Raw genomic sequence first — 72,089 nt, 5'->3', positions numbered from 1 at the left:
TGCCCCCTGGGCTCCCTGTCCTTCATTTCTGTCCTGAAGCCGGAGCTGTGGTGTCGGTGTGCCTGTCTCCTGCAGAGCTGTGCTGTAGGTGACTGGTCTCCTGGGAGGACCCCTCAGACCCATGCTGTAGGTGGGGTGGCTGGTCTCCTGGGTGGACCCCTCCGATGTAGGTCTGAGCCTGTCTCCAGCCATGTCTCCTTTGCTCCTGACTGAGCTCCCTGGACGGACTCCGGTCCATCTCTTGCTGTGGCTGTCAAGGGACCCTACTGCCAGCCCCCTCAGGACTGTGCCCAGCCGAGGAGGTGCTGCCCATGCTGGGGCAACCCTTGGCTCCCTGTTTGCCTTCCTGTGGTGGCTGCCTCTCACTGCGCCTGGGCATGGCGTTCCTCTCTGTTTGTAGCTAGAACTGCTAATTTCAAGGGGAAATTTTTGTCAGAATTGCAAAACAAAAAAGCAGCTTTGCAGAGAGATAATAGTCTTCTGTTGATTAAAAAAAAAAAAAAAAAAAAAAAGAGAGGACTAGCAAAAAAAAGGCTTTTTTTTCCTCATGGAATGCTTAATTGCAACTTTTTATTGACTAATTGTTTGCTTTGCATAACTTAGTACTGTTATGTTGAAACATTAGACCAAAAAAACCATGTTTCCAGCTGAAAGCAAATAGTAATAGAAGCAGAAATAAAATGAGCTGAGTAGTGTGTCCTGCAGTGTTATGTGCTGTCCACGGATGTGGCTATGGCAGAAGCATTCATGAACAATTCAATATTCAGATCTGGACGATGAGGAAAGCTGCTCTAAAGTAATTCCTTTGACCTCCAGAACCAGTGGTGTTTCTTTAGCACTTTGTTTTGCTTTTCGCTGCTCAGTTTCTGCATCAATAACGCTGGTTGCTTTGTTCTCCTCGAAACCGGGGAGTTTCTGGAGTGCACTGCGTCTTTGTGCCTGGATGTGGGCATGTGTGTGCAGGTGACTTAGCAAATGGTACCCCAGCTTTGCACCACCCTTTAATTCCTGGAAGAGAAGCTCCTTGTACCACATCCTGTCACGGCCTGTGAATATGACCATGTGTGCTCCCATTTGCCTGACTAAAACAAGGAAAAAAAAAAATCTTTAGAAAGCTTACAGCAAAGGGAGATGATTGCGTAGCAAAAAACTATTTTTTTTACTGATGGCAGAAAGGTACTCAAAACACATTCCAATACAAATATTTTGCCTGCAGAAAACTCAGACTCTTTGGATGAGGAACGTAAATTAAGTAAAAGGCATCAATCAGGCTATGGGCAAACATCCCTTCTGAATCAGGGGAAGGCATTAACGGCCCCAAGTGTACCACCTAGTTGTTCACGGCTTGGCTGCCAAGAGGCTTGGGCGTTCATTTTCTGACTTACTTTCAGGCAAGATGGACGAGACAATGGGTGCCAGCGGTGGTGCGGGGATACCGACCAGCCCAGATGCCTTGGCCTGACGTGGGCTGGGGATGGCTGACAGGATCACCCCGCGGCAGGGCTGTGAGGGCAGCGACTCCAGCAGACAGGTGGGAACAACCAACTGGGACCGCCAAGGTTTCCAGCCACCTAAAGGGGAGGTCGCCGTTGCTGAACTGGTGAGCTTTGTAAAGCTGCCTATTTGCTCTCGTGTCCTTTGTGAGCTGAGCGACGTTGGGTTTGTTTCAGATGTGGTGCAAACGTGGTGGAATACAAATGTACTTGATTGTGGGCATTAGCAAATCAGGTGGTGATGAGTAATCTGTGCTTTCGGGTTCTCACCGCAAACAGTTCTGAAACACTTACAGCTTAACAGATGTGTCAAGCAGAAAATAAGCCATATCAAAGTGGAATATTAAACAATAATTATCTTGCAATTTGATTAAAATAAATTTCAACTGCCAACTGCTCCTCCTCCAGATTTCTCAGTATCATCTCGGAGGCGAAATCTATGAGCCTGTCCTCTAATTAAAGATGGCTAGATTGGGAGAACTGGCATTTTTTTACCTCCTTTTTCCTTACGTGTATTTGAATATTTGATATGTATAAATACATATCAGATACACACTTTTATGTACAAAAGTGGACTATTTATTTGTCTCTGTTGTGTGCTACTCATGTTTATAAAGAACAAAGTATCAGGACAGATCAAATCTTCCATATATTTCACTGAAATACCAATACAAATTTAATCTGATTTATTATCTCTTAAAAAGTCTTTCTTCACTCAAGTGGCATTAACACTTTCTCTTCATGGAAAATATACAACAATTTAGCATGTGATCCTACAGATGTCAAAGATGGCAGGTGCTGCCGTGGTTAGATAGTATTGTGATGATGCAGTTGTATTTTAGTGACTTTAGAAACTCCAAGAGAATTACACAGAGAAAAAGATTTTCAGAAAGTTAACTAAATGCAGTGAATTAGCAAAAAGATCAAGCATAAGGGTCTATCTTTGACTCAGTTATTGGTTTTGTTTGGCATTTCACACAGAAAGAAAAGATCACATCAGAGCTAAGTCAGATGGCACTCTTACAAGATGCTGTACACATTCCTGCCGAGGTCAGCAACCTACACAAATTAAGCCCCCCAAAACAAGCTACAAAACTGTGATCAATGTCAAATAAGCCTAATAAAGCAGACACATTTTTTTGTAAGGTTTTTTCCTGTAGTCTAATTGAGGATTGATTTGTGTTATAGAATATTTTCTGATGGACAGAAAAAAACACTCTATTGATTTGTTACCACATCTTACTGTTTCTAAATATTTTGGATGGATGGTTGTTACTTTGCCACTATAGCAGGCCTGTGACTGAGGAGCCGATCTCTGGCAATTTTCCATTGTGTTATGTGAGCCAGAGTTGCTTTTGACCTCTGAAGAAAAGGCAGAGGTTTCCAAAGATTTGGAAAAGTGTTTTCAACAAGATGGACACTGGGCACAGCTTGGTCACCAACTCCACGCTTTGTTCAATGGCTGAAACTCTGGCGTGGAGGGACTCACAGCAGGCAAGTACATCCCCTTGGGGTTTCCCAGTCCTGGGCTCCCTTTGAAGGAATGCCTGCCTTTGCTCAGCAACCTGGGAATTAGAGCACTTGCCCAGAAAATGCAAGACCTTGGCCCTCACCCTTATTCTGGGAGATGCTGAAACCACACCTCCCATGTCTCAGAGTCTGGGGGCACCTGACTGCTGGATAACCTGCAGGGTGGATGGAGCTGGACCACTGTGCCGAAAAGACTGCAAAAAATTCATGGAACCAGGAAGAAAAAAACTTACGGGTAATGCAGATATGTCTATTCCCAGTACTGTTTGTCCTTTTTATGCCATACTCTTAAATGGGTATTGCACAGGCGGAGCTCAGGTGGGGAACCAGCAGGAGAAATACTGTCTCAAAAAGGCTGTAGACCTATGTACCCTCTTGTTTGCCCTCTCAGGCTGGTGCATGCTGTGAGGCACCAAACGTGGACAATCTGGGTATAGACAAGGGCCTGAGGGTCCCGTTCCAGCCCAGTAGCTGTAACAGTGGTTGCAGATGAGGGAATCTCAGAAGCTGGAGAGGTCACTTCTGGTCCAGGCACATTCAGCCCCAAAATCCAGACTGTAGGTAGGTGGGATGGATTGCAGGCATTGTGACTCTAGTCCACTTGAACTTGTCCGTGAACTGTTGTATTTCACAAACTCTGTGCAATATTGTTGGACTTCATGGAAGCCCGTGGGGAAAATGTTGTGAAAACAGATGTTAAAAATGCAGTTTATTTCAGATATGGGCCTACTAAATTGAAGGACATTAAGTGGTGAAATAAATTATTAAGAAAAATCAAAACTAACAGGCAACTGCAGGCATTCTTTTGGGGAGAAATCTATTTTCTGCTCAACCACAAGCTCAGTAATGGTGAGATATGATCCATTTAATGCAGTTTGAAATGTAAAAGCACTTGTACTAGATCACATTGTATGAACCGTGCGCTCTAATACTGCATTCAAAAACAAATATTGCAGTGTTGTACAAGAAGCACATACACAACCTTTTCTCCTCTGGGAAAATTCAGCACCCTTTTGTATAAGGAACTGATTTTATCACCTCAGAAAATTCTTCTAAAGCTAGTCACAGTTGTTAGGGTTTTGCAAAAATACTTATGTTGTGTTTGTGCTCATTAGCAAGCTGAGAGGTGCTCCTCCTTAGCATTCAGAACCAACTCCAACACTTCAGTGAACAGATTAATAATGAAGAGAAAATGGGAGAAAGAAGCTTTCTGTCCTTTAAGAGCTTGTTTAGATCTGAAGAGATGAATAGCAGTCACTGGGGGATCTGAACCAAGAATCTATCTTCAAAAACTTCCCAGGTGATAATGGCACAAAGAAGTCAAGGCCAGATTTAAATAAAAACTCTGTAGAGTCCTGTGGGCAGCTCCAGGTCCTAAGATCCACGAACCCTCACACTTTAAATCGCGATCTGAATCTTTTACAGTGCAGACCCAGGCTAATGTAGCAACCTTCAGTTTAATGCAGTCAAACTAATCATGGAATCCACATTTTTAAAGTAGTTTCTTTAGGGTTTTTTTGTTTGTTTGTTTTGTTGTTTGTTTTGGGTTTTTTTTTGGTCAAACAGAAATGAGGTTTATACAATTGTATGTGCTGATGTTACTCTGCATATATGGTGATTTTCTGAATCCTCCCTAATAACTGAAAAGTCCTGTCTGATTTGTATTACATTTGGCAAAATGGTAGAGATCTCAAAAATAATTAAGCTCCAAGTTTCAAGTTTTATGCAAATAAATGAACAGTTAGAGAAGAGGAAGCCTGTTAATTAAAGCCTGCAGGAGAAATTTATACTCTATTAGAATGTACATGAAAAAGCAGCCTGGAGTCTGGAATGAAAAACTTCATTCGGACAGCGCAGTTTGGGAAAAGCAGTGCTTCAAGTGCTCACATCTGGCCAAAGTCAATCAAGTACAAGGCACAAGTTTATAGGAAATCAAGTTTTACTAGCTTCAATGTTCAGGAAGAGTTTTGTTTTACTTAGTAAATAATTTATTTCTTCATTTTTTGTAGTTGAATGTGCCTCTGCTTTTGGCTGGGTTTGGGAGCAGAAATGCAGTAACCCTGTGAGAAAGGCCAAGGCATTTCTGAGCCAGTCTGAAGCAGAAAGTCTGGGCAGCCATGTGAAAATAAATTTGTTATGAGATTTGCAGCCCAGCTTCTAAATCAATTAGGTTTTGATAATAAGCGTTCATTATAGTGTGTCTTGTTCCAGTCTTTCTTTGGGTTGTTTCTAGATGGCTGTCACCTTAGTATAAGATATATTAATTCTAATTATCTAGTCTAAGAATTTTCTCTTTCCATGATACATCATTTACAAAGAAACCCCTCATTGCTAGAACTTAAATCACTTTGTTCCTTCTTCACCTCTCTGACTGAGAAAAAGCTTTTCCCTGATTGCGATATCAGAATCTCTGCTAACTGCACAACTGTGTGCGAGAGTGTCTGCAAGGAATCTGTATGGATGTGCATAGCCACTTCGGCTTCATGAAGCAAAATCTGTGAAATTATGGAGCTCTTTCCAAATGCTTATGTTCAAAGAAGCCAACATCACTGAAACCCAACCACAAGATTGATCAAAGTGTAGTTTATGACTGTGTCAGTATTGTAAATGTACAACTGAGTCAGACAATTTTTTTTTCTCCTTTCTCCTCTGTTTTTCTGCATGCACAGTAAATCAAATTTAATGTTTCTAGCATACAAATGGTAGCCTCAGTAGCTATGGTTTAAGCTTAAGAATATTTGCAGTGGGATTTCCTAAAAGGCTTCGCAGAAAAAAAGGCTCATTGTGTGAAGCCCAATTCATCTTTTGGTTAAGACTGATCAAAATAGTTTATACAGATTTTCATAAGCTTTTTGCTCACACTGTGTATTATTTGGCTTAGTGATCACAGCTGAAAAGCATGGTTTTAATAAAGAAGTTGAATAAGTAGATTAAAGTTACAGAGGCTGCTTCATTCCAATGGTAAACTAAGTGAACTAGTTTAATCAAGGCAAGATAGGTTATACATAGCATGTGTATCATTACTTCATTTGCTTATTGCTTTACATTCGTATTTAAAGTAGCCAACATATCACAGATTATAAGAAAGATTACTTTTTAATTACCAGCTGAGCTCCTTGATATGTTTTTACAATTTCTTCTGATGAAGTAAAAAGAGCTGTTGCTGTAAACTCTAATTCTAATTAGCATCTGCCAAACACCCAGGAATCAATAATTTGTTTAAAAGCCCCTGTAAGGAATGACGGAGCTCGTCACTTTGAGTATACCCCTCGTGCAAGGACAAGTCCATGCTCCTGTGACTGCCTGTGCTAACTACAGATTGATTTTATTGACTCAACTGTTTAGCGTTAGGTGAAAGAAGCGGTAGGAAGGAGACTGGGAATGCTGACTGGTATCTCAGGTGATGTGTGCAACGAGACGCATAGTGTAGGATTGAACGGGTTCCTAGGCTTGTAACTGGGAGGGAATTTTGCTCAGGGATGTAGTGGCCACAGGCTGCTGAGGGTTCTGGAGGTTTTCTGGCTTTGTTAAAATCATGCGGGTGTATTCCCCACAGCCGCGTTCCTGCAAGTGCTGGAGGGAAGGTGCTGGTGACCCTGGCTGCTCTGTCCCTGCTGCTGTGGCTTGATTCTCTGTGGGACGCTGCTCTCTCTGAGCCACCTTTGCTTCTTGGAAATCTCCAGCACATATGAGATGACAAGTGTGAGAGCAGTAGTGTGGGCACATGATTACTGGCAACTTTGATATTCATCAACAATCACACATACCAACTGAACACCGATGCCAGCTTTCTGGGGAAGGAACAGTCAATCTCACTGGGCAATTTATCTCTTAAGGAACTCTGCTGCTTTTCCTGTAGCATTTGAAGTTTCTCCAGGGCATTTCCCTAATGAAGAGTTTAAAAACATTTGACCCCTGCCCAAAGGTCTGGCTGTGTCACTGACGCTGCAGCCCCAAATGCAAAAGCGAGCAACCCAGAGCTCTCCGACCCTGAGGCGGAGCAAACAGGTCCCCGTAAAGTCAGATCTATTTAATTGCATCTCGGCATTACAACAATATTGATGCAGAGACAGTGTTGTATTGTGATACTTTTTTTTTTTTTTAAAGTGTCTTTCCAGATGAATGACTAATCTCGGAAACCCGCGGGTCGCTTGGGATGCAGGTAACCATGGTTACTTCGGTTGCTTAGCAACACCTGCCTTACGCTGCTGAGGATGCTCCTGCTCATGCCTCTTCTGCGCAGCGCAGCTCCATTCGACTGCCACCCCAGAGCAGCTCCCTTGACATAGGACAAGTGGTTTCGGGCTTATCCTGCAGTCCAGGAGATTAGAATTGGAGCTGGTGTTTTTATCTGAAAAAAAAAGAAAGAGAGAAGGGGCCAAACTCTGTCTCTCTTACAGCAACATAAACCCAGTTGCAGCTTAAGGCAGGATCTGACTCAGTGTGTTGCTGTAAATCCTCAGTTGTGCTGTAAGACACAAGTTTCCACAAAAGTTCATTTGGGGAAGGATTTAAGGGTATCAATCAGTTTCTCAGCCCAGACACAGAATAAGTACTAACGAACTCAGGTCTGGCTGGTGAAATGCAGCATTACTTCATTTAGAAACAAGTAATGCTCATTTATGTAATTTCAGAAACAGAAAATGCATTTATTTTGTAAGTAAGATTTAAAAATACACTCATAAAAAGGCTACAAGTCAGATTCTTCCCATTATGTCAATATAATCTGAGTTAATTGTAAATTAAGAACACTACATTTTACTGGACTTGGTTATGAAGGGCATCTGAAGTGCTGCTGTTCTGTGCATGCCGTGACTCACCAGCATCCAGCCTTGGTACGCAGAGGGCTGCAGTTGCAGTCACAGCCTTGGGCTCTGCGTTTCAGAGCATTTTCTCAGAACAAGGACTTGCAACTGTGTTTCACCTGAGCACTCGGGATGGTATTTGTGGTCTAGCTGGATTGCTTACACAAACAGGAGGACAAATTGCTTATGTAAGCCAGGCATTTTTGGTGCAATTTTGTCTGTAAATAGGGATGCCCTTGTCTTCCTCCTCAGCCTTCTCCTCTGCAGCACTCAACAAACCCATTGCCTTGCAGTAGGAACAGACGAAAGAAAATACTTTCTATGCTTACAGTCCTGAGTTTGCCCTTCCAAGCAGTGTTCTGCTGAACAAGAACTCCTTTAGGATCTTTCCTTCTGGAGTATCGATCTGTTTTCTGCCTCTGGTACATACAGGCATGCAGTCCAGGTAATGGGCTTTTGCAGTGAGTTCTTGAAAGCACCGTTGTTCTCCTTCAGTTAATTCTTGCTCGTGACTTCCCTGAGGTTAGTGCCACAGGTGGCGTCTCTTACGCTAAATCTTCTAAAGTAATAAACTCCGTCATCGGTAGTGCTAGATCATTAACCTGGTCCCTGCTTTGGGCTGGATCAGCTCAGACTCCCAGCAGTTCATGGGCTCTACTTGGGAGTTAGCGCAGAAGAGAGGCTGTTCCCTCCGGCTGGTTTGGAAACAGCTACCCTGCTTTGGAGAGACAGCGTGGTCAGCAACGCGGACCCAGGACATTCTGATCTAGCCACTTTCAGGCTCAGGGAGAAGTTCTGGGCATGTTTAGTCTTCTGTAAAGTAGTGTAGTGCTTTAACCGGTTTATTCCAGCAAGTTGCTTACTTGCCACCTCTTGAGCGGGTTCAGCCTGATAGCTTTTTGCGGAGATACAGACATGTACAGGACTCTCATTCTGCTACGTTTCCTGAGATCCATGCAGAAAATCAGAAACCTGCAAAAACTGTTGGCAGTTAGGGTGCAGATGTTGGCGGTTAAGGTGCAGATGTTCTTCAACCAATGTCATAGTGAACAATAATGTTTCAGGGTGCTTTCCCATTTCTATGGGGATGCTAGACTAGGGAGGACCACCTATATCCACTGAGTGATGTTCATCTGGGTTTATCTGTTAATTCTTGTGTTGTAATTAGATTGTTAGCAGCAGGGGGCTTGTAAAGCGCATCACAAATAGGGTTATGCTTCAAGACTGCCAATAAGCTCTCCAGTTCAGTAAGTAGGGAAACAGCAACGGCCTCAGCCAAGCAAGGGGCCCGCGTTACCCAGTGTGGTGCTGGTGTCCTCGGGCAGTGAGAAAAGGAGGGACTCCTTCCTCCCTTGGAAAGTTGTCCAGAATCTTTGTAAGCAGCGTGTTTCTCCTTTATTTCTGTGCCTTTTTCAGAGCCTATTGAAACTTCCATTGTTTTTTGTCTCTTTATTTTCCATTGTAACTGCATGTCAGGACTACTCTCAAATTACACCCTTCCTCTCTTTCTGTCTGTATATCCTATATCCTATGCTTAGCATTACAGTCGTATTTTTTCTTTCTACATGCTGTTCCTTGTAAAAGGCTTCCTGGTTGAATATAATTTGTTTTTCTATGTTAATTTAGTATAATAGTTCCCCTTGCCTCATTTGCAGCCCACATACTGATGCAACTTCCCCTTGTTTTGTTCCCAGATAAGTATTGCCACAGTACTTTAATAAAATGATGTAGGACTCTGTTTACAAAAGAGTGCTTCTGTGGTATCGTACTGCTTTCACAGGAAGCCTAACAGCTTGCAGAACAGTAAGTGGCAAATGTTTAGTGCAACATTATGCCAACTTGAGGACAAACTGTTCCTCTCAGGAATGTTTTAAGGCTTAAATGAGAGAAAATCCCCCTTGCAGAATGTGAATTCTTGGAGGCGGTGGGGAGCGACTGCCACTTCTTTGCCTTGCCAGTTCTCAAGCACCTTCCAAGGCTTTTTTAGATCAGCTGCAGCATACGCTCAGCAGCAAGGAGCAATGAAGCTGTGACTGGCTTTTCCAGAAGAGCGAGGATTCCTTTTCCGTGGATGAGGCAGTGAATCTTCCAGCCTGCCTCAGACTGCAAACATTGGGCACAGATGGCGGCAGGGTACTGGGGAGGGAGGCATGAGGCCATGGCAAAGCTATTAACGTGAGTAAGCAAAGACTAGCAGCCTAGCTGGAAACAATGTGAGACAGAACAACTCGGAACTTAAATAGTGATGAGTCAGGCTGAAATATGTGGCACTTCAGCCAGGGATGCGAGTCACCCATCATGAAGATAAGTGGATAGGAATGAATTAATGATTAGTTTGACTAAACAGTGAAAGGAGCTGATTTTAATACCATTCTCTCTGTTAACCCTCCTAAGTGGTAAAAAAATCATTCGCAAGTGGGCTCTGCCCATCAGCGATATTCTTCATCTCCGGACCTCAACCTCAGGTTAAAATATTCTGCTGGCTTTCTCTGGCTGTTGGGTCCTGGGTTCATTAAAGGGGAACTGCATGGCCGTTACCTGTAGATGGATCCAGGACTTCCAGATGGGTGGCTGAGCTATACAGTGTGCTGGACCCTAAAGGTACAAGAAAATGCATTGTGTACTTTCTGTTTGATGTCCAGTCTTTGCGGCAAGGCAGCAGTCGGATGCTCTAAAGCTGACAGGGTGCTCAGCTGAGGCTGTGAATTTACTGGAGGGAAAGTACAGCGAGCTGCAACTCATGGCTCTCGAAGTCCCAACAGTGCCTGAAGAGTTTGTAAAGTCTGAATGACTTTCAGCTCTGGGTGCCCCAGTCCTCCACCTGAGAAATGTGGTCTAATAAGGAGGGCAAAGAGGAATAGCATGAAAAGCTCATCAGATGAAACCTGTGACCTGATACAGAAATGCCATTCTTCACTCTAGTAAGGGATGTCTCCAGTAAATTGAGGGAAATACAGTCTGGTCAGGAAGCTTCATAGGAGACAAAGCAGGGCAATAGCTTCTAGATCAGAAGGGTCCTGAAACCATAGTTAGAGTTCAATAAGTAGCAAAGAACGCTTTTATGTTCATGATAAAGTGAATTATCATGTTTCAGTGTTTTTCATTAAAAAATAATTTTCTGTGGGACATCCAGATTTTGCAGAAACCGTGTTTGCCATGAAAAGCTGTTTTAACAAAACTCCTCCTTCATATGTAGGCATAGGCTTCACCTGTGTCTGATGGAGCGGTCCCTGGGGGGACCCCCCGCCCCAGCTGGGGTGCTGCTGGCATGCGGCCGGAGCGTGGCCGGGGCCGGGGGCCCAGGCTGCCTTCAGGTGGAGGCTGGGGGAGCTGAGGTATCCCCAGGTTTCAGCTCGGTAAGGGTTTAGACAGGGTCAGTGTGTGCTTTCAGACCTGCTCTCTGGAAAGTGTCCCACAGCTTAACCAGCCGGAAAGCACCACTTGGTGACTTGGCCATGAACTGCAGACTTGGTAGGCAAATTACCTGTGCGAACCAGCAACCGCAGAAGACTTTCTAGAGAAGGTATGCTGGCCAGAGATAGGCCAAGAAGATTCATTTACATGACAATAAAAATGGTCAGAAACCAACATGTCAGTGCTCCAAAATGTTTACCTTCATGTAAAACTAAATATGTTAATTTTTCTGCAGACCAGTTTAGTAATTTTACTTTCTGTGCTCCAAAACTGTCAGGCAAAATTGTTAGACAGGTGAATTTCAGAGGGCCAGTACATGAAACCATCTCAAGTTGCGCCAGGGGAGGTTCAGGTTGGATATTAGGAAGAACTTCTTCACTGTTAAGAGTCATTAAGCATTGGAATGGGCTCCCCAGGGAGGTGGTGGAGTCACCATCCCTGGAGGTGTTCAGAAAACGTTTAGATGTGGCACTTCGATACATGGTTTAGCGGGTTTAGTGGGCATGGTGGCATCAGGTGTACGGTTGGACTTGATGATCTTTGAGGTCTCTTCCAACCATAATGATTCTGTGATTCTATGAAGAAGTAGTAGGTTTACAGAGAAATGATTTTAGTTTTTCAAGCACACAGAAGCATTTTGGGGAAGGAAGAACTAACTAAAAGATCCTCTTTGATACCTCTGGAGCTAGACTGTGGACATGGGATTTGGCAAGCTTTTGAGGGATTATTTGAAAAGTCCAAAAGATACTTTAAGTCATGTGGAAATCCTTCTTCAAATAGAAATCCTGCCTTAGTAAAGAAAAAGGAAAGAGCATGGATGATGAAATGTTTGTTTTATATGTAAGAGGATGTACTGAGAAATGTAAAGAAAACATTACATTATGATGTATGATACATTTGTCATGTGGATTTCCAGGACTAATAATTGTTTAAAGCTGTTTTGTTTTTTTTTTTTCAGGTGATTAAATTATATCTGTGCTGAGTGATAGGGAACATCATAATGAGGACATATGATATGGCCTGTACTTCCCCTTACATCCTTGGCAGCAGTTACTCTGTATTCATAAAAAGAAAAGACTGGACTTGAAAATTAAAAACTGAGTTCGAGACCTTCATGATGAGAAAGTGTAGATTAAAAGGACAGTAGCTTTGATTACAGTATTATACTTCTCTAAATTAACGTTAAGTGTCTGAAGCTTCATTAGGCACAAAAATATCAAAGATATCATTTTCATAATGTTATTTTTCTCACTAAAAACTAACAATATGTTTTATTCTCATAGAAAATTATTTTCTAATAATGCTTCTTTGTGGCAGTTTTGCAATGGCTGCACCAACTCCTGCAACAAAATGAGAACAAGTATGCTAGTAAAATAAAATTTATTGGTTTGGGTTTTTTTCTTTAATATCTCCTACAAGCAGTATCCGTATTCCTGTGCCCTAGATTTACTTACACATGACATCAAGACTCCGAAGCAAGACTGCAGGAAGCAACAGTAATCCGAAAGCAGCAAAGGTCAGTAAGATTTTGTGCTGTGCTGTTTTTTCCTCATTTTTATTAGAAACAGTTGTGTGAAAGTTCTACTCCTGGCACTCATTTGTGTCCCATGTGCAATTATCATAAACATGTGTGTGAAAATAGTATTTTTCATGACAGTCTACTGCAATGTCCCATATACCTTTATAATGTTAGTGGAAAAAGAATTCGTTTCTGCTGTAGTATCATGGTAGATAGTAACTTGTTAGTAGTAACTAAGAGATGTTTTATCACTCCTCAAAGATGAAAATCATCAAATGAATGCAAAAAAGTGGTGGCCTTATGAATAATTGCCAAAGAATAAAAATCCTGTTTTCATGCAAATGTTTATTTTCATAATAATAAAAATGAGAGCCATAGTAACACCCCCCCCATGTAACTGCACCATAAAAAGAGAATGCTTTTCTCAAGAAATGGTTCCACACAGCAACAGAAGTTCTCTGAAAGAGCCGCATTCAGTGCACAGTAGTGGATTTATTTCAGATAAGCAAAAGCAATTACTAATTGTCGTTTCATGAACAGATGAGTTAGAGGTGCCTCTTGTGTGCAGTGGGTTCCCTCTCCCATAAGCTAATACAGCAATCAGATAGTATAAGCAATCTGCTTCAAGACACTTCTGATAAAATTCCTGATTTTAGTGGAGTAAAGGCATTTCAGTAGCATGAAGGGCTTTTGGAAAGGAGGACTCCCATAGGAAGCCACAGTATTGCCTGTTAAATTTTGATATTGCAGCTATTTATTAGCTGCAGGCACAGGATGTCTGGTGCAAGCCATAACAGAGTCTCAGGGCTGTACAGTGGAAAATCTGTTTTCCTAAATATTCATGAAAGAATTGAATACAGAAGCTCATCAGCCAAAAGTTTGTATCATAATAAAACTTTATATGTCTCAAATATTTCCCATGTTCCAAGGTAGCATCGAATCTCCTTGTCTGATTAAATAGGTTCACAGCTTAACAACCTCTAAGAAAGCTTTTTTTTTTCATCACAATCCTGGAGTATTTGGTTTCTTTTATGTTCTCACTTTAGGCTTAGTTACACGACTAAAAATAGGAGCCAGAATGAAGAACATCTGCCTGAAGGCAACCAAACATAAACTGCAGGCAAACCCAGAAAAACAGGCTGAAGGTATGGACAGACCACAACAGAAGTAGCCGTGACAGATGAGTCACCTAGCTCAATGAAGAGCAAACCTGAGATCTGGACCATATTTGCTATCCATAGGTTAATGCAGAACGAATAAACTGCCTCAGAACAATGCAAAAAGCTTTCAGGCCTGGTCAGTGGTGTGTTGGAAAAGGTGTTTTTGAGCAGGCATTAACCATAAACAGCAAATATTAAAGCTTCTTCAATTGCCAAGAAAAAACCATGATGTTGTGTTTTCAATCCTTGGAGCAATTGGCTGGCAGGGGCAGAAACACAGCGTTCCTCAGGGGAGTTCATCCTGCCCCCAAAACTTCATCATAGCTATAAATGAATGAGCTGAAACAGGCTAAGTAAACAAAACTAGAAACAATTTATTCTCTTAAAATTCGCATGCAAGTGAAAGTACATTGAGGAAAGAATTTTGCTTTGTTTGTTCTCTGCTGCCCTGCCATTGCCTAGTAACATTTTCAAACAGTGCTGGCTACCACTTGGAAGCAGAATTAGTAGGAGGATTGACTTTCTTCTTTCAAAGAAAATATTGGCTTTTTGGTAAAAAACTGAATGCTGAAGGCCTGAGCCTGACCTCATCAATTTTCAACCTCAAACTTTTATGTTTAAAACTATGGGGTTTTTTTATGTGGAACGCTACTTCCATGCCTTGTGGGATCTGCAGCTCAATTGCTTGTATCCCATTTTCTTTCATGATTTTCAGTGAAAATGCAACATCTCACATGAAAAATGGTCACATTTTAGTGTTTAGTAGAAAAAATTTTCTTCTGGAAACAAACCAGCCAAACACTGAAACTTTTCACATGGCAATGCATGTTGGGGTTCAAGCTTGTGATGCGTGAAAAGCAAAGGCTGCCTCTGCTAGGCACTTGCAAAGCTGTGGTAAAAGACACTCAAAATTCACCTGACTGATGTTATCAGTTCATATAAAGTCACATATTAAAAAAAAACTATGTGAAAAATATAATGTAGGATGAAGGGTCAAGCTGCACAGAAGCTAAGGATCACTACACCTACAGTTACCTCCCAAACCTTCATTTAGCTAGCATGGGAATCCAATTTCTGCATTAAATGTAAGAGGCAAAAAAGAGGAAGAATAGCATGTGATTACATAGTTAAAGACTGTATTGAAATGTAATTGCAGAAGGGAACAGAATAAAGGTGGCCAGGAAATCATTTATCTGATGTTTCCTAACTTCCAGTGTCAGACCTCACTTCCTCAGCCTGCGTTCCCCGACGGATGGTCGCACGCCAGCTGTGGTCCCACAGTTGTATGGCTGAAATAGTAAATGACAGCAAAGGAACCTGAAACCTAAGTAATATTCTTTTTGTGTGTTAGTTTTGAAGTTAATTCTTTAGCTGCTGGTTTGAAAAGTTGACTGAAAACTTTTGTTATGTGACACTGTAAGACTCTCCATCATCAGATTTGAATCCTCAGTTGTTTTTCACATCACTGATGTCAAAGCTTGACAGAACTGGCTTGGACAATAGGAGCCTGTTATTTGTGGGAATATGGGTCCATGTGCTAGTGCTTAGATGCCCTCATGAAGGACAAAGGGTAGCAAACACAGCGTTTTCTCTGTAGAATGAATTTGTGCTCTGTGTGGGACCTCTTGGTTGAGGGTGGGTAGCTGTGCCCTCTTTTCAATGCATGGGTGAAGGGATTTTGGTCATTTTAGCATACGTTTTCCATTCCAGTTCCTCACTCAGAGTTGGAGGTCCTTGAGCTTGCTGTGTGGTCATGCTAGGAAGCGTGGGGTGGGTCGGGTGCTGAAGGCGGACTGTTCTCTGGGTGAGTAGGATCTGCTTCTCTGTCTTGGGCCTGAAAAATGCCCAAGCTGTTAGGATGTGGCTCAGCTCCCTTTCACCAGAAGTCAGTGATCATAGAATCATAGAATCATAGAATCATTTGGGCTGGAAGGGACCTTTAGAGGTCATCTAGTCCAACCCCCCTGCTGTGAGCAGGGACATCTCCAACTAGATAAGGTTGCTCAGAGCCCATCCAGCCTGACCTTGAATGCCTCCAGGGATGGGGCTTCCACCACCTCTCTGGGCAACCTGTTCCAGTGCTTCACCACCCTCATTGTAAAAATTTTTTTCCTTATGTCTAGTCTAAATCTACCCTGTTTTAGTTTAAAACCATTACCCCTTGTTCTGTCACAGCAGACCCTGCTAAAAAGTCTGTCCCCATCTCTTCTATAGGCCCCTTTCAGGTATTGGAAGGCTGCAATGAGGTCACCTCGAAGCCTTCTCTTCTCCAGGCTGAACAACCCCAACTCTCTCAGCCTGTCCTCATAGGAGAGGTGCTCCAGCCTTTGGATCATTTTCATTGCCCTCCTCTGGACCTTCTCCAACAGGTCCATGTCCTTCTTGTGCTGAGGGCTCCAGAGCTGGATGCAATACTCCAGGTGGGGTCTCACCAGAGCGGAGTAGAGGGGCAGAATTACCTCCCTTACAATATTTGTGTGTTTAGTTATTTTAGTATTGCCAAATATCAAAGATTTGGTGGAAAAGATCTCAGAGGAGATGCAATACTGTTTTGTAAGACTTGTGGAGCCACAACTAGCCCCATGCAGCAGTATCTCATTGTTGAAACAGTCACAGGAAGGTTACTGCAATCACTAAAAAAAGTTATAAGAAAAAGGAGATCTTGAAAGCTACAGTTATTTCTCCTAAATTCTTTTAAAGATGCTCTGGTGCAGCTGTGCAAGGGACTCCTGAACTCTCCGTATGGATGCTGAGTCATTCTGATGTCAAATGCCCAAAGCCCGCAGGAAACGGCAGGTTTGTTGTTGCTGAGTCACAGTGGCACGGACGTCTGGGTCACTTGGGCGGGCGGACAGGAAGGGCTGACATGCATCTCTCGCTCCTCACTTGTCTCCTTCTCTCTCACGGGCTGGGGGGACTGCGGTCTGCTTTGGAGGTGTCCTAGAGAATAACGCTAGGAGTACCCTCAGATAATGTTTATTTCCTGGCTACTTCTTGGTCTCCTAATTAAAATGGAATACTAGGTGGAGAATAAGTGAATATTATATAGAATGGGTCATTAATGACCTTTTAAAATGTTCTAGTGTTTCTATTAAAAGATCCTTTTTCCTGCCGTAGCAACGGAGAGCGAAGAAGCAGGGTCAGAGGGCTGTGTGTCTGTTAGACGTGGTGCGAGCAGCACCACTTGTTATGCACCACGGAAGGCACCAGTGAAGACAGCCTCCACTCCCATCGGACAATGCTGGGTTTAGTTCTTTAGACCTTTTTGAAGCACTGAGTTTAAGCCAAAACTTTTCATACCCTGCCTGTGCCCCTGGCTGAATTTTGTAATATTTCGGCCAAATAATTTAGCTCCTTCAGTGAATGAGCCTAGGAACAAAGTGGCACTTTGCTCATGTTAATACTTCGAGGTCTTTTCTGTAACAGTCTCCAGCACCACCCTGCTTTGAAGCAAGGATTTTAAGTTTGGCAGAAGGATAGCTCTCACGTCAAAATAAGCCTTCCATCACACCTGTGAAAATCCTCCCAAATTTTTTCAACTATATCAATTGCAATTCGTACAGGTTCAGGAAAGTTGTCAGAAATACGGTGCTTTAGGCTTTTTAGATATCTCCTACAGAAACTAAGAATCACTGCAAACTTCATTTTCACTTTAAGCTGTTACTTTACCCTTAGCTGACCAGATGTGTTACATGTACTTTCCCCACAGAATAAATATGCTTCAATCAATGACTTTGAGGGAACTCAGAAAAGCTTTTCATGTCCTGGGCCACTTCTGACTCTGACCTGGCTTTCTGTACATAGGAGGGGAAGCAACATAGAATAGTGCTTGGCTAGGAAGAGAAAGAATTGCAGAAAAGGAGATCGGTGAGACGAGGCCTGTAGGAGAGAAAGAGAAGAATAAGGCACAGTTACACAATGGAGCCTAAAGATTTCCTGGAGACTGACTGTGGAAAGCGTGGGACCCTATGTTTTAGGGTCAGAAATGAGCCTGGGAGAAGAGAACAAGGATGACTGGGTAAAGAGACTAGAACATGGGGGAATATAGGCTCGGACTAGGAGATCAAGGAAAGGAGTGTAGTACTTTGAATTATGGAAGGAGAGACAGATGATGGAAAGAGAGACATTACAAGAGGAAAAGCAGAGGGATTCTTAAAGAAGAAATAGCAGAAAAGTTGTCAGACAATATTTGCCTCTAGAGGTTGGAACTCAAGGTGCTGGAGATTCTCCTTTCTCCCAGTACAAACAAATACCTGTGGAAACCTAAAGGGAAAAGTTAGGATGTTTATCTGCAAATACAAAGAATGTTATATACTACATGCACACCAGGACATTGAATTAAGTTGGCATAGAAAACTTTCATTCCAGTGCTATTTATCATCTGATTTCCTAACTTTGAAACTTTAAAAGTGGTCAATTTGTGTCTTCATAGTGTTTTTCTCTTCTGTGTAGCTTAAGAAATATTTTTTCTATTACCCCAACACTGCAACAAGGATCACAAGGTCAAGCAATGCAGTCAGCATGCTTACATCCTTTGTAAGTAGTTCAGTCACTTTTTACCTTCTTTTCAAGGAGGGATTTGTATGTTTTGAATGGTGTTTTGTTTTGGTAGGCCTGCCTTCCTTTCTTGTCTGTTTACACTGGAGAAAGCAAGGCAATGGACAGTCATCTTGCATAGTGAAGTTTGCAATGATCCTTAGTTTCTCTAGGATATATCTAACAAAAGTCTCTTTTTTTCCTGAACAAAGATTGATGTATACTGCATGAAGTTTAATTGTACTTGAATTGTGTTTACTCTGGGGCTTTACCTGATATGTTTGCATCATTCCATATACAATATCCAACTATTACTTTAATGTGAAAAGCATCAGGAAAAAATATTTTCACTAATCAGTATTATTTGTACATTGGTATGTCTTGAGAGACAGTCAAAGTGGAAGATTTGGTTAGCATGGAGGATAAATAGTGAGATGATGAGTTTTCTACCTAAACTTCATAGTTATAAATACAGCGCACAAAGGTAGTGACTAATGATTTTGACGACTAGTAACAGTGTTTTTACCTAGCTTCTAAAACAATTTATAAAAACTTATCTAATTTATAAAAGCAATTTCTTCCCTGCGATAAAGTATTGGCACTCATTTTGCCCTGTTCTTACTCTCCTAGGAGCAGTAAGGAGGGAACATTTGCTTTCGGTAGCTTTCCCAACCAGCACCTCCCTGGGCCTGCAGCTCCCGGGCAGTGCGCGGCGAGGAGCACCAGGCTCTGGCACGCCTCTGCCAGTGGCCGTCCCTCTTGAGCAGAAGTTTCTGCTCTCTCTCCCACATCTCAGAGAAGGAGAACGGTCATACTGCAAACACTCATCACACTAATGAGGTGCTTAAGCGCCTGTTCCACTCTTTGTGTTACTCCTTTTTCTAGACAGGTGTAGCCTGGCAGCACCAAAGTCACTGTCTCGTTATTACAAGGTCAGGTTCCTATTTGCTGTTTTTGTGATGACTTTTACCTTGGGCTCCTACACCTAGCACCCTTATGCTTGACTAGATCGACCTGCAACACGGATCACTGGAAAAAACCTGTCTTCTGCATTACACTGAATCAGTAGCAAAGAAGTGAGGATTTGGCACCTCTTCTTGTTCATATAAGCAGATGGGGAGTCTTTCCTCATACCCTCGCTGGATCCTATTCAGAAAGTACTTGCTGAAGATGCAAACAGGTGTCTACAAAGAGTATTCATTCATTATTAAAAGTAGCTACAGAGTAGAGGGAGTTGTTTCTGAGTGGGAGTTTGAACCTCTGGACTGGATACAGGAAAGAAGAGCTTGCCTATGATACTGTGACTAATCAGCCTGGAGGAGGCTGGTAGGTGTGAACTGGCCTGATAAAGCGGTGGGGAAGATTGGTCAGAAAGTACATCTACACAATGCCTTTATTTACCAATCTATGCCAATGTTGTTCAACTTATTAAAAAAGCTTACAGAGATTCAAGATGTGCTAAATGATGACCTCTGGACTATGGCACAGAGGGGCGAGTCCTTCGCTGTTCTTATCAGAGCTGCAGGAAATGATCTGGCAATGGAATTCTTTCAAGGGCTCATGGCACAGATCATAGGAGCCACACATTTCATAGCCTCCTATATGCTATACCATCTCTACCTCCTTTTCCCACACTGGCCTGTCAGCCTAAATGTAAACCAGTACATAAACATGGCCAAGAACAGCTCTTGGATCTTGAAGTTAACTGGAACTTCCTGACTCATGCCCATATGTCTAATCGCTTGTGCCTTCCAAAATGAGTTTGGCGTATCTAAGCCACTTATTAAGAATGGTCCCTGGCCTGTGCTAAGCCCTGTGCCCAGGCATTCCTCGGTGGAATGCCACCTGGCTTGTCAGCACAAAACCCAGTCCACTATGGGCGTGGAAGGGTGATGGACCATCAGTGCGCTCTTAGAGGGTCTCCCAAACTGTTTTCACGATGTGCCTTCAGCCCATTCATCTGTTGTTCACATGGATGTTTCCATACCATTGTCCGGAGGCCTGTCAGGGTTTGAAGCATCCTCAAGGATTAAAAGAACAGTAATGACAATATATAAATCTATTTGTTTAGCCTTGACCCAGTGGTATTTCAAGGGCTAGGGTAGAAATGCTAAGTAGGTGTATTATAAGGCACCAGAGGCAGCACACCTAACTTCACTCTATCTGGTTCCTTTCCTATTTTAGGTAATGAGTATTTAATCCAGTGGTTCAGTCTCAGGGATGTTTGTTTCAAGTATGACAAATGATAAATGACATTTGTGGAATCCACTGATATTACCTGACTCAAGTAGATGTGCAAAATTGCAGCAAGATGATAATAAACATTCACCATATTCTCTACCGCAGTACGTACTGCTGTACGTATGAACTGCTTTTAACTCACTTGGTTGTTTTTTATAGCCAAGCCTCTTTCTACAGTTGCAGATACAGTCCCCGTAACAGCACACTACAGAAAAAGCCTCTGATTCTTTCCTCCTCCTTCTAGGTACAGACAGTATTCTTACCCCAGTAAGTGTGTGAGGTATAAACCTGTGGGGGGGACTAAATGTGCTTTCCAGGACTACTGTGGTCTGCTGTGTTGAAAACATGTCCAGGTTACGTGTAACTTTTCTAAATGCCATCTATTAGGCAGCTACGTGTTTCCATTCTCCAATTGACTTCTTAGGTGCTGAAAATCCCATTACACCTGCTCTGTAAAGACCCCTGGAGACAGTAGGCAGGAACTCAGAAAGGCACTTTAGAGCAACCTCGTAACCCTCGCTGTCTAAAAGTATTTTCAGCAAGATTTTGCTGCGGTTCTTTGAAAACTCTTTGACGTTGATACCAATGCAGTTTCCTTGAGAGCAATAGAAAAAGTATGCTCTCTTCCTTTGCAGTATTTTCTAACTTTTCTTGCTGTTGAGACAAGTTTTTTTAATAAATAGATCTGTCATCCTTAATTCAGCTCTGAAATAGCAATATGAGCAAGAAAACAGAGTGAGTGTGTCTTGTAATCAGTCCAGTCTGACCTGGGACTGAAACACTATGATGCATTTAATAATAATTGGATGGCCATGGCATGATGTCATCCCGAGACACAGTTAAGCCTAGGTATTTAGGGCCTTCCGTACCTTAGCATGCTTTTTACCTAAATTGTCTATCCTGAATCATGACTTTGAATTATCATAGCTTTTTTATCTGGACATAAACAGAGTGGAAGGATATTTATCATTACTGGGTCAAATCTTAGAGCTTATGAAAAACCCTGCCACTAGCACCAGTTGTAATAGGATTCAGAAGCTGTTTTTACCTGATATCTAAAATTGCATATTGGATCCTGAAGAGATTTAAAAAACCACTTTGTTATCTAATTTCCATGTAAGTCACAGGCTGTTTGAGTCACCTGTCTCTCTGAGCATTGGAAAATGGCGTGAACTCGCACTGAGCTGAAATTTGGTATCAGAGGATCATCAGCAATAAGAGTAATAAGATGTATAGATGAAATTTTCAAGTAGCATCTATTTGCCTTTACAAATCTGACCCTAACTCCTTAGGCCATGAAAGAGAGGTTACTTGAACTGATTGCATGAGCTCCTAGGGTGTTAAAAGTAGGGATGGAGCCATGAAATAGAAAGTCAATCTCTTCTGAGTTTCTGAAATATTGAGACAGTTCCCATCCATGTGTTCCTATCTGTTTGACTGTACTGCATTTTTCCGTTTGGCAAAACTAAACCCTGAGCTTTCAAGTACAGCTCTTCCAAGAGTTCTCCTTGAGACCAGGAACACTAGTGTCATGAGTCTTGTAAGAATTTCTTTCTAATGAGATTTTCAACTGTGATGGCTAACGACATGGGAGTAGTTAGGACTACAGCCAGCTGGAACATTGTTATCAAAGTATTGAAGCAGACCAGAGTGAAAACATTTTGCAGAATGTGTTTAAGAATATACAGAGGGTTTTTTTCTTCAGAGCCAGGGAACCTTCTTACATACTACCATTGTTTTTGGGGTACCACCTAGAGAAGATGGAGATCCATGCCTAAGTCCATGCCTTACCTGACATGAAGGTGGTTTGAGAAGAGGCTGATCTTAATTGAATTCGATGTTGGTTGCTGTCGCTACTGACCCTCTCCTTCATTCCTTTCTAAAATGTTAAAAAAGTTCTGACTTCATTTCAACACAGGGAGAACCACACTGTGAAATAGTGCTGAATGTTAAAAAATGGAATTGTCAACCTCAGTCAGCTTTTTTGAGAAATTCCTCCATTAATAACTGGAGAACGTAAAGTCCTGGCAAATTATCATAACCCAGCTAAGTAAGTGGAATCATAAGTGGGTTTTAGCTATTATTTTTCTGGGAACAGAACCTGTTTAAAGATGGAGAGTGCATTGCAGGTTTCATAATAAGCCTATTACAGAGCAAGGTTTACCAGAAAATCCCTTGGCATTTCTACTTTCCTGCTAGCTATTCCTTGCAGCTTTTCTTCAGTAATGATTTCTTTTATGCTGAAGCTAAGTACTCTTTCTTGTCCAAATAACGTAAGATGTTCCTATTGGTTGCAAATCAAGTACCTGCTGGATCAAGGTATTTCATACTCGTTTTCAGAAGGAATGTTTTACAACTTTTTGACGTAAACCATAAATCTGTGAGGATGGTGCCACCTAATGTAAACAGCGAACATGACAGCTGTTTTCCGAGTGACGTTAAATTACCAGTTGGGATTGAAAGGTTAGGAATTTAGTATTTTTTTATCCCTTCTGCCTAATTATCTGGAAGGTTATTCTGCCAGAGACTTCCATGGAATGACTGAAAAGGTCTCATTCCTACAAGATTCACTTCTGTTGTGGGCTTTTTTCATCAATATGTTTTGAACTATTTCAAATTTGTAAAACATATAAAATACAGAAAATGTTTGACTAAAAATCTCTTAGGCTTAGCTGCATGCAGCTCTCCTGGCTTCAGTCGGATTCAGCTATCACCTGAGAACGTTCTCAAACACTGCTGTGGAGGAGACAGCAGAATTTAGTAGATACTCTGCCTGCTGAGAGAAACAAGGGAAAATCATAGAATCACAAAATCATTATGGTTGGAAGACACCTCAAAGATCATCAAGTCCAACCGTATACCCGATGCCATCATGCCCGCTAAACCCACTAAACCATGTATCGAGGCGCCACATCTAAACGTTTTTTGAACACCTCCAGGGACGGTGACTCCACCACCTCCCTGGGGAGCCCATTCCAATGCCTAACGACTCTATCAGTGAAGAAGTTCTTCCTAATATCCAACCTGAACCTCCCCTGGCACAACTTGAGACCGTTTCCTCTTGTCCTATCACTAGTTACCGGGGAGAAGAGACCAACCCCCGCCTCGCTACGACCTCCTTTCAGGTCATTGTAGAGGGCAATAAGGTCTCCCCTCAACCTCAGAGAAAGCTTGATAGAATAGCAGCTCTCTTGTGTCCTCCTTAACTCTGCTCTTTCTACTTGCGTTGCTGGAGACTCAGCCATGGTCATGCCCGAAGACTGGTGTAAACCTCTGTGTGCACTCAGTGCCGCCAGCACTTGCACCAGTGGAGTCGACGGGGAATTTGAGAGTGTGTGTTGTGGCTTCCAGCAATTCACCTCTTCTGCGTTGCTGTAACTTCAGGTATTGAGTCTCAGCTCCAGCTGAAAGTGGTCAGAAATGTGTTTTAAAGAATCTATTCCATAAGAGGAAAAACGATTTCAAAGTTGTAAAAAGGCAACCAGAGATTAGGTACCTACCTTGAAGAAAGACATTATGGAGACCTACTTTCAGATACTCTATTTCTTAGGCCGTTTTTGGATAATTGGTATGGAAACTGTGGCTCTGATATAAGCTGAGCTGTTTGATACATTCTTTTACAAGACATAGTGCCCTTGTCTTTTAACTTGTGTAAATGGACTATATACCTTTCTCCATGTAATCAGGCAAACTCATTGAATCGTAGTGGTTTGGGTGAGGCTGAGGGTCTATATCACGTAGGGTGTTTTTGGAACTTGTTTCTAAAATTACGGTAAGGATTCCTGATTAAAACCATGCCAAGCATAGTTATGAATAAATAAAGGGTAAACATTGTGGCTGTGGATGCACATTTTAATGAACTAGAAAGTCACATCTTCTTTTCACTTACCCTCTTGCTCCTCCTCTCCCCAGGCTCATGTGTGGTGATCGTGGAGAGCTGAATAATGTTTTAGTCACACAACTTTCATTAAAGCTATCAAAAACATGCAGTTAATACCCTGAGCTCAACCTTGAAAACATAAAGGTTACTGTTTATCCCTCTATCTAAGAGCATGAGCACTTTTAACCGGCTTAGGAGCAACCATTGCTTCATGTGGTAAAAGTCTTTTCATATGAGTAGAATTATATTAAATGTTTAACATTACTGTGATATTCTTTGGGTCTTTTGAGAGCCTCTTCATGGCAACATGAAGATGGATGAAAAAGCACAGTATTCAGATAACTGGGGACAGGACTTACAAGAATCAAAAATTCAGTCATTACACAGCCAGCAGATAAAAGGGGTGCAGTATCATCTTTACATTCAAGTCATTAGATGAAAGGGGTTTTGACCTTTTTATGTTGTCACTCATTGACCCCACTAATGTGCATTGTAAGTAGCTTTTTCCCTCACACAGAAAGAATTAGCATTTTTATTGCTAACCCAGCCAATTTGAGTGGGGTTTGTATTTTGCTTAACACACTCATGTCATTCCATAGTTCATCTGACCCCGGTACAGCAGAGATGGCTGTTGTGCCAGACTATAAAATCTAACAGAAGGATTTCTTTCCGCGTACAGCACACAGCATGTCGTCTTCTCAGTCTCTGTCACATTGGTTGGTTTGGGACAGAAAACTTCACTTGCAGTTAAAGAGTATAATGCCCAATAGATTTCCAATTCACTGTAGGGTTTTTTTCCCCCCTCTTCTGCCTAAACCATCTTTTTAGATGCATTAGTACTCCATGCTCCTTATCTAACCTTTAAGAGGCTAAAAATGCTCCTTTTTGGGTATATCGACCTGTGGGACAAGAATGCTCTGCAGACGACTCGTAGTCCTCACTGCTGGGTGTGCTCCATGCCAGGACAAGAAGGGGGTGTGTGTCCCCCTCCGTTGGCCTTGCTTCTCTCGAAGGGCAGCTTAGGCGGGTGGGCAGCGAAGGCGCTAAAGCCATAGTGCAGGAATTATTCAGGTCTGCACAGTCTGGGCCAGAGCAGTGCAGACCAGGTCGGAGTGGACTAAAAAGTGTCAACTGAGCCACTGAAATCAGTGAGGCAGTCCCCTTAGTATTGGTGGCAAGCTACGCACGGCTGAATCCGGACACCATAAAATAGAAGTCATAAGTAAGGCGAGTTTCACACAGGATTTGCGGTGGCATTTAGGTCTGGCTACCCAACTGAGATGTAAGTCACTGGGCAACAAATGGGGCTACTGTATAAATGCAGTTATGCATAGTGAAGGCATCCTTGTGAGAATATGGGAAGAGAAAACCATCTGGAGAAATCTTAAAAGAGGACCTAGCAGAAAGGTAGCTACAGAAATTGAGTAAGGATCAGCACAAATCCAAGCTCTAATCATTTTTCTATTTTTATATTTTACTAGGTGGCAATACGGAATTTAACTAGCTGAAGTCTTTTGCAAATCTTGGTGCTGAATAATATTTTACGTCAGCTGTGAAGAATGGGCAAAGAAAAAGACACTTTGTGCAAGACAGACTGCAGTGCTGTTTAATCACGATGGCAAGGCACAGGGTTAGAGGTAAAACCAGAAATACATCCTGTTGGTGAAGGAACACATTAGGTTAGATTTTCCTGAACGGATTTTGATGGTCAAATTTCTCCTTTGACCTTGTAATGCCAACCTTTAGGTATTAGTACAGAATTTTATAGGTTTATGATGGTCAGGGAGAGACTTAGGGAGTATCTCCTTTTGCTGGCCATGTAATTGTCAGCCTTGGAACTGGGGAGCTCAAGGGTCTTTCTTCTCAAAAGCTCCGGAGATAGGTCTGTGCAAAATCCATCCTAGCTTGCACATCCATACAGTATTGTGTAGTGGGGATGTTAGTTGGCAGCAGCCAGCTGGCACCGGTTTGGAAATCTCTGCATGTCATAAGAATACTATAAGGCTTTAAAAAGCCTTTTATTTTGAAGTCTTCTGAAATTGGTGGAAATATTTTTTGATTTGAACTGTTTCCTCTATTAACCCTTAGTTAACTCCTTTAGCTGTCTTTAAGGAGAGGAATACTTCTGATCCAGTCAGGGTGGATAGGTGTCTTTTGGCATGCCTGATGGGGTTAGAAATGGGAATGGCCACATCCCATACAATTTAGGTGATAAAGTGATAAACTTATTCTGAGAAATTTTCCATGCCTGTGAGCAGATAACAGGATGTAATCCTCCCTTCCTCCATCCTTGGAAGCATTAGGCACTACTCAAGACCTATCCCAGATACAAAATCTGTATTCTCTAAAGTTTCTTTTGAACAATTTAGGCGTTTCAGGAGGCCCACGGAAATTAACAGCTGAAGGTAACCTACACTACTGGGGAGAAAAAGAATTTCCTGGAGGGTGCCCTGAACCCTCATTTTTTGCTGCTTAAAACGATGTTAACTCAGAGTATATAGAATTTTCCCTTTCTGGAAAACGGATTTGAATGGGAGAATACAAGCAGTGATAATTTTAACCTCTTTTTTGGAAAATATGTGGAAACCCCCCTGACGTCGGTAGCTGGAATCAGAAGTAGTTGTAAGCCACGATGATGGTGAAGTGGGTATGAAGGTGGCTGGCAGCTCGCCAGCAGAAAGCTCCCCTGAATTGGCGGTTCTTTGCCGCAGTAGCTGTCATCGGAGAAGCTGTATCTCTTTTTTTCAGCTGCTGAAGAGCCGCTAATGGGATAATGAGCAGTTTGCACTTTCTCATTACCACTTATTCATCATAAAGAGTGCATACAAAGTATCTGTAGTTAAAGTATTAAGTGATCACTTTTGTCATGTTTGGTCTGTGTTGTATTTCCAAAGTGTCTAAGGTTTTTAGATTAGTATTTGATAAACTGTGGTTGAAGCCCAGCATATTTAAATTAAATAATTATGCAAACAGTTCTACATTCTAAAAGAAAGGGATGATTTTGTGTGAATCACTGCTTCTCCTCCAGAGAGCACCCTTATGAGCAGTTCTTCTGAGGCTCCCTTTCCAGTGATGCTACAAAGAACATATTAGACTACACGATACACACACTCTTGAGGAACTGCGTTTACTAATAATGATGTTAAATATGATTTTGTAGCCAGTATAAGCTGGAAAAAAACATTTTTAGCACAGAGTTATGCTAATGTTAAGATTGAAACCATCTCAAGGCTTCTTAGCAGGGAAGAGGAACTAAGTTTTGCTACACCTACCTGAAGGGATTAAAGACTGGAAAAGTCTGTAATCAAGTGGAAAAGGAGGAAGGGAGGAAAGATGGGACAAGCAGCTGAAATAGGAAGAGCCTGAGAGGCAGGTCTGCTCCTGCAGCCCATCCATCTGCCAGGAACGGAGGTCAGTGGGATGGGGTGGGACGGATGTTTTTGGCAGCTGCAACCCCAATCAAGCAGTAGTTGTTACTCCATACTCTTTGACTCTTTCTTTGGTGGCCAACCAGGTGCTACACTGGGTTTCCAGAGATTTGGAATTCACCACTTATAATGCCTCTCTTGCAGAATTCAATGGTGAATGTAAAATAAATTTAGTCCTGTTCACTTCCCTTCTCTCCACTGGGTACTAACGGAATACTTCTCCCTCTTAGGATGTCTTTCTCTGGAGCTTTTTTTGGGGAAAGACTGTAGAGATGTTTGTTTTAATGAAGTGATGCTCCCACATCCATATGAAAGCAGGTTTTTGCAAAAGCTTAGTGACAGAAAATGTCTTTCTGAATCCATATATAAAATCCAGTTTCTTTAAAAAGCCCTGGATATTCCTTACACAGATACAGTAGTTTTGGCCTGATTTGTCTTATTTGCCAAAGGTGGGAAGCTGATAAGTATTACTAAACAAACTGTGCTCTTTGCAGTAGTCCGTGTATTGTGGTAGATGTGAAATGGGCTTCCATCAGTTTCTGGATCAGATTCTCAGCTTCTCTGATCAGCACGGCTGTACTGAGAGCAGCAGCCTCGCGCAGGCACATGTTGGCAGAGAGCCCTCTCCCTCCTCTGCCTCACTCTGTTCGGAAAGCCAAACCAAACCAAACCAAAACAACACTCATTTTAGGAGGATCTAATAAGCACTTGAGACAGAAATAATTGATCCTTCCAGTGCTAATGAAAAGATTATTCATTGCTAATAGTGTTTGCAAGAGTGGTGCCCGAAAAGCTACACGCTTTAAGGCACAAGTTGTTCTTTCTTGTCTTTATGTTCCATTTAGCAGAACAGAGTAGAACAGAACACACATTTGTACTTGCAAAAATGTAATGAAGTTAAATAAAAATATGTATAAATGAGTCAGATGTACAACCATAGAATAATTTAGGCTGGAGAGCATCTGTGGTAGTCATCAGATTTGATCCACCACTTAAATCGGGGCCAACTTTGAAGTTGTATCAGGTTACTCAGTCTTGTACAGTCAAGTTCTGAATCTCTCCAAGGATGGAGATCCAACAGCCTCTCTGGGCAACCTGTGCTGGTGTCTGACCGCCCTTGTAGTGAAGAATATTTTTCTTGCTCTTACGAATGAGATTTTTAACCTGACGTGTGTGTTTTTCAAATCTGAGGTTGTTCATGCTTGCATTCAAAATGGAAAAAATGGAAAGCCAGAAGACCTGTTTCTGCCTGGCCTCTGCTTCTCAGACTATTTGGTCTGAGTAGTCCTGCTCGGAAGGGTTCTCCTTTTGGCACAGCTCACCACAGTATAGACTCACAAGCCACTCTGCCGTGGGAAGCGATAGGTCTATGACACCTGTATTTTGCCTAAAAAAGGGATCTGTGCAATTGTGCTAACTGTTTTATCATGACAGTCTGAGGGAAACTCTTTTGGAAAAAGTATTCTGCCAGCAGAATGCTGACTTCCATCCCATCTGTCTTGCGGGAACCCAGTCCTATGGAGCATGCTGGCTGTCGATTTGTTTAATGTCTGCTTGACAAAATGTCAAGCCTTATAAGTAAGCCTATTTCTTGAATACTAATAAACTTTCAGTTGTTGCCTGCTCTGCTCTGTGACAAGTGGGGCAGTTCAGAATATGAGCAGTTACAGAAATTGTGCAGACCGAGTCACAAAGTTAGGAGCTCTGGCCTTTCAGTGCCTCCAAGAAAAGGAAAGATTTTTGGAATCATAGTTTGGGACTTGGGCACCTGTATTTATGCATTTCACTGGCAATGCCTACAATTTCTTTGAACTGTAGCTCCTAACCCATAGTCATTATTTTGACGGGGTAATTTTAACAAGCGAACTTTTTTATTTGTTATTTTTTGAAAGTATAAAAAAGTGCCTAACCTGAGTTTTCACAGGGTTAAATGCCAATCTTAACATCATGCTTACTTGGGTTTATCGAGTGATCAGTTGTCGGGAAGGGTTGCTGTAAGCATACACGATATGGTCATCCTGTAATGGTATGTCAGCTAAAGGAACTTGAATGACTGAAATGTCAGTTAAACACACTGCTTTGAATTCATGTTAAAACTGGTAAATAAAAAAACATAAGAAAGACAAGTTTAACTGTCTAATCTTTGAAATATTTTTAGAGATCTAATGCAAAAAAGACCCCTCCCTCCAATTCTAAGACAACCAGATCCACCAATATTGGTTAACAACAGGCGAGCACCAAGAACAACAGGCTGTACTGCATGTTGTTCTGGCAGTGTGCTGTGCCTTTCAAACCCCCGTCCGTGGGCCTCAATAACGTACTGTTGTTATAATGCCCAGTACAGGTTTTACCTCTAAGGAGCCTAACAATAGCTTCTATTCCAGAACAGAAACAGCTTGTTATGGGACAAAAAGCCTTTTGTGAGGAGAAAAGTTGAGCAAAACAGTTTTATACTCAGTTGTCTTTGTTTCCAGGCAGGCAATAATGTGCATTTGTCAGTTTACTACTTTAACGCTGTTCCAGAAAGCAGTGCTCTTGGCCATGACACGTTGGGGTTGCTCTTTATGGTTCATCACCTGCCTGGCCTTCTGGGAAAAGAACTTTACAGCAATTCTGTTTTAATGAACTTTTATTGTATGTGTGCCTATAAATACGGCATGTCTTTCTACTAGCTTTTTACCAGGCCATTTCTAATGGTGACCTGAACTAGAATGAAGTGGACATGAGCAAAAAGGAAGATCTTACTCAGCAGGTAAGAGACTGACTGTGAATGATTTCCGAGCAGATATGCTGGTATAAAATACCTTTTGTATCCACTTCAAGATTTCGAGTGAGTGAATACTTCATTGTAGATTATGTGCAAGGCTCTTCACACATGTGTGTTGAGCATGGTCTAATTCTGAAGCAAATGCAGGTCAAAGAAAGGCTTTTTGTTTAAACTGAAAAAACCCCATTCGCTTTAGGAAGCAACTCTAACACACTGTAACTTCCTATTTATTTCATTTATAACTTTATCAAAAGTAATAGAAACAGACATCTAAAAAGCTGATCCGATTAATATTTTTGGAAAACAGATCAACTTTGGTTTCATTAATGTAAATGAAAGCACTAAAATTTGTGGACCAGAGTCTAACCTGGATTAGAAAGTTACACTCTTGAGTCAGGCTACTGACCTAAGTGGAACTGCTCAGTTTCTGTATGAGTGCATTTTAAAACAGATTCGGGTCCTGAATTTGTAATATATACTTTCAATAAAGTAAAAATAATAATAATAAAAAAAAGGCATACCTGTTCTTTTGAGTACTGTCCAGAAGATCTCGTTGTGAAAACATGAAATTAAAATGTTTCATTAAAAAATATTAAGAAAGATGTAATGTGGCTTGGAAGTACCAGGGCAGGCAGACTTGCTGAGGCTACTAGACATTTTTATTAAGGTGAACAAGTGGATGCTTTATATGCCAGAGATGCACCTACTCTGAGTCACTGACTGCCTCCTAGACCATCTTTGTATATGAAATGAGTCATAGAAATTAGACATAAAAGTCTTGTAGATCATTAAGTCCATTCCCTCGCAAATGTCTTCCTGAGGCTCAGTCGGCTGTTAAATGGATCCTGCTTTTAGATCTCATTTACATTGCTGCAAATTGGAGATGACACCACCAGTGTACGTTTGTGGTCCCAAATCACTGTGAAAACAGGATCAGCTTCTTCATTTTGAGACTCTATCTTACTTTAGGGATTTTTTTTTTTACACGGTGCGGGTGGCACAGTCCAAGGGAAAGTATTTGCAAGTAACCTTGATGCAAGGACAGCTCTGCTGCTTCGAGACAGCAAGAGAATCAATGACCTTCAGAAGCTCATCTAATAATTGCATACATAGTGTGAAGGCTTTGGATGGGAGTAGCAGATAAAGGCAGATGTCAGATGTGAAAATGAGTGGCACAATATTGTGAGCTAAACTCGTTCCATTCATTTTCACATGAAGGGCGTAAACAATCTCCAGTGTATTTAGAAGTTCCAGAGAAGGAAGGAGACTTTGCTTCTGCTCCTAACATTACCACGCATTTTCCCGTGACCTATGGCAAGTTTGTGCTTCAGCTTCTCTAACTGCAAGTAATCACGTGTACCTAATATTTATGCCACTTGCAGGTCCTTCACTAGGAGATTTTTGTAGCAGGAAATCACTCTCAAAGAGCCACTTCATCAAACACGGTCACTGAGGGAGATATTAGTAACAGCAAAGTCTTGACAATGAGCTGTGATCTTCATGTCTCTAGCTTAGAAACCTCCGGTGTCAGTTTTTATCGCAGCACACGCTGTTTTAGCACCATGCCGAAGAACCAGCCCCCCTCTCTGTGCCCGGAGCTCTCCCTGGAAATGTCCATGCTGCCCTCCGTACAACTCCATGGCCCGAGTCCCTCCGGTGCAAACCTCCGTAGCTCCAGTGACTCCAGTGAAGCTGCATTAATTCCCAGCAGTAGATAATTGGTTCCTGCCCCTTCTGCTCCTTCACTGCCTGGTTCCTGGGGAAGCGGCTGGGCGATGCTTTCTGTCTGTCAGGGGAAGGGGCCGGGAAAGCACTTGGACACCGGTGTACTTGCTTTATGGCCACTGTTGTGCAAGGGCTTAAGCAGCATCTCCTGTTGACTTGATTTCTAGTTTTTGAAGTTTGTTACTACACAAAAGGATTAATTAAACTTGACCGTACCAACCTGGGGGAGCTGTAAAGGGTAACCTGGTAACAGCCAGAGTGGACCAGAAAAAGCTCCTCAACATTTATGGTTTCATAGCAATTGAAATAATACTTTGAAAAGCTGTGTTCCATTTGAAATAAAACTAGAAAAAGGTTCAAACAATGTGAATAATGTCACATGTCAATATCACTTGGACAATATTTTTAGATTTTTTTAGTTGGGAAACATTTTGTTTCAGTTTTTCAACATTGTTTTATGTGTTAGAAAAAAAGAAGTCAAACCTATTTGAAATAGTTTAACTTTTCGTAAATAAAAAATTCAGTCATCCAAACCTGACATATTTTTGACTTTTCTATTTTAGTTTCCCATGTTTTTCTAATTCTTGGTTATACCAGATTTTGGCACTTTGATGTTCTTTGCAAAATGAATCTTTCGTTCTTGAAAAATCTTTAGCAACAACTCAGGAAGATCATCACAATTTGACCTCTTAACAATCAGTTGAAATAATGGCTAAAATCGGTTAGCAATCTGAAACAAAAGAGAAAAAGAGAATGTGACTGAGACCCCAGCACATTTTGCTAGGTGTTTGCATCAATTTTTTGGATAGCCAGTAGCAGGAACATTGGGTTATCTTGTTGATTAAATATACAAAAGCTCCTGCTGCAGTTGTACCTTGCCTTTTTCACCTTTTTCTGCAATAGAAATCCTTCTGCAGCTATTCATCTACAGTTACTCAGAGCATCTTTTAAACTAACTCCCTTTCTCCCTTTTTGTCCCTTTCAAATGCTATAGTCTGAGTTTCTTTTTCTCATTTCCCTGTCTCTTTTTGTCAATATGTTTTTGAGAGAGGTTTATAAAGCCCAATAATGTTTGCAGTCTTGCCTGAGGTCATGATGCAAACAAAAAGTAGGGGAAAGATAGAAGGTCCTCTCCGCAGCCTCTGAATTTGCCTTGTAGAACGTTACAGATATATTTTCAGTCACCTATAAAATCCTTTAAGGCAGAAGTTCAAGAATTGCCTTGGATTTTCACCTGGGTTTCACACATCAGAAACCTTAGCACCTATTATTCCTCCCAAAGGCAACACTTCACATTTCCAAACGCTCTCAACTTGCGGACAGGCAGGTTTACAGACGAACGGCCTTTTGGCAGTGCTGTATTTCATGATATAGTTAATGTTCCACTTCAGAGCTTGTACGAAGCCTAAAACTGAATGCAAACAGATTATGAAAAATTGCTTTAGATGTGCATTTTCTGTGTTACCACAAGATATAAAATGTCTATCATCAGCTGTAGAAGCCTGACAGCATGCCAGAAGTGGCGTGTAGTTGGGTTAAGTAGAGCAGGCGATTTGATCTGCCCAGTGCTGAAGTATTTGCTTGCTGATAGTGTCCTCCATTCTCTCCCCTTCCTGCCTGCCCGGTGCCCTAACACAGCAACAGAAATGTAGGAACATTCACTAATGAAATAAAAAATAATCAGAACTTTTGCCATATTAATGCCATGATGGTTTTGCTTTCTTTTCAGCACAGCAGGACACATGGTTCCATGAAATTAAGTCATGATCCGTATCCAGCTCACTTGCACTATAACTCTTTCAAGCTGCTATTTTGCTTAATCAGCCCGGTCTTTTGTAGAAAAAACTTGCTAGAAATAAGAAGTTAAACCGATAATTTGTAAGTCCTGTTTCCTGGGTGCTCTCCCCTCTGTGCCCAGGTACTAGACAGCACGTAAACCACCGGGTAAGTAAGGCTGTGTCATAACTCATGCATATGACTGTCTTTAATACGAGGGGACGATGCGTTTGTACCTTGCAACAAATCTAGCCCTGTTTAATTCACTGCAGAAAATAGTGTGAATGGTTTCTGAATTAAAGTCCATAAATGTCTGAGTTTGTTTAGAAATGGAGTCATTCTCCTGCGGAAAGTCACAGTGTGCCTTGTGCTGGGGACCTTAGGCAATAGATAGGTTGTTCTCTGTATAAATGTAAGAGTTTTGTTTATTTGAAGGTAAAAAGGTTTGCTGTTTTTGTTTAAAAATAATGAGCACAGTATCTCTTTCAGGTCTGTGATCAAAATGCAGTACTTCATTAGTTAGTAGAGCTCTATTGTGAATGGATGTTTCCATTATCAAATAGACAAGTGATCACTCCTGTCAGTCCTAGAGTGATCTCTGTTCAGAAGGGATTTGTTTTGGTAAGGATTACAATGTGAGTGTGGTACCTTGTGTTCACGAAATCATTTAGAATGGCTAATTATATGAACAGGCAGTTTTCCGAGGTTTTGCTTTTGATACGTGAACAACTCTTTCTCTGACTTCAGTATATAGGTGTTATAAAAAAGGATGTGCTCACCTTGAGTCATTTTATGGAGCATTTTTCACAGATCTACAATAGGGACAACAGGCAAAAGCTTAGCCTAATGTTCAAATTTTCAATGGTTGTCCTTGAGCACAGAGAGTGGGAATACATTATAAAGCAGAAATACAGATGGTGTTATGATTATGTTACTGGTTTCAAGTCATTCAAAGGAAACAAAAGAATTCAGAAAACTTCATAAAGTGGAAATCAGGATATTTTAATGATGGCAACCTCTGCCACAAAAGATATTTAAATAAATATTTTTCATAAATTAATTAAAAAATGCAGTCTTTTTGTGACTACAGCTTTCATAGCTGGAACCCTTCTCTCCTTTCTCTCAAAAATAATTTTATACATCTAGAAATTTAATTTGATGCCTCTTTTATTTCAAAATTATTTGGGTTTTTCCATTTGGCTGACACTGGTTTCTCTACCCCTACTGTTTCTCCCCCAGCTTCGTTCACTTTCTGTATTACTAATGGAGGTGTTAAAATTCTCCATTTTAATTCTCCATTATAAACGTTTTTTGTCTGCTTTGTTATTCACAAAAGTTCCTTCATTACATTTATATTCCATAATGATGCAGAGCTGTAGGAATTAGACCTATTCTACACAGGTGAGTGTGTAGAGGTATCAGCAGCACACCTAGAATTTTTTCAAGGGGTATTATAGGGTGTGTTACAGGAATAAACCACAGCCTTTAGATGAAGAAATGGGTTCATTAAAATCCGAGCGCTAAATCTGGGGTAAGCAAGGATTTCCATCGTGAATAAGCCGGTCACTGTGCTTGACTGCAAGCGGGCATCACCAGGACATCATTGCCAAGAGGTGTGTGTGGGAGGCCGAGGCAGAGCGGGGCTCGCCCCCCGGCAGCACCAGCAGCCACCTCCCTCAGCACTCGCGGCAGTGCCCGGCGAGCTCCCGACGTGGCTGTGCATACAGCGTGTCGCTGGGACGCAGAGCGAGGGAAGTTACAGTAAGGAAATATTTCTGTGAGCTCTGGGTTGGAGAGAAGTCGTAAGCCTTTTTTTGAGTAGATTACGATGGAAAATAGCATGATGAGAAAACAGGGAAAATAAGGAGAAGGAACACAGAGAAGGGGAGGTGTTAATGATGTAAATGGAGGCCATGTAACTCTTTCCTTCCATACGCACATCAGACGCTGCTGCCTTTTCTTCTACGTGCTTTTGTCTGCCAACAGGAGTCTCTTTTGCCTTATCCAGACTGGCATTCACTTTGCTTTTGTGCAGATCCTTACTTCTTCTGGAAATTCAGAAATTGGAGAGAGTGCAGATTATTCCTTTGTGGAAAAGGTAAAGAATGTTCTCATTCAGAGGATATGTCTTGATTTCCCAGTGTTTTTACAGGTGTTAATTCCAGCCCGACCCAACCAAACCAAGGACTGTTGGTTAAGCTAGTGAGTCTTAAATACATGCTTGAGTAGGTATTCATAAGCAATATAACAGTTTGTGATTGGCTATGGGGTGATTTATATTTTGGTTAAACTGTGTTACAGAGTCTTTTTTTAAGACATCGTGAGATGGAGAATTCAACCCCTACCTTGATAGTCTGTGAAATAATTAATCACCCACAATACTAAAATCTCTGCTGTTTTTCAATTGAATGTATGTGGTTTTGATTTCCTGTCCTTTTCCCTGTCATCATTAGATTAATCACACGTGTGGTAGGATCAGGATACTTAGGAGGGACGACGATCCAGACACTTCTTGATATTCTTTGGGATAATGCAAGCAAAATAATTTTTGTAACTCCTTTTTGCACCTTCTCCACACGTTTACATCCGTTTTAAAATCTGCTCCCAGCACTACCATATAAACCATATCAATGCCATATATAAAGGTAAACATTATCTCCTGGTTCTTTCCTGTTTACACATCCAAATATGGGTTTGTCCTTTTGATCAGTGCCCTAGAAGTTCAGTTATTTGACCAAATTAGATCCAGAAATTCATTTAAAAGCTGTTTATTTTCAGGTTTCACCCCCCATACTTACAAGGATAGCCAGTGTTCTGTTTCAGGGCAGTAAATTTCCTTTATAAATACAAATGTTTTTAATACAAGCAAGAATATACTTAAATGTAATTATTAAAATACAATTTTTTTTGCATTTAAAGGGCACACATTTGACAAATGATGTCACACAGTGTACAATGTCTTATATTTTAATCCACTAAGTCTGCCTAAAAAACTCTATTATCAAAGCAATTTCACCTATTTTGTTCTAAAACATAAGAAAAAGAATTCTGTGAGAAATTTTTAAGTCAAAGTAGCAGAGTTGTTAGAGGGTCAGTAAGTGTCCACAGAGACCTCCATCAGCAAGAAGTAATGGAAGTGCTACAAGGTAAATGCAGCTGGTGGTAGCACTCCATTGCCATGTCTTGTTTCATTCATGCATGTTATTTGGTTGTATATTTTATTGCTGGTTACAGAACACATCTGAAAGTGACAATGATGAAGTTGATGGCAACAATATATGTGGTTTCAGAAAGAAAAAGGGAGTCAAAGGCCCTACAAAGTACGTTCCTCCTTTAGAAAATGAGAAGATGGAGCTGTCCCGCACCTCAAAAATCCCAGATCCTTATCCCCTTCAAGAAACCACTGGTTGCTCAGAAGCACCATCAGACCAGTCTCTCCAAAACCCAACTACTCTTCCGCCAGTACAAAAGGACAAAGCGAGTCGTGACAGTTCCCATACTGGCAGCAACGCGAAAGAAGACATGTCTGGAGAAACACGAGAAATCCAGGGAAATACTGACACTGGGAAAAGAATAATAGGCAAAATGCAGGAGGGAACAGATCCACCAGCTAGCGCAGAGCAGCCCGCGGGCCTGCAGCCTGCCCGGAGCGCAGGGAGAGCCGTGTGCGCGGCGGCAGCGCGCAGGGGAGAGGGCGGTGAGAAGGGGGAGGGTAAGCACGAAGAGCGGGGTGGGAGGGAAGAAAAAGAAGTCAAGTTTCACATGACAAAGATGGGCTCCCTGGGCAGTACTGTAACCACACAAGGAAGCGGTGCTGCAGAATCCTTCCTGGGGACACCTGACAATTCTAAACGGAGTCTGCAAAAGTTGAAGAACCTGCTGAGTGAAGGTCCTCTGCCTGCTCATGGGCCCAATTACGGCGGCAAGGCAGGTGGCACTTTTTCTCAGAAAAATTTGAAGCCCTGGGAGAAAACAGCTGACAAGCAGAGCCGACCCTTTGAGACTTTTAGTCCCCATTTTGGCGAGGAGAATCGAAAGTTCCATGGCTTCCCCAAGGAGGGAGCGGGGCAGCAGAGCAAACCTCTCCTGGTCCTCACCTCTGCCGGGTCTGAGCGGCAGCAACCAGCGGGAAGCAACGTGGATCAACTTATGCTGGGACTACCGGCAGCTTCTACAAATGCAGAAAGCACAGCTCCTGAGGTTCAGTTTGACTCCTCTGCAGGCCACGCCGGTAAGGATGTTTAAACATCACCTGCTGTCCTGTTAAAGAAAATGCTACTGTTGTTTTGTGGGGTTTTGTTAAGCTGCAAACCTTACGCAGAGCTAGTGCCTGAGAGAATTGACACCTGTGGTTTCTGTGTGATCGGAATGGATGTGCTCTACATCTATGCTGCTTTGCTTTTTTTTTTTTTGAGTAAGGAATTTATGAAGCCCAGTTGCCTGCCAAAAACTGCCACGCACAAGTGGTCATGTCTTTTTCACTAAAATTTAAATATTTCCTCATTTAAACTGAGTGCAGGCAACATTTCCCAAAAGTCTGCTAGATACCGCAAAGCTCTGATGGCATCTGGGCTTCCTAAAATTTCCTTTTTGTTAACATTTCCAGCAGTGGAAATTGCTCCCATGTAGGGATGATGTTTTCAATTATCTATCCTGTGAGAGGACTGGAATGCAAAGACATCTCTCATAAACTATAGGGAAAGAAAAGCAAATGAGGCAGAGAACTTCCACTTACCTTCATGCTGTTCAATAAGAAGTCCATTTTGGAAGTGTTTACAGAGCCAATTAATTGCTACTAATAGGCTGTGATTTCCGTGAAACTGTAAAAGCTATACTTCTGGGCTAGCTGGATCAGCAAACTAAAAGCTACTATTAGCTATGATAATGTAGTGGGCCTGAGCAGTTCGTTGTTTTGTGTTTATGCCAGGAAGCACACAAGCAACAATTTGCCAGCTGAATAGATATCAGATTAATAATTTCCAGGAGCATGAGGCTCAGATCATATTTTCAGCTTTTCAGGATAGATGTCTTACCCTCTGACTTATCTCACTGATACAAGAAATATGAATCTCTTCTCTTCATTGAAATAATACTTTGTCCATCGTTAAGTGTGTAATAAAATATAATAGTAGCAATTGAATTTTTACAACAATGTTAAGCAATCCTGCCTTTTTTAAAGTCCCCTATCAGATGGGTAGGAAATATTGCTGTACATAACTCTGAAAACATACAATTTGAAACTATATCAGATGTGGGCTGCGGCAGGATTTCTCGGTAGACATATTTTGTTACCCAGTTTGAACAAGTCTGCACAAGGTATCTGTGAACATTATCAGTGCTAACTCAGGGCACTGCATGAGAAAAAAGCTTCGAAAAGATATTTCGTGCTCAAACCACTCTCTATTCATGTCTATTAGAATAAAGAGGCTAGAGAATTATTTCTCAGCCTACACTTGATGCTGTTCCCTTTCCAGATTACGTTGTTTTTCACATTGCTGAAAGGCTAGCAAAATGCATTGTCAGATTTAGATTACTACTGCTTTCTCATTGTCTGCAAAACCAGCAAATATATTTTAAAATACAGGAATAATTATTCTTTGTCATAACGCTGTTTACAAAGTGCAGGGAAATGATGAGATTAATTGTAGATTCCACAGGGAGATTTCCACCCAATTTTAGCCACTTAAAGTGAAGTGGCTAATCCAAGCTTATTACCTAGGCACTAGAGAAAGGCAGGCATTTTGTCTTCGAAGAGGTATTAGGGGTTGATGAGAAGTTGACCTCTGGAGGTGGGCACCTCTTTCCACTCAAAGGGGAAGAAGTCCCATGATGATTAATTTGTATGATTTGCCTAATTCTGAAATGCGTAAAGCTACCTGGGGTTAATCCTGCTCTGTATCACAGGTGGTAGCAATGACTGGAAGAGAGCTATAGATAAGAACTAGCCAGGAAGGGAGGTGAGGGAAAGTTGTTTTGTCTCAGCAGAAACATATCCAAAAGCAAAAGTTTTGGTATCTCATGAGGTTTGGCTTCCATTTGGCTTTGACCAAACAAATTGTAGGACTCACTGTGTGTTTCCACTAGTAGAAGGAATGCACAGAAATAGTTTCTACTTAATTAGAAATATATGTGTTTGAAAGTTAATTTTCATTGAATACATTCAGTAACTTAACTGAAGAGAAGGAAGTTTTAGAAAAAATTCTACACTCTTTATTGAGCCTTTTCATAAACAGTATTTCATTGCTGCCAGTGGTAATTTATTCAGATTGATAAAATAAAATCCTAAATATTTTATTTTTAAGACTAAAATATTATCTGAAATATTTTAGTTACCAAAGTGCCTGAAGTCTTGGATCTAAGCATATCGCAACAGTGAATAGACCTGAAATACAACCACTTGTCATTTGCAAGTTTTGAAACATTTGAACTTGCTCAGTTCAGAAATCTTGATCCAAATTGTTTGTAAAAATTACAAGAAGTTGTATTTCAGATCTGCTCAGTGTCGAGATATGGCCAAAGCAGGAATATACCTTACTGTTCTGAAAGTACTCAGTGAAGGGACAGTCTCTAGAGGTCAGCAGTAGAAAGGCTAAGACATGTAGCTCAGCTTTAGTGACTCAGTGTAATGCAGAGGATTGAAATACAGTCATGTTAGTTACGTGGTCAACATCTCTCTAAAATAATAAATTCATATATTTTCTCCAAAATTATGATTGGAAATTGTGGAAATATTACTGCATGTTCATTTTGTCCTTTACCCGTCAGCTTTTTTGTAAAAGAAGTACTTGGACATGGGGAAAAAAATAATAGAGAAGAGACAGACATGCCAAGTATTTGGGTCAGTATGAGAAATACTGCTCTGACAGTGTCAGTGAAACTGGAGCTGAAGCTAAGGCTAAAGCTCTTTTATTCTAATTCATCACCATGGAAAGACAGAAACTAACACATGTAGTTAATTAGGCAAATATACTGACTGCACTAATCCAAATTTAGGAATTTTATTTGCATAAGTATCGATATATGATAATGATGTGCACTTCTGCAAATTGGTATGTAGTCATTAATAATCAGGTGCTTCTTAAGCTGTTCAGCACCTGCGTTCTTGGGAGACCAAGAGGGAGACTTCCAAACAGCAAAAATTCAGTTGATATTTCGTGTATATAGCACTATATAACCCTTCGTAGTGTGTACATGCGTACACACATGAATGCATGTGTGTACTGTATGTATCGTGTTTATAGCATATAACGTAATTGTATATTGACCTCTTTGAACTCAGATCTTATCACATGCTACTAAATTTGAGTATTTATACTCTGGTAGCCAGAGAGGAGGCCAAAGAAAATCCCTTCACTCGAGCAGTGCGAAGGTCCCAAGGATGATGATGCACCAGAGTGGTGGCGTTCCCTGTGTCACAGGGGGATATGGCTGCCCCAGCCAGGGACTGCTGGTGGCCTCAGCAGCCCCCCGCACCGCTCATGGTCAGAGGGACTTGCAGAGCCTGGTGCTACTGCCCAGGCTTAAGAGAAAGCTCTTTTCTGGACCATATGAGACAACAGCACCTCCAGGTAGCTGTAGGTGGGCAGTACACTGGAATCAGGCTGTCACCTGAGGCTTCAGGCTCCCTTCGTATCTCTGTAGCTGGGACAAAAAAGTTTGTTAAAATCTGCTTGAGTGCAGACTGCAGAGCTGGACCCCTGGAAACCTGAGCAGCTCCAGGAGCAGCTCCTCTCTACACGGCTCATCTTCTTGTGTATATATATCACGTGAGGCCATATAAATACGACCAGCATGGGATCAGGAACTGTTGGAAGCAGAGGGAAATTTCTGAAGAAAGAAAATATGTCTTAGCTACAGTGGCAGGCATCAGTAGCTACCTAGTGACTGTTGAAATTTCAAGTGCACTGAAAAAGGAGAGGTTTGAATGCTCCAAGAATCACATGAAATGTGCAGGTGCTGACCCCAAATGTTAAGTTCCCTTGCTAAGTTGTCGTTTCAAAGAAAAGCATATCAAGTAGCTAATAACAGGCTATATTCCATACTTGAGAGTGGATTTTATCAGTCCTACAGGCAATTTCCTTTTCTATTGCAGTGAATAATCTCATGTTGTCACTCTTAACTTGTTTAAAGCCCTTCTTTTTAGCAATAAGGTGGTCACAAATGACAATACCTAGTATTTACAGGCAGAATTATGAAAAGAAGACTTCAACAAAACAGATAGCCTCATACCCTGTCTGCAGTTCAATAAAATTTTTCTAATATTTCTTTTTCTACATTTTGAACTCAGCTTGAACATAGCGGGGCTGAAGCTCAGCTCCTTTCTAAACCTTCTCAATTGCCCTTATTTTCTGTTGAAAAAACTGTCACATTTTCTGCCTATTTCTTTCCTTTTCCTTCTGAACTGAGCTATATGCAACTTGCTGGGTTTTTATACCTCACAAGCTCTAAAAGAAACTATTTCTCTTTAAAGCAAGTCAAAACTCTTAAGTCCTTTGTCTTCCATACCAATAGCTGAGATCTTCCTGCTCTGTGGCTCTGTATGATTTTCCATGTTTCCCCTCAATCTATACAAACCAAAAATGCTCAGACAGCATTTCCATCCTATCTTTCTGGTCGATTTTGTCCCCTTCTGGGTGAGATCCAACTCGTCCGTCTCTGGTGCCTGTAGCAAGCTCCTCATCCTGTGACTCAGTGAGAGAAAGAGGGGTATTCAGACAGAAATTCTTCCCACACATTGGAGATGTTTACTGTCTTTCTAGTAATAGTGAAAGGTTGACAAAACAATTAGTTTAGACCTAATGTAAGTGAAATGCATTCTCTGCTTGATCCCTCTGCCAACTGCCTCTCTTTCCACTACGTATTCAAGAAGAGTTTAGTCCTTACCTTCAATACTGTGCAAAATCTTCCCTAAATAACCTTCCTTGCTATTTAATGTGGCGTGCCCACTCATTCTCACTTGATTTTTTTAAATTATGTCATTTTTAGACCAGAAGGGGCTACCTAGTTTGCAATAGTGCATATCTCAGTTCATACAACTTTGCTCAGTGATTCCTTCCTTAAATCTAAATTTTCTGTTTGAGTTTGAAAAAAGATATGCCACTCTACATCCATCATACTTAAGATTATTAATTAGGTAGTTCCAATGGGTATTGCTCACCTTAATTTTTTTTCAGATACCTGCATGTTTTGTTTTCAAATCTTCTTGCTTAGGTGGAATATTTTCTAATCTTTCTATAAAATTGTGATAATTTTCTCATTCAATACAGAAGAGTCGTTTTTATAAAACATCCTGGAAGATAGAAAAATATGGGTGATTTATTTTATTTTTCATTTATTGAGAAATTAAATCTTATTTTGTATTCAATTCTTGATGATGTAGCTCCTCTGAGAAGCTGTGTCATGTTGTTGTCATACAGTTTGGAAAGAATAATTCATGGATGATTGAAGCTGTTCATTGGTCTCTAAATTAGCTATAAAACTCGTGAAAAAGAGCTGAGCTTCTCCATGGCCGTATCAATAAAATGCCTGCTTCACAGTTAAGATTAAGAAAGAAAGCAGACCATCATGAGACAAAGAATGGATGGAAAAAACTTTGAAAAATAGCAATATCAAACAGATCAGGGAAATATTTTTACCATCTCCCATGCTTTGATAAGTTGCTGGTACGCTTACACATTTATTCCCCTGTTAGGGCTCTTGTAGGGGAGCAAAAATCCAAGGTAGGAAACAACTTTTTATGTACTTCACTGCAGAAATCAAATACTTTACTGAGCTACCAGTAAATCTGATCACTATTCATATCTATAGTACTAATCAAATGTAACCCAGTACTCATATCTATTTACCATGTTAAAACTGACATGGGAATAGAAAAGAGAGGCTTTAAATACTAGCAATAAGAATTATATCTAGCATAGGAAAAGCTGTCATATGAGGTTTGAGAAATAGAGACCGATACTGTTTGAAGACAAATGCGAGAACAGTAAGTAACGTGCTGTACCAACCAAATAGAATGGCTGTTCTTAAATACACGGAGCAGAGCCCTGTAGGAAGAGCAGACATATTTCAATTAGCACTGACAGGAGTTTCCACAGGATTTAGAAGAGTGTAGATGTGTGAGACTCGTTGCTAGTGGATATCATCAGCACAAGGTATCTGTTCTTATGAAGGAGGTCGATATTCACATAGATCTTCAGAGCACCTAGAGTTAGATTTCTAAAGATGAAGAAGAAATTAAGGCAAATTTGGATATTAACCCTCCTGCTCCTAACCATAGGACCACCTTTTCAGTGAGGGACTGCAAAACCCATCCCCTTTAGGCAGGTTGTTCAGCGAACAAGCCCTTGCCTTTCCTGTTGCTGGTGGGTGCCCAAGACAGCTCTGGAGTCATGAGGTGCTGCCTTGACTGGCACAGCAGTTCCTACCCTTGCCAGGGCGTTTGGTTCCCCACGGCTCTGAGACAGCGCGAGGTGCCACAACGTGCCACGGAGCAGAGGGACTTGCGTGGGCTCAGAGGTGCCCAGAGCCCGTCGGACGGGGCAGCCAAAGGGTGGGCAGTGGCTGCCTGGCTGCAGCGGGGTGGTGTCAGGAGGGAGCACATCTGGCACAGCTGGCGCTGCTGGAGAGGTAGTGGGAGGAGGAGACTGGGGGAGGACTGATGGAAACACGTCTGCTTCTCCAGTGCATGGTTTGTGTCTGGAGTCTACCGACTGCTGTCTGCCTTTACTGCCTTACGTTACGTTGGTGGTCGTGTTTCTCAGCAGAGAGCTTCCAATATTACCGCATTTGTTAGGTCAGCCTGCTCCTGTCATTGTCAAGTCCCCTGGCAACATGTAGCACGTTCTTTTTGTTTCATCACTTTGACACAGTCACCTCTTATAGAGCTGAGAAATTGTTTGCTTTGGTTGCGGTGTGATTTAATAAGGGACCATGGGAAAGGATTTCTTTGAACAAGCAGATAATGGCAGATTGATCTGGGACATGAGCACTTTCTTCTGGCGTGGCACTTTTCCGTTGCAGAGAAAAGAAAGCTGGTGTTAACTATTTGCCCTAGCCTGATGTCAGCTGCCCTCAGCAATCTGAATGATTTCAATATTAATAATCAAAGAATGGCACCAGTCTTCCACTAGAAATAATAATAATAGTAAAATTTGTATATTTTTAGTAATATTTTTAGTTTTGTGTTATTAATAACTTCTAAATACGTGAAGATAATTTGTTTATATTTGTAGATATTTTGCACTAATTTCAAAAGAAACATGAGTAATGCTAATTGTTTCTCAGTGGTAACTTAAATGAGAAATACAGATAGAACCACAGAAAAACAAACATTAAATGTTTTTCTATGTACTACTGATTTGATACAGATATCTGTATGTACCATTTTGCTTTAAGAAAGATGGCCAGTCTGCATTTATATTTGATTTTTAAAATGAAAACCTGAACCAAAATCTAAGCATCCTGTCAAATTTACTTACATATTTCCATAAGTAGACTTTTCTGAAAAGAAAATAAATATCCCATTATTTCTAGAGGCCCAGAGAGGTAGGGAATACTCATGAACACAATCCTCCCTCCTAAGAATGTCAAACTTTTAGACTGTGTATCTAAATCTGCTAGACCTGTCTAATACTTATTTATGAGCTACCTCATCCCCATAACTAATGCTCTGGGCAATGACTGTACGAACCGGGAAAAGACAGAGTACTCAGTTCCTTATTATAGCTTTCCAAACTTTAGTCATCGTTGGCTTCATGGACTTAGTGATTTATTTAGCAGCTACCAAAAAAATATTTTGAGACTTGTACTGGAGAAGAGTAAGTACTGTCTGTAGTTATCCACTAAATATTATTTAAGAAACAAATCCCCTTTCATATTTCCGAAATCAGTCAGAGAAATTAAATCATGATGTTATTTTTTATCAATCATAAAATTTACAGAAACTTATTATTTCAATGGGAAAGATAATCTGCAAATGATATAAAAGATGAAGTGCCTCTAAAACGTATGTGAACGCATGGGGGGGTTTCTATTGGTTCTAACAGATTTTGGGTAAAAGGTTATTGTAAATGAATAATTATCTGTCTTTTGACTAGCAGGCAGTCTAGACTGGTATATAGCCTAATTTTAGACTAATACTAGACCAATATATAAATTTTAATCTGATCATTTAAAAAGATCTGTCATTAATCATAATAACTCCAACTGCAGAAGATAAATTCTTGTTTCTTCAGTTAATCATTTTTGCTTGCTTAATGTCCTTTAAAAATATTTGTTTATAGGAATTTTCTGTTAATTTATGTCATTTCATATAATCTAATTATGTATTTATGCATTTATTCGAATAACTTTAGCTTGAAGAACAAATATATATATAAAATTTGGAAAATTACCTACCATTGGTAGATGTTTAAATTAAGTATATTTGTAGCTTTACTTTTTAAACTAATTCATACAGCATTAATATGAATGCATATCACATTTGTGTTTTTCTGAGATATTGATTTTATATAAATTATATCTCTTAGGAATACTGATTTAAAGAATTACTTGGGTCAGAGTTAAAGTTGTTGTTTTTCATGAGTTATATATTTTTACCTGAAAAATCCTTGTTCAGTAGATGCAATTTTAACAGGCAACATTGAAAGACATTATAAGAAATACTTACAAAATCTACATCAAAAATTGACAATATTCTGATGTCAAGCGTTGCCAGGCAAACTTTACTTTGAATAATATGAAGACATAAAAATCTCCGTGTGACAGGTGGTAGAGAGGCAATATCTACTGTCTTTGCACAGGAAATTAAACATGTGTAGAATAAGGGATTGAGCATTGATTATACAAAGGCAAAAACCTCAGACTTCTGTCCTTGGAGTTGAAGAAAATGCTACTCGCTGTAATCTGTAGGAAGATTTTTCAGAATCTTTTTTAATTCTATTAATCTAATAAGTAGCCACCGTTTATTAGCTGTTAATAAACTTCTAACTGATGGTCAGGTTCATAAAGAGGTCAAATCTGCTAAAAGTCAGTAAACATTTATGTTGTAAAACAATGTTATGGGATGACTGAGGTGGTATTCAAATAGCTGTGACTTGGATGACATTCACAAGACAAGGCCAGTTTACATATCCTCCCTGCCCGCTGTTGTGTTTTGGCAGCATCTGTAACAGAGTGAAATGTTACACAAAATATTTAAACAGGACTTCCTTATTTAATGTACAACTTTTACAGGACATAGTGCCCTAGTGTTTATAGAAGATAGTGGAAAAAAGCTATTTCCATAAGCAGCTTACAGCTGAAGCAGAGCAAAGGGAAAGATGTCATGAGGAGAAGTGGGTATGACAAAGTTCTTTTTTCCTTGCTTCTGCCTTTTTGGTTTTTACTCTGTTTTCCTATAGACTCTTATATTTCCTTAAAATTTTGTCCTGTCCTTTCACCTGCCATTTCTCAGGGAGCACCGTTATTCTTTAACCTCTTCTTACTTTACTGACCTAAGGTATCTTTGTCACCTCCTTGTCATCTGGAGCTGGAGGATGCTCCAGTAATATTCAAAGGCTCCGAGAAGCCGAGGGCTGTGGATAAGTTTGCTGCCTTCCCAGGGAATAATCGGCCAGCCTTGTGCTGGTCTAGCTGGAGAGCATCCCTACAGCCTCGCAGCTGGCAGTCCTACTTGCCCCAAAGGAGAGGGCAAAAAGATGTATTTGTGCCTGCTGGCTACTGCTGAAGGACACCTGCTCTCGTTTGGGTAGTTTGGTACTGGAGAGCTTGGGAGTGCTCCCACCAGCCTTCCTAGTGCCTCAGCATGAAGTTTTTAACTTCCACATGAAGGGTAATGGTGAATGGTTGCTGTTGGTGATCTTCCACTATGGATTTGAAAGATCTGCAAAAAGTCATGCGATCATATCCTCAGGAAGAATGGAGGACTCTCCTCCCAGAAATGTAGAAAGAAAATTTTTTTCACATTTTTTTCATATCTTAATATCAAAGTTTACTCTTGATCTAGTTAGTTTATTGTACCAAATGGAAATGAATACCTTATGTATTTTAACTCTAGTAACAATACATAGATATTCAAAAGAAACGCAGGCTGAGAGATCGAGAGGTTTGTGAAAGGACTTTCCTGTGCCCAGCTCTCTGCTCCATTACAGGAGTTACACTCAGATGTTACTCCTTTCACATCGAGACGTTTATACAGTCCTACAGCTGCTGAAATACAGTTAAGAAGACAACTCCATAACAGCAGATGCATAAACTTCTCTTAAAAGTCTGCTGCCTGTGGTGGAGAAGACTGCAGTCCTCCTCAGGAGGTCTTGAGAAAGGTCTAGTGGAAGACAAGTGCCCTTTTTATCATGTTCCTGTGTCCATGTGCTTTTCAAGGGTATTGAAGAAATGTAGCATCTGAATTCTATCAGCTTTCAGTGGGAAATAGGTATCCAGCTGCTATTTCTCCTCCTAAAAATACCCAACAAACCAGCTGAGGTATCCCTCAGAAATTCCTGTCTTTACCACATGATTCCTCTGTGTTCTCTTATCAACTTGAAAAAAAGTTTAAGTTATAGACCATTCCAAAAACCAAGGGATTTTATACAGGTCCTCAGGGAAAAAAAAGGTGTGTTTGTTAAAAAAAATGTTTCGTAATCCCTATCTTCTTAGTTTTGTTTTTACACTTTATGTCCCAGTTTCCCACTATTGCATTTTTTAGGAGAACAGCCTGTATTCCAGCATTCATGATTTTGTTTGACGTGAACGTTCCTCTTCACTTATAGCATCCAGCAGAGAACCTGATGTAAACGGCCTTGGAAGTCCAACTCTCCTTCACCTGTTCTCTCATATTGAATTTATTAAGCAGCAAATGGCCAGGGACAACATACAGTTTGTCAGATTTGAATCAATAGACCTCCATGGTGTGTCAAGATCAAAGAATATTCCTTCTCGCTTTTTTCACGTAAGTTTTTTGGTTTCTAGCTGTACCTTTAAATGTTTTCATGGCCCTATCCTTAGTTTATATATATTTTTTTCATAGGGCAGGCAGAAACTCAGGACAAATTATCTGTTCCCTCCACTTGTAAATGTTGCCAAAGGATCTGGACTTTTTTCACCACTGCAATCGTCTATTCCTCTGTTCCCCCAAACAGTAATCTAATTAAATAAGGATAGTAATTGCAGTTCTTTTAACTTCTAATAATCTCTTCCCTCAGAATTATCTTTGCAGGTTCAATGCATTATGAAGATTTTGTTGCACTGAACAGCAGTAAATTGCAAAAAGAGAGGAGTAAACACTGAAAGAAAGAAAAGGACCAAATGAAAATCACTTTAGCTATGACAAATATTATAGTCATCAATCACTAAAGAAAATACCATTGGGTTGCGTGATGACTTAAGAGCAATATTTGCCATATTAATAATTCAGGAAATAAGAACCAAATTAGGAAGCAATCCTCACCATGTGTATCCTTGACCGATCAGCCTTTTCGGTATATTGCTTCTGTGACATGTCATTGGCATAACTACATTATACTTTCACTCACATATCATTATGAATATTTTAAGATTTACTGAGTGATCACAAAAAAATATGTGAACACGAAGAGATGTAGAGCACTTTAGTTTCAAGTTCCTTCTGAAGCCTAAGCCATGTTTTCATTATTTCCCTTCTAGATATTGCTAAACTGCAACTGTATCATCTAGATACAATTTGCCGTCTTTGATGTCATTTGGATTTTATCAAAATAAACTTTCCCTCAGTGATTTTAATTCTTGTGAGGCATGGCAGGTGATTTGCAACTTCTCTTTCAGTTGCTATGTGGAATTGCAAACATCTAGATCAGTTTGTTCAGACAACTTTCGTGTTTACCTTACCATCTGAACAAATTGGAGCTTGCATGACAATCTAAATTTTTGGCCACTAAAAAAATGTGTGTGCGTACTCACACACACAAGTATGTATACATATAGGACAACTGAGAGTAATTTCCTTTTTTTTTTGTTTTCATTTTTTTGGGTGGGGGTTGGGAGAGAGAGAGGTAGTATGATAGGGTAATTACCTTCAACAGCTTTTCAGTGTCAAACGGACAGCTTAGACATCGTGGAGCAGTATTCACCATACTGTGCAGTTTTGGTTAGGGGTGTCACACAGGGACACTTGCTACCACGGGACTGCCACCTACTTAAGAGAAGGCAGACTTTATTTATTTATTTTAGGAGAAGCCACTCTATGCTGTTTGAAACAATTTTCGGATAGGCAAAAGTTTGTTTTTTCAGCTCTGAGCTTGCCCCTTTCTAGACTTCTTCTGTCTCCTCTGCTCACTCAGATGGTAATCCTTTCCCTTAGAAGAGCAAAGGTAAGATGTAAACATGAGCCAAATTTCACTTGACAGAACTTGGCATAATTGCAATTTTCATCAGCTACAGGTCTGAACGTAAGGTAAGTTGTAAATATGCCTGTTTGAAGGCAGATGATCCTTCCTTGGGGTCCTATCCACATGTCATTTGTGTAAGCTGAAACTCTCTGTTCAAATGGGGAATAAAGTATAATTATGAGTTTATCCTGTTTGCTACCTAGAAGGGGAGTACTCAAACAGAATAATTTCTCACTTGGGAGTGCTTCCTTGCATTTTACCTCAAAACTTATTAAGTCGAGAAAGTGAGACTTTTCAAATAAACTTTGCATCTGAAAAACAGTGACTTACGTGTTATGGCATAGAAAGAGACGTCCCAGCCTGAATTCGTAATGCCATGGGTCTTGTGCGCTCGCTTGGATCTACGTAAAGGAAATGCCCGGAGGATATGCAAGCCTAATAGGGTAACTATAGATAGAAGTTTGACTTGCAATGATTGCACCTAACTGGTGATGCCCATAATTGTATCAAGACCATGCAAGTTAACTGCTGACCATTTTTTTAGTTCTTTATGGAAATTTAAAAAGCACTCATCGGGATGCTTGATGCCAGGGTTTTCACACCAGTCGTGTAAAAGGTTGCTCTGCTTCATAATGACGCACTAACTGGCTGTTGTCCTCCACTTTAGTGTTCACCACATTTTAGTGTTCTTTTAGGAAAAGTATTATTGTTCTTACTGAGAATCTGAGTTTCATATATTTTACATACATGAAAATACCGTTGAGTTCTTTTCTCATTGTGTTCTGTGTTTAGGAGAAAGCAATTCATGGTGTTGCCATGCCCAGAAGTTACCTTGAGCTGACACTGAATCCTAAAGATAATGAATTAGATTACCTAAATGCAACCAATTTTAATTGTGACATAATCCTGAACCCTGATTTATCAACGTTTCGATTACTACCCTGGACTGAGCAGACCGCAAGAGTGATATGTGATTCCTTCACTGTGCTGGGCAACCCGCTAATGACCTCACCAAGGCACATTGCCAAGAAACAGCTGAGCCAGCTTCAGGACAATGGCTTTTCTCTTCACTCTGCCTTCACTTATGAATTTTGTATTTATGGCATTACTGAGGTTGTAAATTCAAAGACAATATCCTTTCCTGCAGCCACAATACTAAATAACCATGACCAGACTTTCATTCAGGAGCTCATTGAAGGAATGTATTATGCTGGTGCCAACATTGAAAGCTTTTCTTCTTCCAGTGGGCCTGGACAAATGGAGATCACTTTTCATCCAACATTTGGCATAGATGCTGCTGACAGTGCCTTCACATTTAGAACAGGCATTAAAGAGGTGGCTAAGAAGTACAACTACGTGGCTAGCTTTTTCTCAGAATCGGGATTCTACAATTCAGGGGCTCTGTCACATAGCCTGTGGGATTTGAATGGCCAGAAGAATTTGTTTTCTACTGGTTATGGAGTTGAGGAGCTCTCAGATATTGGAAAAAATTGGTTATCAGGTCTCTTGGCACACACAGCAGCTATCAGCTGCCTGATGGCTCCTACCACCAGCTGCCGTAAGCCTTATTCGAAATATAGTAAAGAATCAAAAGAGACAGTAAATGCAAAATGGGCATATAATGATAACAGCTGTGCCTTTAATGTCAAATGTCATGGTGGAAAAGGCACTCACATAGAGAATAAATTAAGTTCTGCTGCAGCAAACCCCTACCTGGTGCTTGCAGCTACTATTGCTGCGGGTCTAGATGGAGTAAAGAGAGGACTTAGGTATGATGATATGCTCCAAGAAGAAAATCACACTGCTGATCTGAAACATTCATCAATCCCTCTGAAACTAGAAGATGCTCTGGTTGCACTCGAGAAAGATTCGTGCATTAAGGAAGCATTAGGAGAAACTTTTGTCCGGTACTTTATTGCCATGAAACATTATGAGTTAGAAACTGAAGAAATGGATAGCGAAAGGAACAAATGCCTGGGTTATTTTATTTAGAAGGAGCACTCTTCTGTAGTGATGTTGTGTAAATGCATACAGTGAATGGCTAAGAATCTTGAAATTAGTAAATATATTAAAAATGTTTTTAATGCTTTGGGATTATTTTTCCTCCTTTGTATAGTACATGATGATTGCATTTTATTGTCTGTGTACATTCAGGACAGTGCGAAGCTGATATTAATGAAATAACATTAACAGACTTTTAAAAAACAGTAGTTTTTTTCAATTTAAGTGAACAGACCTGCTGGTGAAAAGAAGAAAAGAGAAGGTGAAATGGAAAAGAGCAACTGTACATACAACTCTAATAGGACTGTGTAATGTGCAGAAAAGTAGGAATAATGGAGATGGTGCGGGCGGACAGGAGAACTGAGAAAGAAGGGGAATTTCTTGTTCAGCATGGTTATGGGATTTCTCCCAGCCTAGTCAGTAGTTGAAGAGTTGTTAAGCCAGAGGAATCTGAGTTTGATTTACAACTTAGGCTAGAATGATGGACATTGTAGAGAGCGGGGCAAAGGACTGAGGCTGTAGAACCTGAGAGTCAGGAAGCAGTATCTTAATGGGCATAAATAAAAAGACAGGAGGGATTATAAAATAATCTATACATCAAGAATTCTGCTGCTAAATGAAGTTTGCAAGAATTATAGTGAATAAAAATGCTAAAAGAAATCAAATAGTGGCTTGAAGGAGGAATGTTTCATAGAAAGCCAGGAGTGTCAGGCCACTGTGCAATAAAAAAGGAGCTGGTATTATGTCTGTTTTGATAGTTAGTGGGTTAATTCAGAGTTGAATGGCAAATGAGGAAGAAAAGGGCAAAGAAAGCAGAGAATTAAGACCTTAAACTGGACTTTATTGTGAAACCCGATGTTATCAAGGATGGGGAAGGTGACTGTGAAGAGAGGAACAGAAGAGTAGGTTAAAACCAGAAAGAACGAGTGAAGATGTGAAGTAAGACTGGCAAATAGTGGTTAAAGCAGAGGAAGAGAAGACCCATCCTAAAATTAGAAATAGCAGCTGGTGTAAAGAAAAAAAAAGTTCTTGGAATGGCAGGAGGTGGGTTTTAGATTTGCTTTCTGTTTTTGTTACTGTTGCTGTTGTTATCCTTTATTATTAAAGATAACCCTCAGTTCATTCCCCACCTCCTCTTTAACAGTGATTTCTGATGTTCTTATCTTGCCACACTATTTTGACCAAAGTGTAGGAATTTGTGAGTGAAAGTGCTTGGTCATCAGTGGAGTGAAAACAAGATTCAGTCCATGCCTCAGTCAACTTGCAGAGCTAGAAGGTATGAACAGAAATGTGCTAGTTGTCTACTGATGGATCTTCCACTCCTCCCCTACAGAGTATTGTACTTGAAATGTAGCACCTGGTATGCTAAAACTTTTTGTGCGATTCTAAAAAAGAACTCACTTCATATTCAGGTGGCAAGAGGAAATAAATAATCTAAGGAAACATGATAAATGCATTCCCTTGTCTCAGTCTGTGGTCGGTGAGTTGATTTGCTTCTCTCCCTTACTCACCTGACACGTTTTTTTGGGTGCCCCAGATCATGGGACTATTTTTCTTTGCTCCAGGCTGATTTGCATTGGCCAGGTCTAACCTTGCATTTAAGCAGACCTTCCCATTCTGAAAAAAATGCTTCTCTTTTGCTGCCGAACACTTCTTCAGGGCCTCTGAGAATCTGTCTGTCTTCTGACCTGTCTTCTGTCTTCTCTTTCTGGTTATTTCCTGCTCTTATCTTCACAAGCTCTTGGCAGAAGACACTTATAAAAATTCTTGCCCTGCTCAGACAGCTGACTTACCTTACTCATTATTTAGTCCCAACAGTCAGCCAGGTTAATAGCTATGCCTTGGTTCTTCATCTGGCAAGGATGTACGAAAGCACAACGCTGCATGTATGATGTGTGTTAATGTGACAGGATTTTTGTACGGTAATAAATACACCAGCTAAGCGAAGCTGCACCAGAAATGGCTATGGAACTTGTATTAAGATTTTGCAGGCATAACAATCTTAATTTTAAAGTTTAACTAGAAGTTGATCTTGAAATAGAAACACATTCCCACACCAGAATTTCCAAAATCTAATTTCACATCTGTATGTGCTTTTCACAAATTATTCTTTGATAATAAAGCATATTAAACAAACATAAGTGAAGTCATCCTTCTCAATGAAATATCTTATAAAATTGAGTTACATTGCTCTTTCAGTTCTTTTAGGACTTGGAAAGCTACTCCGGCACAACACTGACCACATTTGTAAGTTGAAATCTCAGAAGATATTTAGGCTCACTTTCTCCATTGTACTTCTTCTGGACCTGATCTTAAGGATGGCAAAGTGAATGAAAGAATCAGATTAAAATGTGTATATTTCTCTTCATTTTATATATATATATTAGTAACATGTCATGTTACTTACTATGCCACTTTTCAAACGATTTTTTTGTGGGAGTTTATAAGACTCTTTAAGGTTTGTCTTGGATTTATAAGTATCTGTCACTGTGTACAGTCACTTTTTAAGAGATAATATGTAGCAAACTTCTATAACTGAATTTAATGAACATGAAGTTCATGATATATATTATATGTATTATCCATATTATTTTCTTATCAAGCATTGAAGACATCAGACCTAAATCTTTCACCGTGTATGTCCAACTATCTGATTAAATTCAGTTATAGAAAGCCATTATTTAGAAACAAAAAACAACCAACTAGAACTGATGGTCTACAGGTTACCTTATAACAAGATCAGATAAATCGATAAGATAAACCTACATGTGTTTTCTAAGTAGTCCTCAATGACATAGGCTCTGAAAAGACAGTGACTATATGATTTAATAAAAACATTTCATGTTTCTGGCAAATGAATGCCTTTTTTTAAAAACAGAAGGTTCACAAATGCAGCTTGAAGCTAATGTGTCCTAAATTTTGGTCCATATTTTGATTGACACTGTTTCCTAAATATGTTCTATGTAATAAAAATAAAATAACTCCAGCTCTGTAGGAAAACATAAAAAAATATTTATTTCAAAATAAGCAGTTATGAATTTTAAAAGTTTGGCATTTTAAAGTTTGTATAAGCAAATTTCCATGCATATTCTTTAGAAAGGCAACAAGAAAAAGACAACTGCTTCAGACTGCTCAATTGAAATGAATTACTATTGACTGCTGTGTCGCTAACATTTCACCTTGAAGTATTGTCTGAAAATACTCTTCACTGTTCTACAGGTCCAAAATCAATGTCTTCAGCATCACTAGTCAGATAATTTAAACTTGTGCAGTGTTATAAATTAAAAAAAAAAAAAAGACATTTGAAATCTGTAGTTTTGCATAAGATCCTGATGATTTTCCAGGATACTACAGTCAGATGTTGCAAAGCTTTGGATAAAAAAATTCTGATATTAATAAAGCATCTTTTAATCTTTTCAGCTTTAAACAGACTATATATTTATGTGTTTGTTGACAAAGCAGTACTACTTTTGACACTGCGCTGTGTGATGACTGCTTTTTCTACATGTTGGTCCATGCCAGACCTTGGTTCTATAACATGCAGAAGACCTACAAGGAGCATTGCTATAAACCCCTAAGCCTTTTAACATACCTGAAGGTGGCTTTTGCAATGCCAGCATGGTAAAGGCATTATGGTAGTTTGCAATTCAATATATGCAGGTAAATAAACAGTTGCTTGGCTAGCTAAGCTTTTTGATCAATACCATTAATGATCATTAAATAAGTATTCCCTCAAAAGAGTGTAAGGATATATATATATATTTTTAATAATTAACAGCTAGAGTATATAGGCTTTTACGGAAGAATATTCCATATTGCATAAGTTGTATAACCTGTTTAGTATTTGCATCATTACTATACATCAACAAATCTTTTCGCTGAAAAGCAAACTTATAGTCTTACTTATAATGTGAAGTGGTAGTTTTTCCACAGAAAGGGTATCCCAGAGAGAGAGATTGTAAATTTAGGTGATATTGTTCAAAAGTCTTTTATTGATAAAAACAACAGATGATCTGAAACTAGTAGCAAACATGATGGGAATTGAGTGCATCATTTCAGTGGAACAGCAAGTAAAATAAATTTTATGGAAAAAATCTAGAAAGACAAAAGGATAGTTATAAAAGATTTATCTGTCAAAATGGAAGGATATATAGAATAGGATCCGACAGGGATCTGTCCTGTGTTCATCGTTTCCCCTAAGCCCCTGGCTAATGAAACAGAGGTCCACTGTTACGGTCTTTGAAAACACCAAGCTTGGATTTTTTCCTGCACTTCTGTCAGAGGACAAGCTAAAAAGAAAAAATGGTGTTAACAAATTTGAGAAACGTTCTTGAAAAAAATAATGTACTTGAACAAGGGTACATGCAAGATACTACATTGAGAGAAAGATGTGAACTGCCCAAGTACATGTTTGTTCAGAGGAGTCTGGGCTGGGTTCATTTCACTAGCTCAGCGATTTCAAAGAAGAGGCAGATCAGAAAATATAAACAAGGTTATAGCTTGCAAGAAACAGATCCTTTTGCTCAACTAAATTCTTCTCAGGATGTGATAATAAGGTGGCACACTTTAAAGACATGTAGGTTAATTGGAGCGAACGCAGAGGGGACCAAACCAAATGATCGTAAGTCTAGGTAGGAGCTATTTACTAGGAAGAACTGAATGACTGTGTTTGACTTAGAAAGAGGAGATAGAGCATAGGTGTTAATAATGGTTTTCAGGCATGTAAAAGATATAGATAAAGTAGCAGAGTATTATCTTTTCCTCGTGTCCATTGCAGATAGAACAGAATAACAGACTTGTATCAAGGAAGATTTAGACTAGGCAGTCTGGAAAACTTCATAGTGTTAAGGAGAATGAAACTGGTGCCAGGCAGATGTCTGCGGAAAGCGACAGGGTTTTGATGAGGGACCCCGAAGTGTAGTTTACGACGTACCAAGACAGTACAGCCTCAGATGCGTAACGTTTACAGGCGCTGGAAGCTGGCTCATTTTCCTTGTTTGCTGGGGTCTCATGTTGCTGTGTGGTTGTGGAGCTTATAGGAAAGGAAAATACTTTCTCTATTTTAGAAGAGAAAAATAATGGCTAACTCACATTATTTTTTAATGGGGGGATTCTGTTAATAATGTGTGTGTGCAGGGAAGAAGGTAGACCAGAAGATATTTACTAGCAAAGCAGTCAGAAAACCTGGCTTACAGCTACAATTAGACACGCCATGTAATGACACATCAGGAACACGGTGAAAATGTATCCAAACACTATGCTGTCGTTGCTCGGGTGAATTTCATGCTGTGCAATGAACAGCGAAGGTACCTCGCAGCCCTTGTTACACATCGTATCTTGATCTATTTTGTGACACAGAGCCCTCCATACCGTAGCTTATTCTGAATCTGGAAATGCCGTGCTTCTAACTAGGCTTCGGGCTTTGTGAGCGGGGAGAAGAGGCTTTAATTCACTGAGATGTCTGCCGCACGCCGGGCCGCCGGCAGGGGGCAGCAGCGCACCGTGCAGCCCGGAAGTGCGGGGCGCTCCCGCCTGTCTCTGCCGTTCCTGTAGTTAGGCTCAGTTAACTGCTGAATTCGCATGGTTTTTTCAGTAAAGGATGCACTATAAGCCTCAAAATCTTATTTTCATTCTTGATAACACTGTATAAATCTTAATCTAGTAAAAGTCTAGTATGCCTATATTCGTGTGTGTGTGTGTATGTGCATCATCTCTATGTATTCCTTAACATGGTTGCGACAAAACCACAAATCATTTAATGGCAGTATTCAGTATTTGTAATTTAATGTAGGTCGACAGTGGAAATTCTTTCCTGATTCCATCTTATTAAAATACTTTAGGCAGTCTGTTCGCTTATAGGGACTGTCATTTGACGTATACTGGTTCCCTTCCTTTCCAAATCGTTTTTGCTGTCTGCTGGAGGAAAATCATAAATACATAGTGAATAACCGCACCCTGGACACACCTGTTCCAACCGCCTTTCTGTTTCTGAGCAGAAACCTAACTCTGCCCAGAATTTAAATTACTGGAATTTAGCTACACATTCTAGATATCAGTCAGTACGTGCGATAGATATTTTTAGGTGGTTCTGACTACATATATGTATAAGGATTTGCCCTGCAAGTCTGCTTCCACATCTCACATTTTTCACATACTAAATCTCTTCACAAGGTTGCAGTATTCAAGTCTTAACAATCCTTTTCCTCCAACACTTTCTTTGCAACCTCTTCATGATTTTTTTTTAACTGAAGAGCTCAACTATGTTCAAAATTCTTCAAATGCTTGAAACAAAAATTGATCCTTCAAGGTTGTGGCAGAACATTAATTTAGCTACTCTGAAACTCTGCTGTTTTAAAGCATTTCAATACACCACCTGTGGAAAACAGACAAATGTGGTCGCAGGGTAGGGAGTAAAGGAGGTAAAGAGGAGAGGAACTATTTACAAGCAATTCCACTAAACATGTATCTTAGAGTTGAGCAGGGGAAGAAAGATGTGAAGAGGGCTGAGGAGGTGACAGTGCTTTGTGCAAGCTCTAATTTGTCATCTGAGAAAAACCCAGAAAGGCAGTGGCCAGGAGACATGCTCCTGGATGAAGAATGATTGCTTGAAGGTGAGAAAACACTTGGATGAGTTTGCAACTACAGAGCAATTTTCTTTGACTGAAGGTATGCAACAATTGCTCCATTTAATCTGTAATTTAAGAGTGCTTTCTGATTTCTTTGCTGACACTAAGCTCTCGTCATAACAACATCCACAAATTGTGCTTTCTGCCATCTCACACCGGCTACGATATTCCACCCTGGTAAGTATTGTGTCCTTACTTTTTCACTCCTTTTTTTTTGTTTGGCTTATAAGGGTGTAGCATACCTGAGATGGAACCTGTCACCTCTTACAGAATTGCAGTTAATAAATGCCATTGTTTTGTGCCTCTTTCATACACACTCTACATAATCTTTCTGTAGGATATTAAGTTGAGTTCAAAGCTATTGGGCACAGACTCATCCCATCGAATCTTAGGCACTTAACTGGTGTTCCTCAGTTAGGACCTTAGCTCCCATAGGACCCCTGGCTGCTCAGTGGCAAGAGAGAGACATCTCCAAAGGGCAACTAAAATATTATATTCTTTTCTGTGCTGTATTTTTTAAGTCCTGTTGCAGTGGCTTTAAAATCAGGGCTAAGGACAACCTTACCGAAACCTGCTTGCTTAGACCTCGTTCAACAGTGTACTGGGTCTGGCTGGGATGAAGTTAATTTTCTTCATAGCAGCCCATATGGTGCTGTGGTTTGGATCCATGACTAAAATAGTGTTGGTAACACACCAGTGTTTTAGCTACTGCTGAGCAGGGGTTACACATTGTCAAGGTTTTCTCTGTTTCTCACTCTGCCTTGCCAGAACATAGGCTGGGGTGGACAAGGAGTTGGGAGGTCACAGGGCTGGGACAGCTGACCCCAGCTGACCCAAGGGATACCATGTACCATATGATGCTGTGCTCAGCAGTCAGTCTGGGAGGTAATCTTTCCAAACTAGCCATTGCTTGGAGACTGGCTATGCATTGATCTTCTGGAGGAAGGTGGTGAGTGATCGACTTTACATCACCTGGGGTTTTTTGCCTCTTTCCTTCACTTGTTAAACTGTCTTTACCTTGACTCATGAATTTTTCTCATGTTTGCTCTTCCAGTTCTCTCTCCCATCCTGATGGAAGGGTGGGTGGGCTAGCGACTGGGTGGGTGCTTAGTTGCTGGCACAGTCAACCCACCACAAACAGTTACTGGAACACTTGTGCCCCTGGCCCAAGACAATCCCAGGTGAGAGACAGTGCATTAGCTAAAAATCTTGGGAGTTTTTGGAGGGAGAATAGTGATGTGTACATTAGTAACACCAGGATTTTTGTGGAAAAGGTGGAAAAGTCTGAGGGTTTTGAAAACTGAGAGATATGAGGCACACATAGTATACTATACCTGCACACCAGATGTCTTGGAGAAAATGATCTTTTCTGTATGACACCTTATTAGTGGCCAGATTAGCAGCAAATGTGTTTTAATCCAGACTCTGTGTTCTGGAGGCTGCTTTTTATATTTAAATATTTCATTGGCTGCAGACATACTTTGCCACATGGCAGCGTCAGTGGGTTGTTAAGTCCAGCCTCTTCTCCAGCAGGACTCTGTGAGCATATCGTGAGAGGGTCACGACAGAGCTGCTCAGTGACATCTGTGCCCCCCAACACATCAGAGCGTTTCACACCGACGTTGCAGTTACAGCTGCATGATACTGGAAGTGAGTAAGAAGAGTCTCACAACGAAGCTGCACCATAAGGGTCTGTATCTTGTACAGCAAATCAATATAAATTTACAACAGAATTACATGCCAAGCTTCTCTGTATTATACACTAAATCATGGAGATTCACAATAAGGTTCACCTTTAAGGTCCTGTGTAATATATGCTAAATCACTAAGTTACAGAAAAGCCCATCAAGCACCTTGCTTTATTTGGGCTATTATTATTATTGCTGTGGTGATATGGGGGCATCTGTCATTGACAGGTAAAGTTAAGGAAAACGGCAAATCACTTTGACTTTGAGGATGTATGTGGAAGGTGGCCGCCTCTTGCTGATTCAAATTTGTGCTTCCTTTGGGGAGCTCACAATTCTGCTTGGAAACATGGTAGCTTTGCAACACACAGGGTTGTAAAAGAATTTTAAACATCCAAGGACAGTCAGATAGTCTCTTTAGCGTAGGTATTCTGCACATTGCTCCATCACTGCTGACCTGCTGACCTCACTTGACAGTGAGGATGAACTGATCCTGGGGCTCTGTAGGTTGCCTTAGCAGCATATGCATTTGTTAAGTAAAAAGTTGAAAGTAACTTTCAGTTCTCTTTTGAGGATACTTTGCTGTTCAGTGAGGTCTTCACTAGACACTGGGAAAACAGTATTTGCAAGAAACTCTGTGAAAACATCAATTTAAAACTTACTTTTGTTTTGATGAGTACCCTCATATCATAGTGACTGAACATTTTCTTTTCCTAATATTTTTGCCAAAATCTTAGAGAAGTACTCAGGAATATTAGTTGTAGAAGCCACAGAGAGACCAATGGTTACTCGGTCTAATCATTGGCTTCTCTGGAGTTCCCTTAAATGTAAATGATGAATTAATCTGTCATTTATAAAGGGTTTGACTCTAGGCCCTGGAAGAGACACTGCGTGCCACAGGATCAGTCTGTGATCTGTCCTAACTCAACAAAGAGCCAACAAAGACGGGCACTACAAGGGCACCCGGCAGGTCACAGTTATCCATCTGCCCAGCTGCTGCTGTGGCTGAATCCTGCCGGGTCTGGGAAGCCCAGCGCTTGCTGCTTTCGTCCCACGGGCGCTGCCCTCCAGCCGAAATGCTGCTTTCGTCCCCTTGCCTCTGTGCTTGACTCCAGCAACGAGTGTAGCCTGTCATTGGGATCAGGGCGCAGCCAAAGTCACCTGCGGTATCAATGGATTTATGTGTTGGTTAGTTTATTTCTTTGTTACATAGGAAGAAAAGTGGTTAATGTATTTTCAAAATCTAGAAACCACACCAGCCATTTCTTGGAGCCTATGGGTAACCTTCAGTATGGCAAGCGTTTTGGATGCTGGCAACGTCTCTGCATTGTCATTTTTTTTGTTGTACCGCCCAACCCAAACGCTGAGTGCTGATTTCAGAAGCAGCTGTGTGGAATGACCAGCGAAATGCCAATGTCATCTTGCATCATTTTCATTAAGTCTTGAGAGACCACAAACTATCATTGGATTGTTTTTGTCGGTCTGGGTTACTTGCTCAGACAGAAGTATATGGTTGCAAAGTCTGCAGTACCCACCTTGCTGCTTTAATGGACAGAAATGAATGTTACCACCATCTGCTTCTCCTGATAGCAGGGGAACAGGTCTTTTCATCAATCCTGTCAGAACAAACCTTGTGGCTCATAGTGCTTGTACGAGATACGCTGTCCGTTTATGTACTGCGTTGTGCTTATTCAAAAACGGCAGCATGCAACGCAAAATCTGTTTTGTTTTGTTGAAACCTATTGAATTATCACACAATGTCTGTCTTACGTTTTACCCACTGTTTGAAGCCATAAATCTTGGGAAAAGACAGAGGTCAACTATTGTTTTTCTGTGATAGCAGAGGGTGCTGTGTCTCTCGGGCTACACAGTGTGAGCTGGAAACATGATGCTTCATAAAACCTTAAAGTTGTGGAAATTAAATTGAAAGTGGTATTGAAACGTTGGCTTCTTTGTCCCAGGACTGTGGCTGGCAGAGGTTTATTTAAGGACAATCTAAAATCTTCTGAGAACGAAGACAATCCCAATGGCAAACCCTTCTAAGATTTTCTGTCCTTCCACGTGTCCTCGGTGTGACACTCCCTGAGGTTGAACTAGACGCAAAATCAGTTTGTGTGAGCACCGGCACCCGTACGCGATGTGACAGAAGCTGGCCCGCACACCCACAAAGCGGCACTCAGAGGCAATGGCACATGGAGGGGGGCCCAAATAATGCCCATCCCAGGAGCCATCAGCCCACCACAGGCCCATCTCCACAATCCCAGGGGAGCAGAGAGCCCAAAGGCAGGCGGGAACCCAAATGAAGGATTCAGAGGCAAGGATTCAGTCTGGGTCCCCCCCCAGGGCTGTCCCCGGGGTCTATACGTGGTCTATACGTGTGCCCTGTGTGCCGGTGACGACAGGGTGTCTGTGCTCGGCCTGGCTGCTGTTGGACCTGCCACTGGCCCTGCCACATGGGGCTGTGGCAGCCTCACCTCTCTTGGGCTGCTGGATCCAGCGCAAGATGGTTTCCTCATGCATTGTACACAAAATTTTTTTAAAAAATGAGGTTAGACAGATTCTTCTTACACAGCTACATACAAGATAAACACCCATAAACTCAGAAAAAAAAAAAACAAAACGTAAAGAAAGTCCATATAACTTGCTCCTGTCACATGATATCTTACTTTAAGGACAAGAAATATTTAGATAATGGAATTTAAATTTGACCAGGAAACTCCAAACAGCACACAGCCAAGCTGACAGTCAAATGTTGTCACCATCTTAATTTAATCTCATTCAGCAGATGACTATCCCTGCAGTTCGGTGCAACGTGCCACCATGCAAATATGCTTGTCCAGCAAATTTCAGTGTACAGCCTACAATTTCTGCAGCAACAAAATGTTTCCCAAAAACTCCCATGAGATTTATTTCTTATGTGTGAGGTCTAATGGAATGATGATACAGTTTCGTATTTTGCTGTTTTTACTGGCCTGATTTCAGAGATTAAGGGAGAAGACTCACACATTTGATGGTGTTCAGATTTGTATCCAGCTTAGTTTGTCTGGTGGTTACAAGTGTACCTCCAAGAGTCTTCAAAAGAGAAGAGGCTTTTATTTTAAAGATTCTTGGGTAATAGAAGTAATTATTCTGAGGTTAAAATTTGCAGTGTCTCTTGCTGACTTGCAAAACTTAAAGTACTACTAATATCTATATAGCTTTTTTTTAGTAAGGCCAAATTATTCAAGTCAGCCTGTTTGGAACGGAACCATAAAAATATTTTTTCCTACAGCACTGTTACAAGCGGAGATGGGAACATGAAGAAATGGGTGATTAAGCAGCATAGTACTAAACCTAAAAAAAATCATAAAATGTAATTGCCACCCACCAAGTCAGAAAAGAATTTCAAGATTGTTTTTATTCTCATCCATTTCCTTCTGTTTTGCTGGATCCTGGTCTTGGAAAGAAGAAAAATAAAAGTGGTATTTTCTTACTCTTCTGCCTGTGGATCACTGTGTCTTAAGCATGCATTCTTTTTCCCATGCAAGAATATCGCTTTTTAATATTTATGTATTCTTTTATACCAATCAAAATCAGAGCTAGTAATTATCATAATTATCATTAATTATACTGTTAAAAAGTTATGTAAAATGAAGAGTTTTTTAAATACCCTCTTTTCATCATAGTTGCTTGTCGTTTCTTCTTTTGAGAGCTGTTCTGCCAACTGAGTGCATAATAACTGACTGCAGTTTTTATCTTTGCTCAGGATTTTGGATGAATTACTGCCTAGCCATTCCTCTCTGCAGCACGCAGGCAGAGATAACTTATAGTTCTGTCTGACACAAATGCTATTTTTTTTTGTTTAACTTTCCTTCACCTATGATAGTGTAGACACCAACTATGTGTATTTAATTCTAAAAGCAGTTTGAACAGACACTATGATTAAGAATTTAAATGTGGAGACTTCAGAAAGAAAAAGTAAGATTCTTACAGAAAGCAAATCTCACCTCCAGTGAGATGCACGGAATCTTATTTGTTTTAGTGCAATGGCCTCAAATAACCACAGCATTCAGTTCCTTGATATCTTTTACCCTGTCTAAACTCTAGGCCATGGCATTGTAAGATTTTACATTTTTAAAGATAGAAGTGGGAAAAAAAAATCCCGTTCTGCTTTTTCAAAATCAATACATCGTTTTGCTGAATAAATAGTAATACTGAAAGTAATTATTAACTTTAAGAAGATTTACCCTGGCTCATCTGATGCTTTAAACATGATTCCTGACATAGTAGACTAGGATCTCAGCTTTTTGTGTTTGGACCTTATACTATGAAAATCCTTTCTGATCTGTGTAAGGGTACTCTTTTTTTCAGACCCTTTAGTTTCAAAATCCTCTCCTGAATGCCTTCATTTTACATAATATTACCCAACAGTGGGAAGCCTCCTCAGTATTTGGAGACTTGCCCCTTGTTTTGTTTGTCCTCATTTTACACCAGTATAAATCCACCTACTTGAGTAGAGCTGCTCTGTACTTACACCGTGGTGATAACAGAATTTAACCCAACAGCTCAGCCCTTTATTTTGTCTTCACGGATGGTCTACTTAGTTGTTTCCTTCTGCACAGCAAACTGCAGGTACACAATCAGACCTTCAGATGAGTCTACTGCACGGGACGGCTCTCAGGAAGGAGAAGCTTTGGCATACTCACCCTTTACGGTACAGACTCTTGTCTTTTACGCTGGCACACAGTTGAGGGGCGGCTCTGGGTCTCCAGAAAGAGCACGGAACAAATACCGGCTGTAGTCTTACAAAGTGTTACCAGCGTGGTGATGCTGTCAGAGGTGTGATGAGGAGTGATTTTTGTGCTAATTGACAGAGTAGATTGCATTTTACCCATTAAAAGGTAAGTGAGTGTAAGTCTTTTATATATAGAGATAATTTTGTGTTTACAAGGATTAACAGGACAAGAGTCCTTGTTCCCTGATTATCCAGAATGGGAAAAGGTTAAAACATCCTTTGGTCCCTTTCTGGCAGGGGATGCCCAGGTTTCCATCCCACAGAAGCTGAAATGGAGCAGGACGAGAGGAAGCTGGTGTGCACCAATGTATATCCCAGTAAAGGAATACACAGCATGTAGCCTACGCGCCGGTGGCTGGAAGATCTCTTGCAATTACCGGTTTAGACATAGCCCTGAAGACCACTTCTGTACGTGGGGCACACTGCCAGCTGTTCCTTCACTAGCATTACCACCTGTCTTAGGGAGAGGGTGGTTTTTCCATATAAATTGCAACTCAGAACTGTACCAATACAATATATCACCTTCCACATTTATATTAAGCCTTAAAAAGAGCGTCTCTTTCCTTTTTTCCCCCTTCTTGCTGCTGAACTGTTTCCTGTTCAATGCAAGGGGTTCATACCCTACCATGCGCTGACTGCCCCCTTTCCGCACATTTTAGAGACAGGGACCCCTTGTCTGATGTCCCTTTGGCAGGCTGTCCTGCCCTCGCTGCCCTTGTGGGATGGCCGGGGCCCCCCAGTGAATTGCATCTTCCCCAGCTGTGGTCTGACTAGGTGAGAGAGAGAAAGGGCTCATATCTTCTGCTGTACCTTAGATATATGGCCACTGTCTAAAGCCTACGTATTGCCTCACTGACTGCAGCACTCCCGAGCGCGGAACGTATTTCCCCTGTTTGCCAAGGCACTTTGTACTGCTCGGCATGACTCGCTATTTGTATTGCTTGACTGCCTACAGCAGTGGTCTGCAAATCAGGACTTACAACTGGAAGCAGAGTAATAGTAGGAGATATAAGGGAGTGTTGTAAGAAATGCAGTTGTCTTTTACTGTATTTGCAGTTGCGTGTCTGGAGGCGAGCAAGAAGAGAAGCTGCAATCATAAACAATTTGGGAATGAAGCCCATGGTCTCTAGTAATGACTAAATCCTAATAGGCAAGGTACAATAGAAATAGCGCTTGGAGACAGAAATATATGGGTTACAATCTGTGTAGCTATTTATACAATTTAAAAAGGTGGGGGTGAAATAGTTTCCCTTCACCAATATAATGAATAGTTATATAAAGCTCGGAGAAATAAATGTCAAAAATGTTTCAGCTGAAGACCCAAAGCATTTCACTTCTCTGGGAGTTTCCTAGTGCAGGTTTTCACAACGGTGAAGTTAAAATTTCTCTATATGGACACTTCCGAGTTTGAGCCGCCATTCAGGAGGCTGATGCATTGCAAACTGTTAAGTAGCAGCATTTCAGGAAATCAATGTCAGGATTTTTAGAGGCTTTTACACTCTTTTTTTCCTAATCAAGAAGAAATAATCTGATGGGTTCATTCCTCATTTCTCAAAGGGTCCTCAAGGTGTAGCTGCAACTATACTAGTTACAATTCAATTAAGTGACAGTCTATGCAGAATAAATTACTGTTATCTACTTATATTTAGAGTTTTCACATTATCTGTAAGACCTCACCAAAGGATAAAAAAGTCTTAGGAATTTTGAAATTTTTCATCAAAGTAGGTTTCTAATGTTTCTGGTTTTACAATCCTTCCCCATGTTGTAGAGTTTTGACTGTGAAATCATTGAATTGCAAAACTGTGATAATATTCCCATTTTCATTCCAGCTTTTAATATTAATTCGTTGCTTATATAATCTCAAGTGTGTGAATATGTCTATATTTTTTGGCTTAGGAAACAAACTAAGTCAACAAGGTCTGAATGCATGTATGATATTAACAGCACAGATCAGTATTATTAGTACAGATATTAGTATTATTAGTATTATTTATTAACAACATTCCCACACATTAGAATTTATATGATTTCGATGGACCACTGTCTTGCATCAAACAGAATAGAGATGTTCCCATCCCAGCATAACAGCATCTTCATTGTAGTCAATTTTTTTCAGAGCACCCCCTCCCAAGACAGCACTGTGCCCTCAACAGACTTCCTCTAACATCCTCTTCAGCTTCAGCCAAAACCCATAATTAATGATAAGACTTGAGTGGTGTACAGCTAAGTACTAGACCAGACTGCCTCTTCTCATCTCTGCCAGTTGTTTGCTCTCTGATCTTCAGTAATTCCTCAGATTGATTGTAGGTAAAATCAGACAATATGAAAACTACAATGTGTATGTCTATTGTTTCAAAATAGATTAATTTAATTCAAATCTGTGGTTCCATGGGACTCTCAAGATCTTTGGTCTAAACAAAGTTAAGATTAAGTTAATTAAGGATGTTAAAGTAAAATTTGCTCTACAGGAACCATTATCTCAACTGGAAAACTTTTCAAAGCACCTACATTTTGAAAAATGCTAGAAAAAAGAATGTTAAAAAGTACTGATTTAAGGCTAGGTCCATGCTAGAATCTTTTTATGATATGGCAATATTAGTGGTGTAGCTGTGAGGGTATGAAGTCCAGGAGGAGAAGGAGTATCTTTCTTAGACAAACTTTCATATTAAAAATAATGATGCATTTTTGAAGATAAAACTTGCCTAGTTTCTGTAAGCTATGTGAGTTGGTCTAAAAAAGAAATTACTGTATCACCTAAAAAAATCACAATAGTTAGCAGTATGGTTTTCTATAATATTTGTAGTTATAAATCTGAATGTAAACACAAGTATACCAGGAAAAAAATATTTTTGCTAGTGCATTTTAGTTTGTTGGAGTGAAGCTGGACATGTTACACTGCCAAAAGTTGTATCTAACTTAGAAATGTCTCCTCTTACAGCTGTACAATAAATCTTTTTCTAATGCCAGCTAAGCCTATGATCTTTCATTTCCCTTCACTTCTCTTTTCCTTTCCTGAGATTGTCCTGGTTTATTTAGATTTGAGTGGTTCTCATTGCTGTTACACTTCCAAGAGTTTTACAGCACCAGTTCTTTGCTGAAATCACAATACATCAAGAATTTGATGGCTTCTCAAACAAACTTTTTCTAGATTGAAAGCCTTCCTGTGGGGAAGTTAGTTAAAATGTTTCAGCAGATCAATGCTGTGGCAGTGCACGTAGTTTCAACTATAGAGGGATTTACAGATCAAAAGAAGAAGCCAAACATTGTGCAGAGTTAAACAAGAGTCCTCGGAAGAGAAAGACTTATTTCTCACTCCAGTAAACAAGTTGGCAGCTACGTTCAGCACAAGTATAAATTTCTTGCAGACCTTCAAAAATGGCTCACGTGGCAAACATCTCATTAGTTCATTTGGGAGATCCCAAATATGCATAAACTTGTGTAATGCGTGACAATAACAAAGAAGTGGTATAGCAACTCCAAAAATACTCCAGCTTCCATATCCTTTAGTCTGACAAGTATCTTGTTAAGAAATGAGTGAGTATACTTGCTCAGGAGGGTATAGAGGGAACTCACATGAAATCTCATTGAACTCCTCTTGCTTTTGTGAGGGGATGTGACAATCAGTTTCAACTGCTTTCTCACGTTTAATGAGAATGGTGATTTTTCCCTCAGGGCACTAAGGGATCCCTCACCTTCACGGAAGTCTTCCCCCCTCACCCCATGCCAGGCCTTTGGCCATCCCCTGAGCCCACCGTCTGGGCTGTACCGCGCTGCCCGACCTCGCTGTGCTCCCGACTCAGGAGCCCCCGTGCAGGTCGTCCTCCTTGCACAAGGTTTTGCAGGAGTAGGTGGAAGCCTGGACTGGATTTACAGCCAAGTTTCAAGAGGGAACACTGTTAGCAGCTAATGGACACATCTAAATGTTTTCCTCTTTTACTGTCTTTTATTTTGTCTATGTAGGTATAATATATCAAAATGGCGAAAAAGGATACCATATTAAATTGCCTTAAGAAAAAGAAAAAAAATTATTTATTATATTGGTATTAGTGGCATAGTCATGATATTTATGCAAGACTCTCTATGGAGGAGACAAGAAGCATCTTTGTAAACAAAAGGTTCATGACCATATACTAGCAATGCAAGAAAAAAGAGGAAAAAAGAGGAAAATAATACTTTTGAGCTAAAGATTTAGTTTGGTCCAAAGCATAAACAAATCTGGTCTTGCTCCAAAGAACTTGTGTGACTACAAAAACGTCCTGCTTTTGTTCAATAATATCAGTTGCTCCATAAAATACTGTTACTCCCTATAAACCCACCTCATTATTATTTGTTAAACCCTGTCTTTTGCACAGGGCAAGAAAAGGAAAACCGAAGTATTCTAAAATAATACAGCAAATTGTGTTATTGCTTGAATCCATTTATAGGCAGTATAACTGCATTCAAAGTGAAAAGAGGTAGTCTTTATATTACCTTCAAATTTGCAAGCAAAAGCATGAAATGGCTTCCCTGGCAAGCAGTGTGCTCCTCTCCACTCGCCGGAGAGAGCTCGGGGACTTCATGCCTCGTCGCAAAGGGCTTGGTGTGGCAGGCAGGTTTCTCCTGCCCGGAGTCCTGGTGCTCCTGGGTACTGGTCTGGAATTGTGAACGAAGGCATTGTCAGAACCGGGTAGGTTTCTGTGCTGGAAGACTCATTTTATATCATATGGTGAATCTCATGTTGGGGACAGTGAAATTAAAAATAGTATTTTCCTTCTTTTATCCTTTTAAATTTTTATATTTGTAGGATATGGCCTTGAATCCTTTTATTATGCACTTGTTGTTATGCATTAGCTTTCTTCATATTAATAGGGGTATTTCAGCTTCAGATCTTAGGCAGACATACCTTTTTGCCTTACCTGTCAAAATGACTAGGAAAACAGGTAATTTAGACATTGAAAAGCATACCTTTTGAAATGTAATGCCTCTCATTATTAGAGTTTATTGCCTTGACAGTGACCTAATATTTTACAAAAATGTGAAACTGAACATATGTTCTGAGATTTTGTATTTTTGTAAAATGTGAACTTTGGACCTTGTAACAGTGTTGTTTCCCCCGCCCCCGGCCTTGTTGTCAATTTTCTTTTGTTCCTTAAGGAAGAATACTCTAAGATTGAATTGCAATCAAACTAATAAAGTCCCATAGATATGAATCCAAAAAGTATAGCTTTTCTAATGATGCAACTGAGCTAGGGAAGCAGATTTTCATTGATTTTTTTGATACTGTCTTACGAAGCTTTTTGAAAAAATACCATTTGTCATTAAACTTGATTGAATTAAACAGAATGTTTCCAACAGCTCTATTTTGAAATTGTAATTGTCTCTCACATTCGACAGTGCTTTCCCTGAAGTTACTGCACTCGCAAAGGCAAGGGCTGGCCCGCGGTACTTGCGACGAAGCAGCCCACCTCTCCGAGGGAGCGCTGGGCGCGCGGGAGGCAGAGCCTGCGCTGCTCTTTGGCTCTTGCGGAGCTTACAACAGGGCCGTGAGAGCAGCTAGGGACAGACAGCACAAAATGTAGGCATTTGAGGGAAAGCGATCAGTGGAATGCTTGGGAAAATGGAATATTCCCGTTTAACTGTGTTTGTTTCTTTTTCCCCCTCTCCTTTGGATTTATTGCTTGTGCTTTATAGAAGTCTACGTTCAGATGCCTGAGTAGAGGAGGATGGAAAGGGCACACATGAGAAGGAGAGAGGGCTAAACCCTTTTTCTGTGGGTAAGAAGAAGGGGAAAAAAAGGAATACATGAGAAAATTTCCCCATGAGACACAATACCGAGTGATTAAGGAATCCAAGCTCACTCTGCAGAACCCCTTCACCCTATATTTGAGATTTTTCTCTTCCCTGACTTCTGAACTGGTTAGCTCTGGTTAGCTTGCTTGCTCTAGGGATGATGCTTCTGTAAATAAGCTTGACAAGCTCTAAAACAAGAGTTACAGCACACAGAGTGTAAAATGTCGAGGAATACAAAAGCAGATTCTAAATTAGGATGCTTTTCCATTGCTTTCCAATCTCTGCAGTGAAGAGGAAGAATGAACATTTCATGTTTCCTGTGGTAGGTTCTGCACATTGTACGCTGTTTCTGGCGATCACAAAAACAAAGTTATAGGTGGCTGCTATGTAGTAGAAGTGTGGTCTCTTGCTGATAAAGAGGAGACAGCTTAATTCTGTTATTCCGTGAAAAGATGGATGTTTTCAAAATGTGTTCAAGTACAGCCTCACTCCTTGCATGTGATGAGCTGGCAGATAGGGCAAAACTAACAGGAAACGGCCACTTGAGTTTGTACTCTCAGGTCAGCGTCTCTCATATTTAAATATTTGCAAGAATCACA

At 40.6% G+C, this 72,089-nt stretch overlaps 1 protein-coding gene across 1 annotated transcript; it reads left to right on the top strand.

Moving 5' to 3' along the window:
- Window positions 1-30,728: 30,728 nt before the first annotated feature.
- Window positions 30,729-52,627, top strand: LGSN (lengsin, lens protein with glutamine synthetase domain). Its single transcript, XM_009699418.1, has 4 exons — window positions 30,729-30,758; window positions 37,509-38,505; window positions 49,043-49,221; window positions 51,428-52,627. The coding sequence occupies exons 1-4, from the start codon at window positions 30,729-30,731 to the stop codon at window positions 52,625-52,627; spliced, it is 2,406 nt and encodes an 801-aa protein (XP_009697720.1).
- The last annotated feature ends 19,462 nt before the right edge of the window (window positions 52,628-72,089 follow it).

Source organism: Cariama cristata, unplaced genomic scaffold (genome assembly GCF_000690535.1).
Source record: "Cariama cristata isolate BGI_N322 unplaced genomic scaffold, ASM69053v1 scaffold1364, whole genome shotgun sequence".
Lineage (NCBI taxonomy): Eukaryota > Metazoa > Chordata > Aves > Cariamiformes > Cariamidae > Cariama > Cariama cristata.
Note: the sequence above shows the minus strand (reverse complement) of the source record. Positions and strands in the feature narration are given on the sequence as shown.

Bases quoted from the DNA above. Each gene is read 5' to 3' on its own strand.
- LGSN (XM_009699418.1), top strand. From the start codon at position 30,729: ATGAGCAAAAAGGAAGATCTTACTCAGCAG. The intron at 38,506-49,042 runs GTAAGGATGTTT...CTTCACTTATAG, and splicing joins CTCCTCTGCAGGCCACGCCG to CATCCAGCAGAGAACCTGAT. The intron at 49,222-51,427 runs GTAAGTTTTTTG...TTCTGTGTTTAG, and splicing joins TTCCTTCTCGCTTTTTTCAC to GAGAAAGCAATTCATGGTGT.